Raw genomic sequence first — 72,089 nt, 5'->3', positions numbered from 1 at the left:
TCCCCTCAACAAAATGGAGTGGCAAAAAAAAGAAGCGAACCATCTTTAACATGGCAAGGAGCATTCTCAAAAGCAAGGGCTACCAAAAGAAACTTTGGGCAGAAGCGGTTGCATGTGCAGTAGTATACTTATCCAACAAATCACTAACAAGGAGTGTATGTGGCAAGATACTACAGGAAGCATGGAGCAAAAGGAAACCTGAGATTTCTCATCTTAGAGTTTTTGAGAGTATAGCTCATGTTCATGTGCCTGATGAAGCAAGAAGCAAATCGGATGATAAAAGTAAGAAGTTTATTTTTATTGGCTATGATACTAACTCAAAAGGGTATAAGTTATACAATCCAGATACTGGGAAGATAATCATCAGCCGAGATGTCATATTTAATGAAGAAGAAGAATGGAATTGGAAATCTCAAAACATAGATTACAACTTCTTCCTGTAATTTGAAAAAGAAGATGTGAAACAACCAAGGGTGGAGCAAACAAGAGAGGAGCCTACTACTCCGCTAGTAACACCAACATCAAGTACTCAAGAAACTTCATCTACATCAACTTCAAGTGAAAGAGTATCACGTTTTAGAAGCTTACGGGACATTTATGAGGTAACCGAAAATCAAGAAATCTTACTTTATGTTGCCTCTTTGCCAATTGCGAGTCTATAGATTTTCAAGAAGCTATAAAGAGCAAAAAGTGAAAAGATGTGATGGATGAAGATGTCAAGTTGATCGAAAAGAAAGGTACATGGGAGTTAACTCCACTTCTTGAAGGGCATAAGACAACCAAGATTCGAGTTGATAATAAATTCTTCCATGATAGAAGAAAGCACATTGATATGCGCTATCACTATATCAGAGAGTGCATTATAATAAAGGAGGTGCAAGTGGAATATATAAAGTCTCAAGATCAAGTTGCCGATATTTTTACCAAGCCTCTCAAATTTGAAGACTTCATCAAGATGCGAAATTTACTTGGAGTTGCAAAATCAAGTTTAAGAGAGGGTGTTGAAATTAAATTTGATTTTGGATAAAAATAATAGTAAATTAATATAGAGTTAGTGGATGGAGATAGAATTTGATAAAGTGATAATTTTGATAAGAATAAGAGTTCGTGAAAATAAAATTTGATAAGGTGACAATCTTGATAAGGATAAGAGTTCGTGGAGATAGAATAAAGAAAAATAAAATTTAGATTCAATGTATCTGAGATTAGTGTTTATCCAATAAACTTATAAATATGTATTTTTTTTCAATGAATGAAATAAGTTGAATTCTTTTGTTTTACTCTCCTCTTCCAGGTAGAGTAGTTTTTTCCCTAATTTCTTTTATTTCTTCTTCAGTAATTCTTTTTCCAATAGGAAATGCCAAGTGTCTAAATGACTCTACAAGAAATATTTCTTGTCATCTTCAATTTATCCCAAACAGCATTCTTTTTGGGCCACGTCAAATTAAAATCACTTTTGATTTTTTGAACTAGAATACCTCAAGGCATGTCCCATGTTCCAATTGACCTCCTAATTAAAGTTTATCTTTGGAGCATTAGTTTTTTTCAGATTTGGTTTGTGTGTATGGAATCTTGATCAAGCTTCCAAATTCAAATTTGGTTCTTTTTTGGCCTAGACAACAATGAATTTTCCCAATTCAACGCATTGGCGTGGAATTTTGAAGAACACGATGCATATAAGGAAAAAATAGATTTATATATAGTAAAATATAGGAAATCTAAATGCGGTCTATTCAAACATTCTGATTTCGACTGATTTCAACCAATAGTTTCCTTCCGGTCAAATACTATACTGTAGATGATTAAGTCATCACTATACTGTGGATGATTAAGTCATCGATCAATAAACTAGCTGATGCATACTTCTCCTCAAAGGCCTTTGATGGAAAGGAAGAACGAACCTGAGAGACACTCAAAAAAAGAGAGATTAATTGGGGGATAAACTCCGTGGCTACTCTGATATTCAAGTTAAGATTTGAGTGAGTTGATATGCGAGAAGAAGAAAATGGAGACGAAGGAGAGAACTTGGTCTAGGGTTTCAAATTCTGGAATTCCTTGTTATTATCTTCGTGAGTGTCTATATAGTTGTCAAGAGAGTACTTCCATGCTATATATTCTTGTCATTGTCCTCATGTGAGCCGACAAGGGAACTAAATCTAATAGTTGTTAGCTGCCCTTCCTTTCATGAAGTGACATGTGTTCAATATGTGTTCATAGGAGAGCATCTAGGAGATCAATTTTGACAACGTATTAATTGTCTTTCCATTCAACCGGTGCCACGTGCTAAGGAATATTCGTAGAAGAATGATCCTAGCGATGAGGAGGTTGTACTGCTCTTCACATATTTTAAGCAAACCAAGTTAAATGTAGACTGGATCTGAGAATGAGGGGATGAAGCTATTTCAGAGTGACCTTGAAAGTAAATGAAGTTGGGATGCGAGGTTGAGCCAGTGGCAATGTAAACGATTGAGGCCGAGTCAACTAGATAATGTCAATATCTAAAATTGTGATAGAGTCAAGGAGGATGTCGACAGCTGAGGTCGAACCAGAATGTGAGGATCTAAGACTGAGATAGAATCACAGAGGATGTCAACAACTAAGATCGAGCCAAGAGACTGGGATCTGAGACTGAGATAGATTTTCATGGAGCACATTGATAGCTGAGATCGAACTAAGAGGCTAGGATCTGAGATTGAAATAGAGTCATGGAGGATATCATTATTTTAGGATAAGGCAGGATACAGAAATCTGAGATTGAGATAGAGTCATGGAGAATGTTGATAAGTGAGATCGAGCCAGGATGCATGGATATGAGACTAAGATAGAATTATGGAGGATGTTGACAACTGAGATATTGAGATTTGAGATTGACTATGTTAAACTGATATCTAATCAAACTCGAGATTTTGGGGATAAATATATGGGGCTAGTGGATTAGATCCGAGTTCACCCCAAGATGAGTCTGACTTCACGTATATTTCCATCTCAACTTGATTTTGATTGATAATTTAGCATGACTCCTGACCAGGAGACACATAGGGCTGAAGAAAACCACCGCATAGGATTAATTGTGTTTGACTAACTTTTGACTTACTCAAATGGTAAACATACGACCTTGGAATTCCCATTCTAATTCTCTTTTGCTTCTCATGTAACACTCAGCTGTTTCCCAATCTGTGAGCTTCGACCGACATGAATGTTTTGTTGCTATTGTGGTATTCGATAGATCGAACGTGAAGATTTGCATTAAGAGATCGACAGAAATGATGCTGATTCGTATAGAGAGATAGAATCACTCATACATTATTTTACCTTAAGTAATTAAAAACACGCATCGATAGCTTTCATTTGCATAATTCATGGAGCTCAAACAAATTAATTAAGCTATTAATTCTTGTGGCCACCCTTTTCACCGGACTCGAGGAGTTCCTCCAGCACCTTGTCGTCTAAGTATTCCAGCTCGATCACTTCCTTCTCCTCGCTCTGCCTTAGTGAAGACGAGCTGCTGGTGGCGCCGGAATGGACCTTGTCCGGGAAGTTGAGCACAGCCAGGGCGCCCCTCATGTCGTAGGCGGCCTTGTCGTAGGCGCGCGCCGCCTCCTCAGCGGTGTTGAAGGTGCCGAGCCAGACGCGGGCGCCGTTCTTGCTCGGGTCCCGGATCTCCGCCGCGTACTTGCCCCACGGCCGGCGCCGGACGCCGCGGTACTTGGTCTCCGCCGCCTCTTTGCTCTGCTCTCCTTCCGGGCGCCGCTCCATGGTCGGGATAACGAATTAACGCGCGAGCGAAGGATGGCGGCTTTGCGGAGCGATTTAAACTTGGTGGGATGTCACGGCATCGGGATCCGCTCCAAGGATTGCAACGAATGCTCGGATGGGCGCTGCGTGTCTGGCTGAGAAAATTGCAGGGGATCCTGGCCAGGTGATGAGAAGGTTTCTGTATTCGCCACGTGTTGCCTGTAGATGGGAGGGGAGTTTTGAGAAGGACAGCAAAATTGAAGTGAATTTGGGTTCGATGTATCTGGATTTTACATAGTCAGAGTGATGGCTTTTCGGAAGGTTCATTTTCTTTTATGCTCTGAGTTGGCAGTCGGTATCATCATCATCATCATCATCATCATCATCATCATTGCCACGTGTACGGTATCTGATACTGGCTGAGATTTGACCTAGTTCTCTTGGACACCAAGTAGCACTTCATGTAAGTCAAGTCGCAGTGTAACTCTAAACTCTACGTGGATTCTTACGCTACTTGCTCTTGTTTTCAGTTGAATGAAGTTTGAACAATACAAAGACAGTGTCAGTGGTAGTGACGGTGAAATGAGGAAGCATTGCATTAGACTTTAATAGGCAATGCAAGAGTAGGCGAACTTTGTTTAACAATATAAGCCATTGTATATATCCTTCTCCTTGTCCTTCTCTTTCTTTTTTTTTTTTTTTTTTGTTTATACTTTTCCTGAAAATTGACAGTTATGAAATCATTTTATTGTAGATAAATTTTCGACCATCAAAACTATAATATATTCCTATATAGAAATAAAGCATTAACATAATTTTGACCATGACCAACTAACATATTCAAATATTAATATTATTTCATGATTAATTCATTACTTTAAAGTTTTATAAATTATTTAGTATCTTATTTTATTTTCCTTCAAACAGAAGCACTTTGATTTTCTTTCAGAAACTAGCAATTTAAAGTCAAAGAACGCTTTCTCGATTGAAAAAAATCTAAATGGTGGGCAATGAGGGCGGCTTGGAAGTTTCTAGGACAATACTTAGAAATTAACGAGTCGGTCGATGTGTGTCAATTTTTTTTTTTTTTTGGTTTATCCGCACGTGCACAGACAGCGAAATTCAATTGGTAGATAATATATATTGGGAAGAAACAAAGCTATATGGTCTAATCATTTGAATGATCTTTGTTTGCAAATATCAAAAGTTTACCAAATTCAAAATTTATGAAGAGGAGTGACATTAAAATTAATAGTCATTAAGATCAGATTCATAATTAATTCTAATTAATAAGAGTTGCAATATAATTTAGACTCGCTGTTTCTATCTGAGATTGTCAATGAATGAGTCATCAGACAGTGGTCCTTTACGTTGACGAAGTCATTGAACATCAAGGGAAGGCTGGATTGATCGGAACGCCTACGAAGCCTGAGAGAAAGGGAGAGAGAGAGTGGAGGTCAGGGTACCCTGACTTAACCACTTCGACGCTCAAGTCAATTTCCTGCTAGGGAGGTAGAGAAGAAGAATAGAAGAGAAGATGTTGGTAGTTTTTACGTATGTGTGTGCGTATCTTTACCTGCAAAATTGAACTCCTTTTATATCACTCTTGAAGGAATGGAATGTTTTGATTAACAGGACATCATATTTGATAGAGAAAGTGTTACATCGTCAAATCAAAGAGTTGTATTACCCATGTCCTGTACTATAGAAGATCATATGGGCCGAGGTCACGTAATGTAGATCATGTTGTTCCACGTGTTATGACAACTCACGTGTTGTCTTACGTGCTATTGTGTTAACTCATGTGTTGTCCCACGTACTATTAACTAGTTGGGGTAGTTGGGCCAAAGGGAGAAATTTCGGATCGGCAGAACCGAGAGAGACTAGCAGGAGTGTCAGATTGGTAGGGCTGAAGGAGATGAGCAAGATCGGCGGAGCCGAGAGGAAATGAGCATGAGTGTTAGATCGACAGGGCTTCTCATCTTGAATAGGTTGAGTCGAATGGTGATTTTTTTTTTGTCTTGGGCAGAATCAGCCAAATGATGAAACTTCTTATCTCGGGCAAGCTGAGGCGAATGGTGAAGCTTCTTGTCTCGAGTAGACTAAGATGAATGCTGAAGCTTCTCTTCTTAGATGGGCTGAGCCGAATGATGAAACTTCCTATCTCGGGTAGACTAGGGTAAATGCTAACAAGGGCGTAGCCAGGGCTGGGCTTTACTGGGCTCTAGCCCAGTGCAGCCTAGCAATGCCTGGCAATTTTAGCCTTAACCTTGCTATGCTGGGCTGGGCTGGGCTTTACTGGGTTCAACATTTTTAGCCCAGGATTAGCCTCACCTAGTAAGCAATGCCCAGCAATTTTAGGCCTTAACCTTGCTATGCTGGGCTGGGCTTTACTAGGTTCAACATTTTTAGCCCAGGGTAATTGTTCAACCTGGCTACGCCATTGAATGCTAAGGTTCTCTTCTCGGATGGACTAAGCCGAATGGTGTTCCCTTTGACTTATCTTGACTTTGACCTTCATATCAACATGATTATTAAACTTCTTGGTATACATGGAACCCCCCTTCGTCGAAGAAATTGACACATGCCACCATCACACTGTCGACCTCCTCCCTCACCGTATCCCTCGCCGTTGCACCCTCCCGTCACTGCTGACGATGCCTCCACCTCCCCATGCCGACGGGATTACCCCTTTTTCTTCACCTAGCCATTGACCCCCTCCTTTTTTAGATCTCCTCGACACCGCCTTCGTCACATACCTCCTCGCTCTGTACCCACTGTCGGTCGATCTCCAGCCAAACGACAATGTAGCCTCCCGCACCTCCCCTTCCTCGCGATAAACACCACTTGTTCTCCCGTCCTCATGTCATCTTCGCCAGATCTCCACCTCGTCGCCACCTCTCAAAGCAATGTCACGCCCTTGCCAGAACTTCGCCTGTTGTTGTCCCTTCTTGGCACATGCCTTCTGTCACCACTACCTTTGGCCGCCGCTGGTTGCTCCTTTGTCCTCCTCACTTCCAATCGCTAGCTCCTCCAGTTCCCACTGTTGTCATCGACTCCGACATTGATCTCGCTGCCATCGGACCACGCCGCTTCCCCGGGCTAGATCTCATTGCAGCCTCCACCTCCTGTCGCTGCCATCTCCACCTCCTATCGCTGCCATTGCCACCTCTTATTGTTGCTGCCTCTAGGTCTCCTTAGTCGCAGCCTGCTTCCTGAAGGTCTAGGTCTCCCTATTATGTGTCGACTAGATTCACATGTCATCCTTCTCATCCATTGCATCTCCCTCAATTTCTTATGTTCCTAAGTTCATGCACAGTTAGATAGAAGACATCAAAACTGCAAGACCTAAGTTAACTTGATTGACCACATCAAAACTTACCCGAGGTACTTATACTTCCGAGCCCTTATATCTGCCTCCATGCTTCGCTTATGCTGCTAATCTGGCCTCTGTGCTCTCGCCACTACAATGCATCAATCTCGACCTGGCTCTCCATTCAGCCCACTCCTTTGTGTTATAAGAGGCGTTCGCTCTTACGGACAGAGGTACGCGCATACATGCACATACGCCTCGTCCTGCATTTCATTATTTGACTATTTATTTCCATTTATCCTCTACTAGAGATTGACATGAGCGTCGAAGTGGACAAGCCGGAGCACCCCTAGTATCTATTCTAACCCCTCCCTCACTCTTGTACTCCTCCAGGCATCTCCAGTCACCCAATTGTCCTTCTGGCTCTTCCAACAACAAGGATAACTCACCCTCTTCTTCAAAGACTACGCGATCTAGTCAACACAGAAGATACTGTCTATGGGAACGTACACCTGAGTTGAGACGTTAAGGTGGATGACACTGAAAAACTACTCACCATCACCATGATTCCCGAGGATTTTGACAAACACTTGGTTGCCATCGTGCAAGAGGAGGAAAAAGAAATTTCTTAGGCGTCATTTTCATTTGAACGTTGAGCTAGAAGCCAACGGGTAGTCACCCCAGCAAGATCCTTACTTTCCATATCCTCGGTTAGCACAAGATGTCTAACCAGGTTAAGTATTTTTCTCTCCCTTAGCAAGATCGAGTTATATTATTTTCTCTCCTTGACTCTATAGGCATTCAAGAGTCGGGGGATCAAGTTATTTATTCTCTCGGCTAGATGGATAATTCTCTCCCTCAGCGGGATCTAGTTATATTATTTTCTCTCCCTGACTTCGCTAGCATTCGGGAGTTAAGGAATCGAGTTATTCATTCTTTCGACAGGATCAAATTATTCTCTCTCAGCAAGATCAAGTTATATTATTTTGTCTCCCGACTTCATGAGCATTCAAAAGTCAAGGGATTAGGTTATTTATTCTCTCAACAGGATCATATGATTCTCTCCCCCAATGGGATCGAGTTATATTACTTTCTCTCCCTGACTCTGTGGGCGATTGCGAGTCATGGGATCGAATTATTCTCTCCCTTAGTAGAATCGAGCTCATCTTATTTCCCTGATCTCGCGGATATTTGGAATTTGAGGGATCGAGTCATTCTCTCAGTAGGATTGGGTTATTCTTTCCGTTAGTGAGATTGAATCTTATTCTTTTCTCTCCTTGACTCCACAAGCATTTGGGAGTCAAAGGATTAGGTTATTCCCTCCCTTGTGGGATTGATTCTTATTCTATTCTCTCCCTAACTCGCCAACATTCAAGAGTCGAGGGATCGAGTTATTATCTCTTTTAGTGGGATTGATTCTTATTCTATTCTCTTCGTCAGTGGAATTGAGTTTTATTATATTCTTTTCCTGATTCGGCAGATATTTGGGAGTCGAGGGATTAAGCTATTCTTTATATCAATGGAATCGAGCACTTATATCCCCTAGTCTTAGACCAACGGCGTCCATTAGAAATTATCCTTTTGAGGACCCACTCTCTTCCCAACTTAGATATAGTCAGGATTGAGCTTATATATGTTTGTAAGTCTAAACGGATCTGGAGGACTAGATGTTTAGCAGGTAAGTTGAGGTAAACTCCTGGCGAGAGTACAATAAGGTCGTGTCCCGACAAGGACAACCTTTAGGTGTTGATCGAAATAGAGAAACTGATGGTGATTTCTAAGTTGAGATCAGGACAGTCCTTACTGTCTTATTCATGCATTAATATATATCTATCTAACTCTATTTTGCAAAGCCACTTTTGTTATTTTCGTGCTAACTCTATTTTGCAGACAAAGCAAAGTTTCAGGTTTACCAATGTTCGATTGACCGAAGTGGAGGTTCAGTCAATCGATCAGGCCAGATTGGGATAAATCAGCACAAAGCTCATAAACTTGGTATCACAGCATGATCAGTTGACTGATATAATTAATCAGTTGATCAATCCATATTTGATAATCGTATAAGCCAAGAAAGGAAGTCATTTTTCGTAGACTAATTAGTGGGATCAGTCGATGATACAAACAAGGAAAGATAGTTAGGCCGGTTTGAATCACAGCAAACAAGGAAATGTGCTGGGTTTAATCGACGAATAGAGTATTTGGTCGACCAAACTTATTGGCCGACTGAACGATTTTTTAGTTGACCAAACCATGCCTATAAAAGAAGGCCTCGAGCTCCGAGCTAGATAGAACTTTAACCTCTAGTTCATTTTACATCTACCACAACTGTTCGTGCAAGTGTCGACACTTTTGCTGTGAGAAAATCTCCAACAACGGTGAGTAATCTTCTATTAGTGGTGTTGGCAACTTGTTTTTATCTTGCACTTATTCTTTAAAGATAGTAGGATTGTTACTATCATCATATCATTCTTGTACGATTTGATTTCTTCGGAAGAACTATATTAGTCTTAGCCAACGAAAGTGATAAAGAATGGTGGGCCTTGAAGTAATAGTCACTGGACTACGAACCAAGTAAAAAATAATTATGTCTTTGAGTTTTGTTTTATTCCGCTGCAAATTATACTTTAATTCTGTTTTCCTCTTAGGAAAAGAAAAGATTTTTAATCCAACGAGATTCACCTCCTCTCTCATCTTTCACGATCCAACAATACCCTGGTCTCAGACCAGCGACGTCCATCAGCAATTGTTCTTTACAGGGCTCAACCTATCCCAACTCAAATATAGTCAGGATGGAGCACTTATATTATCCCTTGGTATCACATGAGTGGTGTCCATCAGAAATTATCCTTTTTAGGACTCAACCTCTTCCAACTCAAACATAATCGGGATCAAGCTCATATATACATTCTAGTCTCCGATCATGGATCTCTATAAACAATTATGCTTTTTAGAGCTCAACCTTTCCCCTAGTCAAGATCGAGCTCATAATACATCATAGTCTCATATTAGTGATCTCCATCGATTCTTCAGTCGAGATTCTCCATTATTGACTCTCCATTTGAGATTCTCCATTATTGACCCTCCAATCGAGATTTTCCATTATTGATTCACCAATCGGGATTCTCCATTATTGATTCTCTAGTCAGAATTCTTCATTATCGACTCTCTAGTCAGAATTCTCTAAGGATGTATTTGGTTCAAGTTATCATGTATATAACCTTGGTTATCTGATTGCTTGGTAATCACATAACCAAGGTTATGAGGAATAAAACATAACCAAATATTGTTTGGTTCAACGTAGGTAATGCAATAAAAACTTATTTGTTTGAAGGTTTTAATGAATAATCTAATTTAATATTTTACTATATTACCCTTAGTTACAAAACCAACCATATATATGTTTTAAACTCTACGTTTTTTTTTATTTTTTTATTTTCATGTTTTTCTTTATTTTTATGTGTGTTATTATTTTTTTATTTATTTTCATTTTTTTACGTTTTTTTTTCCATTTTTTTATGTTTTTTATTTTTTATTTATTTTTTATGTTTTTTATTTTTTTATATATTTTTTAATTTTTTTTACATTTTTTCTATTTTTCTATTTTTTATATTTTTTTATTTTTTCCCCATTTTTATTATTTTTAAATTTTTCAATGTTTTTTTTAAAAATATTTTATTTTTTATATTTTTTTAATTTTTTTTCTTTATATTTTCCTTTTTTATTATATTTTTCTTTTATTTGAGGGTATTTTGGGTAAAAAATTTTTGTTAACCACAGAATCAAGAAAAACCTCAGTTTTTCGAGATTTTCCGATTCCGGGTTGCATGCCCCTTTTGTTGACGTGTCGGACATAGAACATTACTCGGGAAACATCAATTACCTAAACCAAACAAGGTTTTCGTTGATAACGTAGGATGAATAACCAAGGTTATCAAGGATAACCCCCAACCAAATGCACCCTAAGAGTTTCTCTATCGAATATCCAGTGACTTTTCAGTCGGATGTCCAACTATTTCTCCGTCATATCTCCAACGACTTCTCAATTGGATCTCCAGCAACTTCTCCATCAGATTTCTAATAATTTCTCAATCAGACTCTCCACTGTCCCTTCGATCGGATCTCTAATGACTTTTCAGTTGGATCTCCAACGATTTCTCCATCAGATCTCCAATGACTTCTAAGTTAGATCTATAGTTCTTCCTCGACTCCTTAGTCCTAAGTGATTAGCCTTACGATAGACTTGGAGCCCCTAGCCCCGTACTAGCGATTAGCCTTATGATAGGCTCGGAGATTGTTTTTCAACTCTTCAATTGGAAGACACTAAGCCTTATGGCAGGCCCAGAGATTCTTTTCCTAACTCCTCATTCGGAAGACACTTGTCTTACAACAGGCCCGGATTAACCCTATAACAAGCCCGAAGATTCTTTTCCCGACTCCTCAATCGGAAGACACTTTGTCTTATGGCAGGCTCAGATTAGCCTTATGATAAACCCGAAGATTCTTTTCCCACTCTTAAGCATTACAATAGGCTTGGAGATTCCTTTCTCGACTTCTCAATTGGAAGATATTCTGCCTTACTACATACAGGCTTGGAACTCTTAGCCCCACGCTAGTGATCAGCCTTTACCACAGGCTTTGCAATTCTTTCACCCATTTCGTCACAACATCACAATTTATATAATCGAACTCATGCCTCCTTCGACTATATTTAAGAGGGAGATTTGTGATGTAGGGTGGATATGAAGCCACGTGTGTGTGTGTGTGGGGTGGGGGGGGGGGGGGGGGAGGATTTTACCCTTACCGTCTCCCTCACCACAACACCCTCTCGTCGCTGCCATCGATGCCTCCACTTCCCCACGCCGACTGGATCACCCCTTTTTCATCACACAGCCATTAACCTCTTCCTTTTTAGGATCTCCTCGGCATCGTCTTTGTAGGGGATCTTGCGGCCGGCTAGAACGAGGGTTGAATAGTCGTGCACCCAACGCGATAGCTTCCTACGTATTCGATAGCGCACAACGGAATAATACAAAACTAAATACGAATACAAAAGCTAAAGATAAGGAAAAAAATGCAAACCACTAACACGTCAATGTAACGTGGTTCAGAGATAACTTACTCCTACTCCACGGTTGTCCGTAAGGTGGACGATCCCTCAATCCATCGGTGGATTAGTCCCCGGTAAACTCCGACTATCTCAAGTCGCTCCTTGTGGGTGGAGAAACCTCACCACAAACTCACTAAGACCTCTTGGATTCCACAAACACTTGAGAACTTTGGTGACTTCTAATTAGGATTGACCATCTCTAATTTCGTCACCTTGGCAAGTCATCCCAAACTCATTCTTATAGAGCTTGGAAGAAAACAACTTTGCTGTTTTACCGTTACCAGTCAATTGGTCTTTGCACCAGTCGATTGGTGCTAGTCCAACGGCTCTCTACCAGTTGACTGATACAGTGTACCAGTCGATTGCTACAGTGCACCAGTCGACTGCTACAGTGTTGTTGGCTGCTTATAGTACCCATTGACTGCTACAGTACCCCCGAGATTTTTCCCTAAGTACAATCTCTCATGCACTCATACCCTCACGACTCACTTGATTCTTCTTTGCAGCCTTGACCTCTTGCCTTCAAGCCTACTTCCTTTGGCTCTCGTCCCTCGGATGCATCCAAGCCCGCGGCTCGTCCCCAATGCCATCCTTTGCGTATGTGTCGAAGTCACTTTCCTCGGCCTTTGTTCTTGCTGCCTTGTCCACGGTCTCTTGGATGCTCTATCCTTCATCGGACCCGAAGCCATCAAGCTGAGTCATATATGTATCCTGCAAACCTGCACACTCACATACACATATCAAATACAAGGGTAAACCTAACTTAAACCCTTTGCCTAAACACCAAAACACATGGTCGCACGGACCATTGGGATTGCTCCAATAATCTCTCCCTTTTTGATGTTTGGCAATACGTTTAAGTTAGAGAAAACATAATAGCAAATAAACATGCTAACAATGAATAAACTTACGTTATAAAGGCTACACACTTGGACTTACACCGCCAAATGGACTTACGTTGTCAAGGCTACACACTTGGACTTACATCGCCGAATGGACTTACATTGCGAAGGCTACACACTTAGACTTACACTACCGAATGACTTACGTTGCCAAGGCTACACACTTGGACTTACATTGCCGAATGGACTTATGTTGACAAGGCTACACACTTGGACTTACACTGCCGAATGGACTTATGTTGACAAGGCTACACACTTGGACTTACACCGCCGAATGGACTTACATTGCCACGGCTACACACTTGGACTTACACCGCCGAAACAAAATGCAACATGTATTGGAACTTATCCCAAGGCTCCCCTTACACGTAAGCTCCCCATTGAGCAAGGAATTTCCCATAGGGATATTTAATAACTTATCACAAGGCTCCCCTACGCAAAGGTACTAAAGGTTTTCGTAACTAAACCTTACTTCTCCCCCTTTGTCTAACATTCAAAAAGCTCTCCAACAATATCTCAATTATTGAAAAATTGTCATCCAAACTAATTTTAAACTCATGTATTTATTCCCCATGGATCTCATACATCTAAATTAGTTGACGTGGTCAAAATCAACGCTGAAAAATACTTTCAGGCTGGTATCAGTCGACTGCCCTCAAGTACCAGTCGACTGATCCCTTCGACACAACCTTACAGAAGCATTATGTGGTCGAAAATGTTGGGACCTTGACGTTCGCTAGAGGGGGGGTGAATAGCGTCTCGCCCAAATCGTCACTTTCTACGCTTGTTAGTGCACAACGGAAACAAAAATACTAACAAATAAAAGGAAAGCTAACCCTAGAAAACAATAAACAAGAAGCAAACCCAATGACACGTTGTGTAACGTGGTTCAGAGATGAAGCTTCTACTCCACGGTTGTCCGTAAGGTGGACGATCCCGATCCGTCGGTGAATGACTCATCGAAAAACCTCCGACTAGCTCGTGTAGCTCCTTGTGGGTGGAGAAACCTCGCCACAACCTTGTACAAGCACGCTAGATCACTTGGGCACTAGGAGACTCTAATTAGGGTTAACCACCACTAATTTTGTCAACTTTAACCAAGCTTCTAATGCTTGGTTATATAGGCCACAGGCTGAAAAACTCCGCCTACCAGTCGACTGCCAAAGCATGCAGTCGACTGCCCTTCGTGGAAATTCGACCGTTGCAGCACAACGGCTCGATACCAGCCCTCTGTTTGCTCCCAGTCGACTGCACCAGTCGACTGATGAAACATGCAGTCGACTGCTACAGTACTGCTACAGTACCGCTACAGTGCTGCTATAGTACCACTACAGTAAAACCCTATAGTCTAAGATTTGACCCCCGAGTACATTCGCTCAGCACTCATCCTCGCCCGACCAACCTAGACCTAGCCTTCTAGCCTCCTCCATCAGCCTTGCGTCCCTCGGATGCCTCCCCATCCTTCACATCTTGCCTTCTGGAGCTTCCATCAACCTTGTCATTGTTGTCGGGTCTTCCTTTGCCAAGAGGTCGCGCCTCCGGGACTTCATCCATTGCCAAGTCACACTTGGACTTACGTTGCTAAGACTACATGCTTGGACTTACACCGCCAAGACTCATCCTTGGACTTTCCTCCTTTGTCAAGATCACACTTGGACTTTTCTTGTTGCACCTGTATCCTGCACACTCACAATGTATATCAAATACAACAATAAACCTAACTTAAACCTTTACCCAAACATCAAAACCTAGGGTACCCAAATTGCTCCAATAATCTCCCCCTTTTTGATGTTTGGCAACCTGTTTAAGTTAGGGAAACAATATAGCAATACATATGAAAGTAAATATGCAAATCAACTTATGCATAAATAATGGAACCTAAATCCCTAGGCTCCCCCTTTGCCTAAGCTCCCCCTTGAGCTAGGATTTCTTGCAAAGGTAAACTTCTCACCCTTTGCAAATAAATGAGCAATCGCTCCCCCTTCACCTAAGCTCCCCCTTGAGTTATGATTTCTTGCAAAGGTATATAGGTTTCCCACTTAAACCTAAACTTCTCCCCATTTGCCATACATAAAAAAGAGCTCCAACAATATCCCAATTATTGGACTCTTTGACCTCTAATGACCATAAACATCATGTATTAATCCCCCATAAGATTGCATATATGTTCTCCACTCTTTTGGTCATTTTCTAATGCAAAAAAAAACATTTTTAGACCGTATCAGTCGACTGCTATAAGTCCCAGTTGACTGTCATTGTCAAAATGAGCTTACAGAGACATTCTGTGCTCATGAACAGTGTTACCAGTCGACTGGTATAAACCCCAGTCGACTTCCATCATCAAAATGAGCTTACAGAGATATTCTGTGCTCATGAATAGTGTTACCAGTCGACTGGTAACTGTACCAGTCGACTGGTACTCTATGTTGGTAAAAATCAGCCTTTTTGACCCACTTTCAGAAATGCACCAAAAATTCCACAGACCTCCAAAAAATTTCAAATTTTGTGGAGAGGTCTATTTTATCCATGTCTACTTGAGAAAAATATATATAAAAAATATATTTATTACAGATCCCAAGATTGACACAAAATTCAAAACTAGCTAAATGGTTCAATTAAATCTTGACATAAAGTCCTATTTTTGACTTCTTCTTGATGTATCTGCCCATACTAAACCATAATGCATCCCTAGCATTAGTTTATATGACATCTATACATCAAAAACTAATTTTCATACAATATGAACCCAATTCACATTTCAATACATGAAATACATCCCAATTGTGTCACCCCACTATGTTAGAGACTTAAGTCCGTCTCCTAACCACTTGGCACATTTGATAACACATCTACCATGGGTCCCAAAGGCTCTTCCTAACCTTAGAAATCTTAACCTTAGTCACATCCCTTGGTGACTCATCCACTATGGCTAGGCCACTTCGGTGTACCTCGGGTGACACTTGGCCTACAAAACTCACCTTTTTAACCTTAGACACATTGTCTTTGGTTAATTTCTTCTTGTCCTTAACCTTGGACATCCCATATTTACCATAATTATATGTCACCCTAGCATATTCCTTCTTATTGGCCTTGGATGACTTTCCCTTGTCCTTGGTCACACCTCCCTTACCAATGTCATGTGCTACCTTAGCTCTTGACCTCCTTTTGGTCTTGGAGGGACCTAATTTAACATTTTTGGGTCTTTGACCATCCAAATACATGTCGAGTCCTTTAGGTCCAATAATGAACCTCTTTAGGACTTTCTCCATTTCCTCAAGTTTTGTTTTCAAGACTTGATTTTTCAATTCTAGAGTTCTAACCCTAGAATCAACATGTCCATCATGGACATTCCTAGACCTACCCTTCCTAGGCATGTGTCTCCCCTTCTTGGGATTAATGCTTAGGTTTTCACCCACTTTCCTTCCCTTAGGCAAAGTGGTTTGGGTCTTATTAGGTCTACCCTTAGTGTATGATTTCTTAGGGTCATCTACCATGTTAACCCTATTTCTATCATTATACCTAAATCCATGATTATGCTTAGGTAAAAAATCTACATTATTTCTAACAAGCATATAAGAATTGGAGATTGGATTAAACTTCAAAATAGGGATTACCTTCCCTTTTACCTTTGAAGCTCCCCCTTGACTTGTGCTCCTCTTCTTTTCCCATTTCTTCAAGTGCGCCAATTTCTTGAGCTCTCCTCTCCTAGGGCACTTTGTGTGGTAGTGACCCCACTCACCATATGTAAAGCACCTAATGTGTTTCTTCTCCTTCTTCTTCCTACAACTCACATTAGTTTCTAAATTAACTTTAGTGAGTTTAGGGTTTACCTCCTTTACCTTCTTGAGCGAAGGACACCTACTCTTGTAGTGCCCCATCTTACCACACTCAAAGCATTTGATGTGATCCTTTGTACTCTTCTTGGTAGTTGAGGTGGAGGGTTGAGCTTCCAAGATCTCCTCTTCCTTGGATTACTCTTTTTCCTCTTCACTTGAAGATGTGGACAGTTCCACTTCTTCCTCCCTTGAAGATGTGGATGATATCTCCTCATCTTCCTTCTCCTCCTCGGATGTTGAGCTCGTGTCAACATTCGATTGGTCCTTCTCTTCTTGGACCAATGAGTCCTTCTCCTTGGGTTCCTTCTCTTCTTGGATTTGTGTAGGACTCTCATGAAGCGCAATTACCTTTTTCCAAAGGTCACTTGCATTCTCGTATTCACCTACATTCAATATCGCATTAGGAGGTAATAAATTAATTAAAATTCTAGTTACCTCCTTGTCCGTCTCCGATTGCTCCATTTGCTCATCGGTCCAATATCAACGTCGGAGACGCTTTCCCTTCTTGTCCGTTGGAGCTTTAAACGGTTCCTCCAACGCAATCCATTGGTTCCAATTCATTTGGAACCACATCTCTATACGCTTCCTCCAATAGTCGAAGTCTTCGCGCTCGTATGGAGGTGGGATTTGGATGTCCCATCCGAGAGGTCCCTCCGACTCCATCTTCTTCCTCTAGCTGCTCTCTTGGCGATAAGTCCAACAAGAGCTCACCTAGCTCTGATACCACTTGTTGGGACCTTGACGTTCGCTAGAGGGGGGGTGAATAGCGTCTCACCCAAATCGTCGCTTCCTACACTTGTTAGTGCACAGCAGAAACAAAAATACTAACAAATAAAAGGAAAGCTAACCCTAGAAAACAATAAACAAGAAGCAAACCCAATGACACATTGTGTAACGTGGTTCGGAGATGAAGCTCCTACTCCACGGCTGTCCGTAAGGTGGACGATCCCGATCCGTCGGTGGATGACTCCCCGGAAAACCTCCGGTTAGCTCGTGTAGCTCTTTGTGGGTGGAGAAACCTCGCCACAACCTTGTACAAGCACGCTAGATCACTTGGGCACTAGGAGACTTTAATTAGGGTTAACCACCACTAATTTCGTCAACTTTAACCAAGCTTCCAATGCTTGATTATATAGGCCACGGGTTGGAAAACCCCACCTACCAGTCGACTGCCAAAACATGCAGTCGGCTGCCCTTCGTGGAAATTCGACCGTTGCAACCCAACGGCTCGATACCAGCCCTCTGTTTGCTCCCAGTCGACTGCACCAATCGACTGATGAAACATGCAGTCGACTGCTACAATACCGCTACAGTGCCGCTATAGTACTGCTACAGTAAACCCTAGAGTCTAAGATTTGACCCCCGAGTACATTCGCTCAGCACTCATCCTCGCCCGACCAACCTAGACCTAGCCTTCTAGCCTCCTCCATCAGCCTTGCGTCCCTCGGATGCCTCCCCATCCTTCACGTCTTGCCTTCTGGAGCTTCCATCGGCCTTGTCATTGTTGTCGGGTCTTCCTTTGCCAAGAGGTCGCGCCTCCGGGACTTTATCCATTGCCAAGTCACACTTGGACTTACGTTGCCAAGACTACATGCTTGGACTTACACAGCCAAGACTCATCCTTGGACTTACACCGCCAAGACTCATCCTTGGACTTCCCTCCTTTGCCAAGATCACACTTGGACTTTTCTTGTTGTACCTGTATCCTGCACACTCACAATGCATATCAAATACAACAATAAACCTAACTTAAACCTTTACCCAAACATCAAAACCTAGGGTACCCAGATTGCTCCAACAGAAAACACTGTTACCAGTAGACTGGTATCAGTACCAGTCAACTGCCCTCATCAAAATGAGATTATAGAGACATTCTGTGCTCAAAAATATTGTTACAAGTCGACTGGTATCAGTACCAGTCAACTGTCCTCATCAAAATGAGATTACAGAGACATTCTGTGCTCAAAAATATTGTTACCAGTCGACTGGTATCTGCACCAGTCGACTGGTACTCTATTTCTGTAAAAATCAACATTTTCTGACAAACTTCAGAAATATACTAGAAATTCCATAAACCTCCAAAAATCTCCAAATTTTGTGGAGAGGTCTATTTTACTCATGTCTACTTGGAAAAAATATATTACAAAATGTATTTATCACTAATCCCAAGAATGTCACAAAATCCAAAACTATTTCAAATGGTTCAATTGAACCTTGACTTAATTTCTAGTTTTGGCTTTCTCTTGATGTATTTGCCCATACTAAACCACAATGCATCCCTAGCATTGGTTTATATAGCATCTATACATCCAAAACTAATTATTATGCTATATGACCCCAATGTCATATTTTTTGCATGAAACACAAACTAATTGTGTCAAATCCATAGGTTTGAGACTCAAGTCCGTCTCCAAACCACTTAGCACATTCCATGGCTCCTCTAGACTCCCAAGTAATCCACTTGAGATCAATTTACCATGGGTCTCAAATTGAGTCTTTGAGCTCTCCCTAGAGCTTGTAATCTTAGTCACCTCCCTAGGTGACTCATCCACAATTGCTAGGTCACATCGATGCACCTCCGGTGACACTTGGCCTACAAATCAAACCTTTTTAACCTTGGACACATTATCCTTGGTTAACTTCTTCTTGCCTTTAAATGGCTTTCCCTTGCCATTTATTGACTTCTCATTGCTATAGTCATATGCAACCCTAACATAAGACTTTTCCTTAGCCTTGGAGACATTAGATCGATATTCCAAACCCGATCTATCATTATTGGGTCTTTGACTACCCAACACCATACTCAACCCTCTAGATCTAACCTTGAATCTAGCTAGGCTTTTCTCCAATTGATTAAGCTTTGCCTACAAAGCTTGATTTTTTCCTTTCTATGTCCCTAACCCTAGAGTTGATTTATCCACATTGGGCATTCCTAGACCTACCCTTTCTAGGCATGTGTCTCCCTTTCTTGGGATTAATGACTTGGTTCTCCTTAAGCCTACCATTTCTAGATTTATCATGCATAGGTCTCCTAGGGTTATCTCTAACATTTACCCTATTCCTATCATGATATCTAAATCCGAAATTTTACCTAGATAAATAATGACAATTATTTCTAGTATGCATGGAGGAGTTTAAATTTGAATTAACCTTCAAGTTAGAATGTACCTCTCTTACCCTTGAAGCTCCCCCTCGACTTGAGTCACTTCATCCTTTTCTTCGAATTTTCTTTCTTCTTATGTAGGCATGAGTTCTTCTCCTAGAACCTTCTTCACTTTGCTGCACAATTCATGGGTGTTCTCATATTTACCTACATGACTCACAACATCGTTAGGCAATATATCAATTAAAATTGATATTACCTTTGAATTTGCCTCTGATCGTGTGGTTTGCTCCTCCGTCCAATGTCGTGGTTGGAGCTTCTTCCCTTTCTTGCCCTTCAAGACTTCAAATGGCTCTTTCACCACTATCATTGTGTCCCAATCCGTCTCGAAGAAATTCTTTATTTTCACCATCCAAAAGGTGATGCCCCATAAGTTTCCTCCTTCATACTTCGGCGGATCAATCAAGCCAGACATCCTTGCTTCCTCGCCGGTTAGTCCGAAGGAGAGTATCCTTACTCTGATACCAACTTGTAGGGGATCTTACGACCGGCTCGAAGGGGGGTTGAATAGTCGTGCCCTTGACGCGATAGCTTCCTACGTATCCGTTAACGCATAGTGGAATAATACAAAACTAAATACGAATGCAAAAGCTAAAGACAATGAAAGAAATGCAAACCACTAACACGTCAATGTAACGTGATTCGGAGATAACTTGCTCCTACTCCATGGCTATCCGTAAGGTGGACGATCCCTCAATCCGTCGGTGGATTAGTCCCCGACAAACTCTAGCTATCTCAAGTCACTCCTTGTGGGTGGAAAAACCTCACCACAAACTCACCAAGACCTCTTGGATTCCACAAACACTTGAGAACTTTGGTGACTTCTAATTAGGGTTGACCACCTCTAATTTCGTTACCTTGGTCGGTCATCCCAAGCTCCTTCTTATAAAGCTTAGAAGAAAACATCCATGCTGTTTTACCATTACCAATCGACTAGTCCTTGCACCAGTCGACTGGTACCAGCCCAACGACTCTCTACCAGTCGACTGCTACAGTACACCAGTCGGCTGCTACAGTGTACTAGTCGATTGCTACAGCAACTGCTATAGTGTTGTTAGCTACTATAATCCCTGCTGACTGCTACAGTACTTGTTGGATCGAGAAGCGCTAAAGGGGGTGAATAGCGCTCGTGGCTTTCACACATTTCAAATTCGTAAATTGTTCGAGTTAAAGCAGCAGAAACAGTAAAGAAAAGATAAACACAGAAAGACACAGGATATTTACTTGGTTCGAAGCCTGTGGCGACTCCTACTCCAAGGCTCGCGATCGTTGATCGCTTTCGATGGACAACAACTATAATATCGAAAATCTTTTACAAGCAAGTACAATTAACAGTAATAAAAGAATATACCAACGACAAGTGAAATGTCAGATTTAGAGTTCCGGGTCGTCAGTGTCAAGTTGTAGCTTCGTTGGAGCTTCTCGTAAGCAGCTGAATGCAGAAAGGTCGCTTGTGAATTGATGATTTAACTTGCTTCTCAAGAGCTCCTTTTATACACTGCTGGAGGTACCTCAATCACCATCCAAGGCGCTTCCAACAAGCCGAGTCAGTTGCGTGGATCAGAACAAACCTAGTCGCAACTCATCCACTTGAAGGCGCCTTCAAGCCAATCCAAGGCGCCTCCAATCTCTGGTCTAAGGCGCCTCCAGCTCCATCCGAGGTGCCTCCAGCACTGCTTTGCGGCCAACTCACAATCTGCACCCGAGGTGCCTCCAAACTCCATGGAGGCGCCTCGGACACTGTTCATCCGCGGCTTAGCTTGTTCCTTTTGTACCTGCAAGACATGTTAGTCCCAAAACAACACCATACCCTGCAAGACAAAGTTAGAACATTATAAATCAAGTGATCGACAGTCATCAGACTGTCCGGGTCTGACTTCGGATTTTACCAAAAACCCTAGGTCAACCCGACGCCTACTGTTCCCTCTACGGGGAACGCGTCCTCACTTACTCCCCTCAGGAGAGATTACCTGATGTCAGTTCGGTCCTCCAAACCGACTAGACTTTCTGCCTAGGGTCACCACCCCTAGGACCTAGGGTTATCGCCCTCTAGGGTTTTTCTCCACCTAGGGTTACCACCCCCTAGGAACTAAGGTTACCCCCCTTAGGATTTTCCTCCACCTAGGGTTACCACCCTCTAAGACCTAAGGTTACCTCCCTTTAGGGGTTTTCCTTCACCTAGGGTTACCACCTCCCAGGGTTTTCACCTTGCCTAACCGTAGCTAGGACTTTTGCCTAAGAACACTTAGGACTTTCCTGCAATCTCCATCAGATATGTTAGATCACAAATAAGCTTAACTTTGATTCCTTTGTCATTATCAAAACTTGGGTTCAATCGTCAAATACTTCCCGCACCAACAGTACCCCCCCCCCCCAAGAATTTTCCCTGAGTACAATCTCTCATGCACTCGTACCCTCACGACTCACTTAACTCTTCTTTGCAGCCTTAACTTCTTGCCTTCAAGCCTACTTCCTTTGGCTCTCGTCCCTCGGATGCATCCAAGCCCGTGGCTCGTACCCAACGCCATCCTTCGCGTATGCCTCGAAGTCGTTTCCCTCGGCCCTTGTCCTTGCTGCCTTGTCCACGGTCCCTCGGATGCTCTATCCTTCACCGAACCCAAAGCCATCAAGCTAAGTCATATGTGTATCCTGCAAACCTGCACACTCACATACACATATCAAATACAAGGGTAAACTTAGCTTAAACCCTTTGTCCAAATACCAAAACACATGATCGCACGGACCATTGGGATGACTTTAACAGTCTTCACCGCAGACCTCCTCACTCCGCGCTTGCTGTCAACTGATCTCCGACCAGCCGACAAAGTAGCCTCCCATGCCTCCCCTTCCCTGCAACGGATACCACCTCCTCTCCCCCTCCTCACGTTGTTTCTGCCATATCTCCACCTCATCGTCACCTCTTGGAGCAATGCTACACCCCCGCCAAAACTCCACTTGTTGTTACCCCTTCTTGGCACACGCTTGCCATCGCCGCTGCAACTAGCTGCTCCTTCGTCCTCCTCGCTTCCGACCGCTAGCTTCTCCAGATCCTGCCATTACCACCGCTTCTAGTGTCGATCCCGCAGCCATCAAAGCAAACCACTCTCCTCGGACCAGATCTCGCAGCCACCACCACCTCGTATCATTGCTGCTACCACCTCCTGTAGTCGCTGCTTATGGGTTGTGTGAGCCACAACTGACTTCTAAGCCCTTGCAACCACCTCTATGCTCCGCTTCGATCGTTAATCATACATTCTTGGACTTTTATAACAGGCCTAAATTGAAAAGGTATTTATAAGGTATGACATGCAAAACTATGGACCTAGTGGCCTACCTATGTCTAAACATGACAAATTCAGTTTACAACAGTATCCACATCTTGAATTTGAAATAAAGGAGATGAAATAATTTCCTTATGCATCAGCTGTAGGAAGTCTCATGTATCCACTGTTGGGGTTGCAAGGTTGCAAACATAGTCCCATATTGGAAACACATGGGAAAGATCATGAGTTTATAAGAGAAATGATATCTCCATTGGCTGAGGCCTTTTGGGGAGAGCCCAAAAGCAAATCCATGAGGGCTTAGGCCCAAAGTGGACAATATCATGCTATTGTGGAGATATCTAAATTCTTTTCGATCCTACAATTGGTATCAGAGCCCGGACTGCCAGAAGATTTAACCGCCGACTGTGCACAAGAGCTATGGTCTGATAGAGCCATGTGGGTACAATATTTACCTTGAACAAAGAAAGTGGGGGCTCCTATGTTTGGATCAAGAGGACCAGACACCAGGCAGGAAGTCCTAGTAGGTCGGGTGGACTGAGGGGCAGGAAGACCTGGTGGGTCGAGGATCAGACGTGGGAAGCCTATGGTTCTTTGTTTGAGGGGGGGATTGTTGGGGTTGCAAGGTTGCAAACATAGTCCCATATTGGAAACACATGGGAAAGATCATGGGTTTATAAGAGAAATGATATCTCCATTGGCTGAGGCCTTTTGGGGAGAGCCCAAGAGCAAATCCATGAGGGCTTAGGCCCAAAGTGGACAATATCATGCTATTGTGGAGATATCTAAATTCTTTTCGATCCTACATCCACAAGTTTATAAATGACCATATATAACATTTATAGTAGAGATGTTAGACAAATATGTTAGTAACCAATGATTGTTGCGCTGGAAAATAGTAAAGAGAGTGATGCAATATTTACAAAGAACTAAAGGATACATGCTCACGTATCGGAGGTAAGATCACCCAGAGGTGATTGGATATTTAGGCTCTGATTTTACGAGATGCTTGGATAAAATGTTTCATGCTTATTGGAGGGACTATATCTTGGAAGAGCGTCAAAAATATTCTAGCAACCACTTCTAGTATGAAGGTAGAGTTGGTAGCATGCTACAAAGTATCAAATCATGAGATTTGGTTGTGGAACTTCATCACAGTGTTGTAGATTATTAATGGTATTGATAGACCATTGTTGATCAACTATAATAATAAAGTCACAGAATTGTCTGTCAAAAATAATCGCAGTTTGTCAAAGACCAAGCACATTGACATCAAGTTTCTACAAAGTTAAGAGTCGTCAGGTCATGATAGAGCACATCAACACAGATTCTATATTAGCAGATCCACTTACCAAGGGCTTGGTACCTAATATGTTTCATGCGCATATTGTGGATATGAAATTCCTTCTTATAGAAGAAAAACTTATCTAGTGAGAGTCTGTATTTTCTTTATTGCTCTATAATTTTTGACAAATATTTTATTTTGATTATTATACGTACTTAAGTTCAAAACATTAATGAGAATTTTTGTTTGTTTATTTGACACTCTAAAATAAAGAATCATGATTTAATGCTATTGTTTAACATTTTTTGTTTATAAATATGATATAGATTCTATTTGGAATCATAAGACTTGGATCATGATTTTCTAGTGTAGTTTAGTATAAAGTTTTAACAAATATGATCATACCCTTTTGGGTCACTTAGAACCAGTAGGAAATTGACTTGTACTGATTATATTCTATGTAATTTCCATACATTACTAGGGATTAGCAAAAATTTGACAAAACTGAATTTATCGACCGAATTTAGAAATTCGATTCAGTTAATTTGATTTTTATTTTTAAAAAAAAATAGTTCAACTTTCGATTAATTCGGTTAGGTTTTGATTTTAAAATTCATAATTCGGTTAAACCATATAAAGATATTATTTTTGATCTGGCGGTTAGAACAGGGGACCCCCATTCTGAGGGGTCAATGCCACGCGGGAGTCAAAGGCCCAGGTGGCCGATCGGAGAAGGAGGGGCCGACCGACCGGTGAATAGCCGATGGCAAAAGTCGCCCCGACAGAAGTCGGGGTTCCGACGCTCAATTAAACAGTAACAAAGAGCCGAGCGGAAAACCTAATAGAAAGTGACACTGCTACAATCCCTACATGGCATCCTACCGAAAATATCCCCAGTATATCGATGCCAACGGCAGGCCGGACGGGATGTGATCTCCGTCCGGCCAACACTTAAGATAAGGGCCGTCCGGATGGACTTCCCGTCCAGCCGGCTGGCCAGACGCCCTGGCTTGTGATCAGTAGAGAGGGACAAGAACATCTTATGACAGTTGTCAAGCCCTATGGCTAGGTCGTACTACAAGTCTGACAACGGGGTGTTCTATTGTCCCATCGACGACGTGCTGGGACTGTAGCAGTATGGCGTCAGGTAAGCTTTCTGACAGACACATACCGAGGTATGGGCTACAGACACGTATGCGCCTCGGTGGACGTGCAGGAGCTCTTTCACCGCGCTATATAAAGAGCCTCATACTTCACCGGAGGTACGCGTGAGACATCTTTGAAGCCACCTTTTTTCACTACTTGCTTGCCTGATTTGAGCGTCGGAGGGTCGCCGCCGGGAACCCCTTCCCGGCCCGACTTTTGTGCAGGTTAGCCGGAGCTTCGTACGACTAGCCAGAGATCTATATCAGCAAATCGGAGAGCACCACGTGCCCAGCGTCCGTTGAGTCAGCGTTCGGACAGGATCAATTTGGCGCCGTCTGTGGGAACGCTCCTGTATCCGAATGGAAACAATGGACGAGGCTGGACGACAACACACGGTGATGCTTTCCACGGAGGAACTCGACGCTCTGATCGAGTTGAGGGCCGCCAAGCTCGTGGAACAAAAACAGAAAGCAACAGCCGAGCGGCCAGAGCAGCAAGCAACATCAGCGTCTGGCGGTCGAGCAGAAGCACCACCTGCCACCGTTGCATTTCATCGGGCTCTATTCCGCACCCCCGAAGCCGCACCCACTCATAGAGATCGGGGATCTTCTTCTGATGAGATGCCGAGACGAGATGATAGAAAAGGGAAAGCCCCCCGAGCGGACTCATCGCCCGAGCGGATTAATCGCCAATTTTCAGAGGCTATCCTACGAGACCCTCTGCCCAAACACTACGTGCCTCCAACGATCGGCGAATACAATGGAACCACCGATCCGGATGATTATTTAGGCAAGTTTGATAACACGGCAACCCTGCATCAATACACAGATGGGATGAAGTGTCGGGCGTCCTATGGGCCATCCGAACGACTCCAAAGGAAGGAACGGGCGTCATGCCTTTTCATATGGTATACGGCGGCAAAGCGGTGATTCCCATCGAAGTTGGCGTCGAGTCCGCTCGGATCCAGAATTATGACGACAACAACGCCGAGCAGAGGAACATGGAGCTGGATTTGGTTGACGAGGAACGAGCCAAGGCGTTCGTCCGGCTGACGGCGTACCGTCAACGGATGAAGCAAAACTACAACAGGCGCGTAATCCCCAGATCATTCCAAGTCGGCGACCTTGTCTGGAAGAAAGTCAGGCCGGCCGGCGACGTCGGCAAACTGGAAGCTCCCTAGGCGGGTCCCTTCAAAATCATCGAAAAGCTCCGTTCGGGCGCTTACTATTTGGAAGATGAAGACGGACGACAGCTGGCTATAAACGTCCGAGCGGAAGACCGTCGAGCTCTGACGTTAAATATCGAGAGACGAGCCGGCGTCTATAAACGTCCGAGCGGAAGACCGTCGAGCTCCGACGTTAAATATCGAGAGACGAGCCGGCGTCTATAAACGTCCGAGCGGAAGACCGTCGAGCTCCGACGTTAAACATCGAGAGACGAGCCGGCGTCTACCGAGCGGAAGACCGCCGAGCTCGGACGTTAAATATCGAGACGAGCCGGCGTCTATAAACGTCCGAGCGGAAGACCGCCGAGCTCCGACGTAAATATCGAGACGAGCCGACGTCTATAAACGTCCGAGCGGAAGACCGCCGAGCTCCGACGTTAAATATCGAGACGAGCCGGCGTCTTATAAACGCCGAAGACCGCCGAGCCCGGCGAAACATCACGAGCAGGCCTATATCGCACCCGAGGAGACCGCTCCGCCCCGGTGCCGACGGCCGGTCCTAAACGTCCGAGCGGAAGACCGTCGAGCTCCGACGTTAAATATCGAGAGACGAGCCAACATCTATAAATGTCCGAGCGGAAGACCGTCGAGCTCTGACGTTAAACATCGAGAGACGAGCCGACGTCTATAAACGTCCGAGCGGAAGACCGTCGAGCTCCGACATTAAACATCGAGAGACGAGCCGACGTCTATAAACGTCCGAGCGGAAGACCGTCGAGCTCCGACGTTAAATATCGAGAGACGAGCCGGCGTCTATAAACATCCGAGCGAAGACCGCCGAGCCCGACGCAATATCGAGACGAGCCGCGTATAAACGCCCGAGCGTAAGACCGCCGAGCTCCGGACGTTAAATATCGAGACGAGCCGGCGTCTAAACGTCCGAGCGGACGACCGACGAGAACCGACGTTAAACATCGAGAGACGAGCCGGCGTCTATAAACGTCCGAGCGGAAGACCGTCGAGCTCCGACGTTAAATATCGAGAGACGAGCCGGCGTCTATAAACGTCCGAGCGGAAGACCGTCGAGCTCCGACGTTAAACATCGAGAGACGAGCCGGCGTCTATAAACATCCGAGCGGAAGACCGTCGAGCTCCGACGTTAAATATCGAGAGATGAGCCGGCGTCTATAAACGTCCGAGCGGAAGACCGTCGAGCTCCGACGTTAAATATCGAGAGACGAGCCGGCGTCTATAAACGTCCGAGCGGATAGCCATCCACGTGATGCATTCCGGCGATAAGAGCTGACCGACGCCAGAGCCTGTTCTTTAAGGCCAACATACGGCCGAGCGGCTCGCTTAGCAAAAAGATATGAAAAACTCTATGAGGTAAGGTGCAAAGCAATAGATGGTTAATAGGAATTAAGGTGAACGACAATTATTTCGCGCGCCGAGCGGCTACGCAGTTGCATGGCGAAAGACATTTTTTGAAGACAATCGGATTGAGTCCGTCTTAGAGTATGAAGCCGAGCGGCTTGAATCCGTGTTAGAGTATGAAGCCGATCGGATGAGTTTAAAAGAACACTTTAAACATGACGAAAAAAAATTTCTCGTCAAAACAAAAGTTGCAGGAACGGAAAGATGATCTATTTGCGTCAAACGCTGGGCAAACAAAAGGATTACAACAAAAATAAGTTTGGCCGAACGACGATACAAAAAGGTTGATAAAAAACATGCCTCACGCGTCAAAATCAAAAAGAGCATCTGGAATGGTGCCCATCACGGTAGCCAGATCCTCTGGGGGGATGGTCAGCTCGGCGGGAAGGTGGCCTTTGGTCTTCAAGTAATCCACCGCTGCCTTAATCGCCTCTTCGAAAGTGAGGGAAATCTTGTCGGTGAATTTCTCTCCGAAGTCGTCCGAGCGGACAAATGCCTTCCTCACTTCGTCATGGCGAGCCGACTCCCCCTCCTGATACTCTTTGAGCGCAGCTCGGGAAGCATCGTTGGCGGCACAGAGATCCTTCAAGTCTTCTTCAAATTTAAGAAGATCGGCCGAGCGGCCCTCCTTCTCGGTGGCCAGAAGGGCATCCAGATCCTTGATGCGTTGCTCTAGCCCTCTGATCTCCACCTTCATTAGGTCAATGTCATCGATGGCCTTGCGCTTCCGAGTGGTCACCGTCTTGATCTCTTTATCCCGTTGTTTTACTACAGCTTCAAGACGAGCGACCTCGCTCAACAGATCGGAAGTGCGTCTCCGTTCGGCTTCCAAAAGCTTTTTGCTCTTCTCCAAAGCAGCCGTGGATTGCCCTTGGTTTGCCTCCGAAAGTTTAAGTTTTTTCATTTCTTCCTCCAGCTCAGCCAGTCGATTGCTGACTGCGATCTGCTCTACCCAACTCTGCGAATGAAGGCAGTTAAGTTAAAAATGCAAATAAAAAATATCAGTAAAGCAGAAAGGCATACCCCGGTCGCCTGCTGCAGGTTACTGTCCCCTAGTTGACTGGGGGACATAAGCGCGACGCGTACGCGCGCGTCCTCCCAAACTTTGGCGAGCGGACCGGTGAGGGTGATCTACTGTTCGGGAACAGATGGCCGATCGGCGGCCAGTAGGTATTCCTCCGAGGGAAATCTGAGGACAATTTTTATCACCCTCGGGCCGCTCGAGTCATCTTGAGACGCAGCAGCATGGCTAGAGGACTCGCCGACCGGACGGTCGCCCAGTCGCCTAAGACGGCGTAGAGTCTGAGTGGTGGAAGGTTGAGCCTCAGCGATGGTCGGCGGCAAGTCAAGCTGAGTCGGAGTGTGCTCCGAGGAGACCGCCTCAAAAACCACAGGAGCTTCATCGCTTCGCTCGGCAAGCTGCTCCCCTGGAGAAGGCTGTTGAGCGGCTTGCTCTAGCCGACGGCGTTTACGAGTCACCAAGGGCGCCTCGTCAGTCGATCGGCCCTCCTCCTCAGCCTGGACAGATGTGATATGGGCCGCGGCCCGTCTGGAAACGCGGGCGGCCGAAGCCTCGAGAGCAACTTGAGTTCCTCGCTCCCTTCAGTTGTTGGCCGGTCAACCAAACCCCGTTCGGCTGCCTCCTTGTCCTTCACCGCCTCAATATTGGCGGCTTTCAGCTTGAGCTTTTCGGTTGCCTTTGCACGCCACATAACTTCAGCTGCAGAAACAAAGAATAAATCAGTTAGAACAAAAGAAAAAGGGGAGATAAGAATCGCTTACTCATGCTACAAGGCAGATCGGCTGGGATGGGGGACAAGCCGAATATATACATCACTCCAGGGAGGAGCAACTTGTCAATATCGTAGCGTTGGCCGACCAGCTGGTTGGCCGCATGAAGATACGCCGGATGACTCTTGAATTTGCCAAGACCCGGTTGGTTCGGCACCGCCGTCTGCCACTTCGTTCGGAAGGCCGGCCGTTCGGGAAGACGCATAAAAAAGAAATGCTCCTTCCAATACTTATTGGAGCTCGGCATATTGGTAAATAGGACGAAACCCGACCTAGATTGAAATATGAAGGTCCCCCACTCGGATTGTTTTGGGTAGAAGAAATAGTGGAAGATTTGGGGGTCCAGGGGGATATCATTCAACTTGAAAAGTACTATCACCCCGCTCAGCAACCTAATCGAGTTCGGGACTAATTGGCCGAGCGGGAGGCGAAAGTGGTTGCATATTTGGATGATGAACGGATGTGGAGGAAAGCGCAGCCCGACCAAAAATTGATCACGGAAGAAGCAAATGGTGTCGGGCGGCGGGTCATTCGGCCGATCGGAAGGAGTGGCTACAACTATTTCGTGGTCGGCCGGAATTTCATACGTCCGAATAAGACGCAATGCGTCTTCTTCATCGAATCAGCTCTCCATAGTCGTATACCAGAGACCAGGAGCGCCGACTGTAGGCGTAGAAGTACTCGCCATGGTCGAAACAGAAGCGATAATCGACAGAAAAACTAAAAGAAAATGTCGATAGAATGCAAAAGGAAGCAATACAGGAGGTGGGTAGCAGAAAAGGAAGGCTTACGGGTGCTAGAAAGATCGAGGAAAGGAAGAAGATGGCGAGTGCACCAAACAGGCAGGGAATGAGGATCGCCGGAGCAGAGAGAGCAGCGTGAGGACGAAGTCGATGAAACAAGAAGGCGGCGGAGAAAATTGGCCGCGAGATTTATAACGTTAGCGTCGAACGGTCGTGGCCGTCCGATTCAGGTCACGGAGAACGAGGTTATCATCTAGCCATTCATTTCAAACGGCTGCTGTCCCATCGGAGGTAACGCCACCGCCATACGCTGACAAGAGCAGGGTTACCACGTGTCAGCAGGACACTGGCCGCATTTAATGAATGCACCTTACCGTGCGTAGAGCACGTGATTGGCAGTGAGTGAAAGGATTTGATAGGAATTTCAAGGGAATATAAGGCATGAGCGAGACACCGCTGACCGGATGTGCAACTCTATGCCTAGCCGAGCGGACTAGTATAGCGACCGTAGTCCAGTCAGTCGGACTTCGCCTCCTTCGACTAGACTTGAGGGGGAGGCAAGTGATCCGGCGGTTAGAACAGGGGACCCCCATTCTGAGGGGTCAATGCCACGCGGGAGTCAAAGGCCCAGGTGGCCGATCGGAGAAGGAGGGGCCGACCCCCCGGCCGACTGACCGGTGAATAGCTGATGACAAAAGTCGCCCCGACAGAAGTCGGGGTTCCGACGCTCAATTAAACAGTAACAAAGAGCCGAGCGGAAAGCCTAATAGAAGGTGACACTGCTACAGTCCCTACATGGCATCCTACCGAAAATATCCCCAGTATATCGATGCCAACGGCAGGCCGGACGGGATGTGAGCTCCGTCCGGCCAGCACTTAAGATAAGGGCCGTCCGGATGGACTTCCCGTCCAGCCGGCTGGCCAGACGCCCTGGCCTGTGATCAGTAGAGAGGGACAAGAACATCTTATGACAGTTGTCAAGCCCTATGGCTAGGCCGTACTACAAGTCTGACAACGGGGTGTTCTGTTGTCCCATCGACGACGTGCTGAGACTGTAGCAGTATGGCGTCAGGTAAGCTTTCTGACAGACACATACCGAGGTATGGGCTACGGACACGTATGCGCCTCGGTGGACGTGCAGGAGCTCTTTCACCGCGCTATATAAAGAGCCTCATACTTCGCCGGAGGTACGCGTGAGACATCTTTGAAGCCACCTTTTTTCACTACTTGCTTGCCTGATTTGAGCGTCTGAGGGTCGCCGCCGGGAACCCCTTCCCGGCCCGACTTTTGTGCAGGTTCGCCGGAGCTTCGTACGACTAGCCAGAGATCTATATCAGCAAATCGGAGAGCACCACGTGCCCAGCGTCCGTTGAGTCAGCGTTCGGACAGGATCAATTTTGATTATTTTTTAAAAATATAATTAATTAAACAAAATCTAAATTTGATTAATTTGATTTTAAAATTTCGGTTAATTCAGTCTAAAACTGAATTAACCGATATTTAATCAGTTCGGTTTATTCAGTTTTCGTAGGAAAATTCAATCAATTTGGTTTGTTGGAAATAAAAATTAATTTGTTCGATTTTCAGTTTGTTGGGTTCGATTTTAATCAAATGCTCCACCCTACACACTACACATTCATATTTTGATCTGTGTCATTAATGACATTAGTATTATGATTACTGCTGGAGTTTATTACATGTATATACAATAGTATGACCTCTTTAGTCTTATACCAATAAAGTTAATGGATCATATTATTTAAAGGGGTACTCTGTACCATAAATTTTGATATCAATTAAAGTTTTATTTGTATTTCATATACAACTCAAGTAGCCCAAGTGAGAGATTGTTGGACATAATCCATATTAGTTGGGCTTATTTGTACGTTATGCATATGAATACGAACATAACCTATTTAAGTGATCTAACATAAGGTTATTGAGTTTCAGGAGTTTCATGTGTAGAATCTTTTATACTGATCCGTTATTATCTATAAGCGGATAACAGATCAGATTACCTATATAAGGGATTGATCCCCAAGAGTTTAGGGTATCTTTGAGATGTCTCTTCGTTCTCCATTGATGAAGAGGATTCGACGTCGTCAATCCTAATCTCCTTAGATGATTTTCCTCTTTTGCTTTCACTTACTTAGAAGACACTAAAGATAAGGATGACTCTTCAATTAAATTCCTTGTCACTATTTGTTTACGCTTCATGATGTTCTATCATAGTTTCGATGAAACAAGATTTATGCTAATGTTGTTGTATTTCCTCTTGGAATTCTTATTCGATTTCTTGAATACATGCGGCTTAAGGTTTAATTTTACAACTTCTTTCATTACAACCCACGGGTTGTTAGTCCAAGAACTATGGATGTCCACTATGTTCTCCTCTTCAAAAATAAGTCGAATGCGGAGAAGCCTCTTACATCAATTGAGAACGAGAAAAACAATTAAGAGAACAAGAAAATAAAATGTAGTTCCAGTGTCAATTTTCTCTTTCAATTGCACTCCTCGCCTCCTTTTATAGTCACTACTTGAGTTGCTGACGTAACATGTTCGGTTGATCGAAACCTGACATGGCAAAAAGGGCTCATCCACTCAACGATTGTTTGTTGACATGGCGAGAAGGTGGAAGATGAGGCTCATATTTTCAATGGTCATTTGTTGATGTGGTGAGTTGAGGTGGCCGATGAGGCTCATCCACTAAAACAGTCCTTCCTCGACTGTTTTACTGATGTGACATCCAATCGACAGATCTAGATGATCGGTCGACCTATCTTGTTCTAATGATAACATTCAAATCGTTAGATTTTTATCCTCGCATTTGGTTGATCGAATCGTTGGTCTAGTCGCTTGAAACTCCTGACTTAGTCGCTTGTGCATTCTTCCTCTCGACTTTGCACACCTAGGATGTTAGAGTACTCTTCTGCAACTTCTTGTCTCTCGAATGCACTTGAAGCATCGGTTCCTTTCCTGTATCATCTTTTTGGCTCATTGAGTCTTCTGTCAAGATTTACCGTCTCCGATGCTCCTCATCCTTTCCGGTCCCTCACCATATTTTACAAGATCACCATTTACCTTTTGTTTTGCTGCTACTTGTCTTTTTCAACTTCTCTTCATTTTTATACCAAACGATTAGCTTAACAAACTGAAAATAGCCTAAAAATGCAAATTCCAATTTGATAAAGAATAAATTGCACAAAGTAGTAGCACCTGTTTAAACATGGCTCAACTTTGAGGTTTGCTTTGATTCTCGATGAACAGCGATCATCCAAAAACGCAATTATTGCCAAACGAGATCTTGAATGGAATCGAAACAATCTTGTATACTGAGCAACAACGCAGAGGATGTCAAAGTGCAACAGAAGAATCAACAATCTCTTTTTAAAAACAACAACAAGCAATTACAATTATACGTTGATGCTTTTGATTCTTCTTTTGTTCTTTCACAGTTCATACACGTTTTTTCTTTAACTAATGTCTATTTCAAATTAATAAAATATCTCCAAGAGTAGGGAAAATATTAGCATTTTTTGCTTCCCATTTTTTTTTTTTCTTTCTTTTCTTTTGCACTGCCAATGAATCCTTGACAAGTCCAAGCCGCAACGTTAAGCGTCAATGACATGGCGGCCGGGTGAGCGAGCCGGCGGCGACGCCAGGTCATTCCGGCACAAGGGGCACGTGGCATGTCTGATGAGCCAGGGGTCGATGCACTCCGCGTGGTAGCCGTGGCCGCACCCCGGCAGCACTCTCAAGTCGTCGTCGCAGCGGAACTCCACCAGGCACACGGCGCACTCCCCTGCCTCCTCGCGTCCCCAATCCACGGCGCCGAACGGCACGAGCAGGAAAGAAGTCACCCGCGCCGGGTCGAGCCCCCGCTTCTTCCTCTTCTTCATCCTTCGTGCCAGACGCTCCTCTGCCTCGGAGCTCGAGCCGAAGGCGACGCTGATGACCGCGCCGACGATGAGGAAGGAGAGGACGAAGAGAAAGAGCGGGAGAAGGACTTGGTCGATGTACGCAGGGGGACGCGGCGGAGTGGTGGGCGGGAAGCGGCTGGGATGGGAGCTTCCGGAGAGGAGGTCGTCGCCGGAGTGCAAGCTGTGCTCCATCGAGATTCGAGCGGGAGGATCTGCGTCGAAGACTCTAAGCAAGCAAACCTTAAATAGGCTGTAAGCTTTGGATCTTATGCCAGCTTTTCCACAGCTTCGAGAACGACAAAAAAAAAAAAAAAAAAAAAAATTTGCCTACAAAGGTTCAACAGATACTATTTTGCAAGGGTTTCCAGTCCGTGCCACGTGTGCATCTCAACAATCTGAGCCGTCTTCTCTTTCGAACAAATTGCCAACAGAATAACTTTCATTACTCGTCTTTCAACAGCTTATCGATTTCTTTTCTGTCCCCTAACTTTCCAGATCGAACCGAAACCTTGCCTTACGGTGAAATTGAACGGCTCTTTACTCTTCCAGTAAAATAAAAGTCAAGTTCACATATTTAGACTCTTTAAACGGTCAAAACACAACAAGTTCATTAGAGCGTATTATAATTTTTACCATAAAATTAGCCACCGGATTTAACACCTGGCACGTAATACGCAAGCCCCTACGAAAATGATTTTCTAAGCAATAAATATAACTAAAAAATTTTATATATATATATATATATATATATATATATATATTCTTTTTTTTGAATTTATGTCGTTGACTATAATTATCGAATGATGTTAAGCACGTGTTTTGGGAGTGTGGGAGGGAGAAAAAGCAGCTACCAAACCAAGCCCAGTTTTCCACCGTGTAAGGTTATAAACCGACTCATCGGAGATCTTCTTCTATAGCTCTAGTTTGTCACTTTGTTGGACCATTGCTTGCTCGACAAGCCCTAAACCAGCGATTACCTATCTTGTCGAGAGTTGAATAGCAATTCCATGGGAGTCTGACGACTTCTTCTTGAACACATTCGTCTTCCCCACTTCTCTATTCTTTGCCTCTTCGCGGGAGTTGGAACCGTCGGCGATGCCACAGTCCAAGAGGCTCCTCTCGACCGGAGGCGGCGGAAGGCGAAACCGCGGCAGTGCCGATGGCAGCTTTCGGCCTCCCGTCGCACTGTTGCTCTTCCTCTGTCTCCTGGCTCCGTTGCTCTTCTTTGCGACGCGCGGCGGTATTCGTTCCGCCAACTCCTCCAGTGAGTTTTCGAGTTCTCACCTAACGTTATTGTGGTTCTTGTATTTAGTAGACCTCTATTTTCTGAATTGAGCTTGACTGCGTGGTTGCCACTTTGAGGGTTCAAGGTCTTGAAATTATGTTGGGTATATTTCCGCTCAGATCCGGTTCCTTTCCTCATTTTCATTGTTTTTTCTACTCGTCGTTAGACAACTTATCACGTCAAGCAATTCCCTGATTACTTCTTGTTGCTGCCGCATTTTGACTTTTGATGGTTAGTGCATTTTCAAAGAAAACCAAATAATGTATACCTAAATTTCGTATGTATCAATTATGCTGAAGAACATGAAACCTAAAGCAGCTTTGGAGTTAACGATTAGTGGAAGAAGTTTTCCATGTTTAAATCATCTTCTTCCTTTCTTCACTTAGTTTCATTGCATTCCTCTTCCAAAGTTCAACAACGGTTGGTGTTGCCAAGAGTCATAGTAGATAACGAGAATGAGTCAACATTATTGTCCTATTATTTGATGTAATCAATAATAAACTGTCTTTTTGTACATTTCATTTCAACCCGAAATCAAATAAAAAGGACAATATTTGTAATTTTTTGACAAGATCGTATGTAAACATAACTTTTTGTTATAAAACTTTATCAACATGCTCCCTCAATCTTCTTATGCTATTAAATATGATATAATAATATTTTCTTTATACTTGTGAGTGTAAAATTTATTCCAAGTAGGGCTGAATTTTTTAGCATATTTTGTAATTTATGGCTAAATCTTTTAAGAATGGTTTGAAATTCATGAAATGTTTTGCAAGATAATTCTGGATTTGATATTCTTGATCAATTTACTCAATGCTTGGGCAGTAAACCAAGGGAGGAAAGAGAAAGTAGAACCTTAGAGATACTGGGAGATGAATGAAGAAGTTAGTAAGAGAAATAGTACACGAGGAATTCAAATGCATGGTTGATGATTTATTCAACATTACATATGATTGAACTATTATGTTGTCAAAAGTGTAAGCTTTCTCTTAGGAAGAAGCTCAATTTATATAGATCATAATATAACATTTATAGCATAGTTTCTTAATCTTTTGAGTGTTCCGCTTTCATGTATAAATAGCATATATTGTTATAAAAAAAACATTCCCAATTCTGGAATTTTATCATTTTTTCATTTTGATAAACTATGGAATTTTATTGTTATCAATCTTTTGTTTTTTTTTTTTCATTTATTGTTATCAATTTTTATTTTTCTGAAAATGAAAGTAACTGGGCGTGTACTGTGGAAGACTACTGTGGTTCAGCTTTTTAAAATTGTTTAGGTTACTTGCAAGAAGACTGCATGGAGGGGTATTACTATTAGTTACACAATATTATACAACTGCACTGCAAATGAATGGCTTTGTTTAAATTGTTAAAAAGTTCATAGCTAGAAAATATTAAATCAGAGACAAACTTCTACTACGCTATGTGCATCTTGTAACATTGAGTGGGAACTCAGAAAATTGATAAATATTCTATATCTATATCTCCTTTTTCATTCGTATCAGAGTATTGAATGATCATGTCAAACTATATATTGATCATGTAACTCAAGTATGAAAAATAACTAAATTTCTTAGAACTGTCATCTATTATGTGATGTAAAAAGGGAAAAACAAAATGGAAGATTCATTAAAGATTGTTAATTTATACTCTTGTGAGAAACCCGACTTTTATTCTTTTCAGCATAATTTTTGCAGCAATTCTGGATACCATCTAAGATATATATATATATTTCTAATCTTTGACACAGGGGCTTCAAACTTCTGGGGCAGAAAGGTATTCACAAATTTGTTTTCTCTTACTGTTTTACTTGTCATGACATTCAGCTCTATCTTTTCATTATATCTATACTCCCGATTATCATACAGAATTTAAATTGGAAAGAACAGTTGATAATCCAGCACCTCAAACCGATTTTGACGAAAGAGGTTAGATTTTTGTGAGAGATGGTGAGATTAGTTTACTTGGTGCTTTTTTTTTTGTAGTTTGTTAGATATTATGGAATCCATGCAGTACATTTCTTGCTGTAAAAATGTTTCAACTTTCCTTGCTTTCCGCTCAATGGTTCCTTCAATTTGGTTCAAATTTCTGATCCATGTTTCTCTATAGGTTCTTTTATTTGTTGATAAGTTTGTCAGACTGATCCACCTAGTTCAGGTTCCATGTATCTGATTAAACAACACCAAAGTTTGTTTTCCTGAGTAAAAAATTGAGTTTCTAGTGCAGCCTGGCCATATGAACTCAAGTTTTTTTTGTTACATTGTTCCAGGTGGTTGATTTAATATCTGCAAGCCAACGTGAGATGGGACAGTGGAGCCTTGATTATCTCAGAACACACCATGTATCTTCATGGCAAGTTGATGGAGCTGGTTATGCTTATGTTGATAATTCAACTTTGACAGAGGTGGAATATCAAATTGGCTCTGTTCTCAAATTATCAAGTTTCATGTGTTAGTTAAAGTGTGTACTGATTTTTTCAAGTTTCATCTTGAAGATACCTCAAAATGCTTCAAGGATCGAAAAAAGAAATTCTGCAAAATTTGACAATGATGCCAGGGTTGGTTCTTTGTGGACTAAGGATAAAGATACTAAACATTCTTCAGGTAAATATTACTTTGTTGTTTCTGTTTATTGAGATTTTTATCATATCCTACGTCATCAAGTGGGAAAATAATTCCCTTTAATGCAGATGGACACGGACATGTTGACTCAGCTGTGAAAATTGTTCTAAGGGTAACTAGTTTTTCATTATTTTTTGTTTTACTTTCCTATGTTGGTTCTGTCATTTTTGTTGTAAGACAAAGAAATATCAATTTTGATTTTAATGATCAATATTACACTTGCCTGGGGGAATAAAATTTAGAAGAAGATTTACCTCTGATAGATTTGACTATTTATTAACAACTGATTTGGCTTGGAGAAATTGTTGCACTGTCTACTATTTTCTGAAGATCAATAATTGTGTAATACTTTTTCATTCATCTTAATTCACTTCTCATTATTATTCTTTTTCTGTTTTATTTTTTTGCTATTATTCTTATATATTAGCAACTACGAGAGAAGAGAAGAGACAAGAGAGCAATGGAATTGCTTAAGCAGGATGGCGAGGCATTGGTTAGACTTGAAAATGCTGCTATTGAACGTTCAAAAATAGTGGATTCTGCAATCCTGGGAAAATATAGTATATGGAGGCGAGACAGCGAAAATGAAAATCCAGATTCAACTGTTAGGTTGATGCGTGACCAAATAATCATGGCTAGGGTCTACATCGAACTTGCTAAATCAAAGAACAGGCTTGATCTTTATCAGGAACTGCTGACTCGCATCAAGGAAAGCCAACGTTCAGTGGGGGAGGCCAATACTGATGCTGACCTCCATCATAGGTGAGTTGCTTTTCAATTTTTCTTCTACATATGATAATTAATCTAATTTCACATGCAAAATTTTCAGTGCTGATAAAATCAAAGCAATGGGTCAAGTCTTGTCAAGAGCTAGAGAGGCATTATATGACTGCAAAACAGTGATTCAAAGGCTTAGAGTGATGCTTCAATCTGCAGATGACCAAGTTAGGAGTTTGAAGAAGCAGAGCGCATTCCTTAGCCAGTTGGCTGCAAAGACAATTCCTAACGGGATCCACTGCTTGTCTATGCGCCTCACTATAGACTACTACCTCCTTCCTATAGAGAAAAGGGTGTTTCCGCGGAGTGAAAATCTGGAAAGTCCAAACCATTACCATTATGCCCTCTTCTCTGATAACGTCTTAGCTGCATCTGTAGTTGTAAATTCAACAATCATGAATGCTAAGGTAGTATCATTTTCATTTTTGATCTGATGTTTATAATTGATTATTCACCATTCTCTTATACATATGGTTATAATTACAGGAACCAGAGAAACATGTCTTTCATCTAGTGACTGATAAATTGAACTTTGGAGCAATGAACATGTGGTTTTTGTTAAATCCGCCTGGCAATGCAACTATTCATGTAGAAAATGTTGATGATTTCAAATGGTTGAACTCTTCGTATTGTCCAGTTTTGCGGCAGCTTGAATCTGCTGCCATGAAAGAGTACTATTTTAAGGCTGATCATCCAACAACTCTATCAGCAGGTTCTTCCAATTTAAAATACAGAAACCCAAAGTATCTGTCTATGCTGAATCATCTCCGGTTCTACCTCCCAGAGGTTTATCCCAAGTTGGATAAAATTCTATTTCTTGATGATGACATTGTTGTTCAGAAGGATCTGACTCCATTATGGTCTGTAGACCTTAAAGAAAATGTCAATGGTGCAGTGGAGACATGTGGTGAGAGTTTCCATCGCTTTGACAAATATCTGAATTTCTCAAATCCTCATCTTGCCCGTAACTTTGATCCCAATGCATGCGGATGGGCTTATGGGATGAATGTGTTTGATCTCAAACAATGGAAGAAGAAAGATATAACTGGTATATATCACAAGTGGCAAAATATGGTAAGTTAAAGGAAAGTTCAGAATAGTTTCTTTTTAGCTTTATATTAAGGTTATAAAAATAAGATCAACATTATGCTTAAATAAGAATGAATATAATAATCAAAGGCATTGCATCTGTTAGCTGTTACATAATCACTTGCATAGTTATTTTGTTATATAATCATATACAGATTTACATTAATTTTGATCTAGTCATGTATTCAGCATGAAGCATAAATGATTGCTATATATAAATTTACACGTATTGGTTTAATATGTATTATGATTTATGAGTAAACTATAACATCCTTTACACGTTTGCACTCCTACAACATGTTTTATACTATTTTTCTCTGAAGATAAATACCAATAAGATTCCTTTGTTTGCTGAAAATAAATCCCTTAAAAAGTATGTTTACATTCATTTTCCATGTCTAATGTATCTTCTCTTTCAGATTACATGTTTAGCTGGCCCCTTTACTGGAATGGTAAGTATCAAACTGAAATATGAAAATTTGTGCTTATAGACGAGTAAATCTATTACTTCTATTGGAACAATTATTTTATCTGTGTAGAATTTAGATCTTAATTAGAAAATATGGTGTTTCAATCGGCAGTCACCTTTTATTGCTTTTCCAATGTTGGCAATTTGGATCTTTTACTTCATAATCTAAGAAACCACTATGCAGGCATGCATTGACAGTCCCAATTCCAGCTCCATTTCTGTCATCGACTACTACATGCATGTCTTTTTCATTAACCATTTTGAGCATTGAATCGTCTTAATTTTCCTTTCTTTGTATTGTTTTTTTACTCTTTTTTTATTTACTCCCTTTCTGGTGTCCAGAATGAAGACAGAGTTTTGTGGAAGCTTGGGACACTCCCTCCAGGACTTTTGACATTCTATAAACTGACATATCCTCTGGACAAATCATGGCATATACTAGGCTTGGGTTATAATCCTAGCATTGATCCCTCAGAGATACAAAATGCTGCTGTGATCCATTACAATGGAAACATGAAACCTTGGTTGGAGTTGGCAATGACTAAATACCGGCCATACTGGACCAAGTACATTAAATATGATCATCCTTATATTAAGGGCTGCAAATTAATACAGTAGGATAAAATTCAGTTTGAAAAGCGCTCTCTTGCCTGAGATGTTAAGATGGAGAATGAAATATTCCCCTTCCAGTGTAAATGTCCACATGCTATTTTTTTCCCCTCAGACAATTGGAGATTCTCCAGTGCTGAAACATATACTAACTGTGATGGCAGGAGAAGTACAGTTTCTTTGACTCTCTTTTTTCATAAATTTTTTCCCCAATGTACTCTGTGTGAAAAATTTTCCTGGGAAATTATTTTTATATTGATTGTGCAGACTTTTACTTGAGATTCACTTGGAGCGTCATTAGGGATGTAAACGAGCCGAATTGAGCCGAACAGTATTAAGCTTGAGTTAGGCTCGTTTAAGTTATATTCGGGCTCGAGCTCGACTCAAGTTCGACTCGAGCTCGAATCAATTTTTATTACAAGACTCGAGCTCGGCTCGATTTGGAATTATCAAGCTCGCGAATAGTTCGAATTCGGCTCGTTATTAGTTTGATTATCATAGTCAATGAGTTTAATTCGTTAAGCGAGCTCGGACTCGTTTTCTGATTCATTTTAGAGTTTGTTTTTTTGGCTCGTTTTAAAATTTGTTTTAAGGTTCATTTTAGAATTTGTTTTTTTTTATTCGTTTTAGAGTTCGTTTTTTCTTGATTTAAGGCTTGTTTTTTTGGCTCGTGAACCTACAAATGAACATGTTCGTCAGCTTACGAGTCGAATATCCTTAAGCTCGAGCTCGGCTCGATAAAATTGTCGAGCTTGTAATCGAGCTCGGTTCGATAAAACTGTCGAGCTTGAAATCGAGTTCGGCTTGATGAGATAAACAAATGAACTTGAACAAGTTTTTTATCGAATCGAGCTCCGAATAATTCATGAATCGTTTGATTTATTTACCTCTCTAAGCGCCATGCAATTTCTTAGTGCCTAACAATTACCAGCCATTTTTTAGCCAGACGCCTACTTGTTTCCTTAAAATAATACAAGGTACGAGCAAATACTCCATCAGAGTTTGCATGACATTTTTGTCGTCAATCTGTCCATGGAGACTGAGACTCATGTTTACTTTGTAGCTACTCATACACCAACGGCGCAAACCAAGGTCACTTTCTTTGTTTGATCTCATTGTTATCATTTTGAACTTTTTCTCAATATGGGCGAAGAGAAAAACTCCATTTATAAAGGCACCAAAATTCTTTCCAAAATAAAGACTCTCTTTTTGTATAAATATATGATCGCCCACAGGTTTAAAAGGCACTCGAGACATGTAAAATTTTTAAACACTCTAATCAATGAGAAAACTACAATCTTCATAAAAATTAATAGGACTTCCAACTCCAAGTGATTAACAGAGAGAAGGTTTCAATCCAGCAGCCCCAGCTGCGGTAGTAAATAATAATAATTATAATAATAATAATAAGTTTTTCAGTATCCATGCTACTTAGTGTTGGGCAGGCACTTCTGGACCAGCACTCGATGATGCCCCAATAGCATTTCAACAAGGAGATGGTTAACGGTTCGATCTGATTCTGATTTATCGTAAGAAAAACTAAAAAGACTTTAAGTAAAGCTCAAAACAAAATATTACTTAAATCGACTTTAATGCCCCGATTAATTACTTCAGAGCGCTCACAAAGGATCTGCCGACTGGATTCGCAGTCCATCCGCGGATCAATTTTGTTTTTACTGATCCATCACAACGATAGAGCCCTAAATTAAAAATTGCAAAGACGAAATTCAATATTGACACGTCATATATTATAAAAAAATTGATTAATTTTTATATTAATGCAAACGATATAACTCAGCACCATTAAAAGATGAATACTTCCATGTTCATGACGTCTTAACACTCTGAAGGAAACCAAGGGTCCAACTTGCGTATAAAAATATTAGAATACAACTTTAGCCAATACAATCAAATATACTAACTCATCATATTCACGATTTATCTCTACTCTGATAGAGCTAGATAAATACCAACATTAAGTGGCATATCCAGCACAAAATTTGTTAAAAGATAAATAGATGATCATTATCAATTCGGAAAAGGAAGCATGAATATTTGCTATGAAGAGTCTCAGCCCCTTAAGGCCTGCCTCATAATAAAAAATGCTTGTAGTTGCAATATCACTAGTGAGATGCTGGAGAATCAAGAAATGCATGTGGCGACTCCATTAGCTTTAGCTCTGCTTTTGATATCACCATTTCCATACAGTGCGGGTGCTCCGCCAAGATCTTTAAGTCTCTTCACCATATCATGGAGCCACTCAAAAGATAGTTTTGATTGGGCGTTCAATTCCTCCCTCACCTGTGGATGAATCCTAAACCAGTCCCCCAGCATCTTGTGAACATGAGAGCGGATCATTCTCCATGGCACTGGATATTGCTCGCACAATTTCAAATACTCTATTGCCAGATCTGACTGGTCTAAAATCACACCATTCTCCATCTCATAGGAACTGTCTTTAGTTGGTTCCATTGTCTGGTATCCAGCAAATAGTGCTGGATTTTCAAGGAGCGACTCGGCTGAAAGAACTCCATCAGCACCGGTGTAATCCAAACAATCATGAACATCTTGCATGTGCCGGATGTTCCCGTTAGCAAGAACAGGTATCCTAATAGCATCTTTTACAGCCTTGATGGCATTCCAATCAGCTCGGAATTTCTTCCCATCCTTTTCTTCTCTTGTCCGGCCATGAACAGCTAGGAGAGAACAACCGGCTTCTTCAAGCATCTTGGCATACACTAAGGTGTCTTGTAAATTTGGGAATATTCTGATCTTACATGAAACTGGGACTTGAAGATTTTGTGATAGCTTTTGCACAAGTGATTTTATGAGAGGGAGATTGTCCATGAGAAAAGCACCATAATTTCCTCGCCTAGCAATGCGCTGAGGACATCTACATGTTCAAAGAGGTATATTATATAAGAAAATGAACAAACACCTCAAAAAAGATGTGTTTCTTCACAGATATATTCATTCAGACAATCAATTTACTTGAAAAAAAACCAAAAGCTATACAACATAGTAAGGCATCATATGTTTGATATTTGGGCATACCCAATTTACCAATATATCTTTACCAGCTGCTTAACCATAATAAATATAACAACCCTAGGGTTAATATAATGGTGCATAAGAGAATATGTTCCATTTTTTTCATACATTTTGAACAACTGCATGCTATCCCCACATGAAATTAAGATGTGAAGGGAATCATTGAGCTTTCGTAAAAGATGAATCCACAATAGCAATGAACTAATTGGGCAAACACAAATTCCAACCATAATACTAGATAACCATACCAGTAATATGACTAATATGATGATTTCCATGTAAAAAGCTTTTGATGTAACAGTATGTATAAGCTTGATGTTACATAGTGAACTTGATTCTCTTATGCTGTTAGATCGTTCATTATAACACAAATTATGTCTTTTTTGTTTCAAACAAAAGGATAAGGCATGTGACAAAACATTTGTTCAAGGGCATCAGTGTTTATGTTGTTGTACAGTTATATTTATATTACTGGATCGACTCCCACAAGCAAAGAACTATAATAACTACAAGATATGGATGCATTGGTCTTGGTACATATTTAATACTTGATCTTTCAGTTATTCCTATAAGCTAGTCAAATTAATTGTGCAAATAAAACTCTTGCAAAACTGAACCAACGGTTCCAGGACGAGTCTTAACACAAGGACAATAATTTAGAAGTTTGCCAGGAATTTTAGAACTTAAACAAGATAGATACTAATTGCAAGAAAAAACAGTGATCAAATATTCTAAGTATTTTGAACTTCAACGTCCTCAATATAACTCTTAGACGCGACTGGTGGCTAGTTAAGTTTGAGTTATTAGGAAAGGGCTCAATTTAGAGTATTATATGAGCGATATGATGCAATCATAATTGGAATTGGGAATACTCTACGCCTCAAGTCGAAGGACATGAAATCAAGATGAGCTCCCTAATGTTATTTTTCTAGCATTAGTGATCTTGTATTGGACACTGCATATAAGATGACTGTAGGAAAGTCAAGACAATGTTTTTTTTAAAATAAAAGCAAAAAAATTCAAGCTTAATGTCTGCTGACAATCTAACCAAATTCGTATTGCTTAAGAACCCTTGCAAATATTAGGCAGGATTTATTTGGGATGCCATTGTCATACTTACTGATGATTCTAGGATGCAACATAATTAGATATTCAGCTTTCCTAGTTAGCTTGTGGAATTGACCAAAAGGGCGGAATTAACAAATGATCTGATACTGAACTAACCATCATAAATCAGCACAACTAAGGAGAAAAGCAAGATTAAATCATTTATCTTACTCAAAATTTAAACTTAACTACTAAGTCAATATTTTACACATGAAACATGCATCTGACAATAGACTAATTACATCGTTGCGTAACAATTCAAATTGTGACAATGATTAACCCGGTCACGTAACGTCGAACATGGGACGACTGGCTCAGTCCCACGAAAGTTTTCCACCGGCCGCTAGGATAAATCAGGAAGTGCTCGTAGCAGACGACCTAGAAGTCTAGCGTCCCTTGGTTGCACGTCCCATTTAGAGGAAATATTCTTGCAAATACGCCGTAACTGGGAATTGATCCGTGGGTGTCTAGGTGACAACTGGACGCTCTTCCACTACACCATAACCCCGGGGCCAAAATTAAATGTGACAAGGAGCTACAGCATATCGTATGTTTAGTAACCAAGAAAATTGATATTGTTAGCAGAGCAAGATTTTAGTCCCAAAAGATTGGGAACAAAACGAATTGGTATTTAATAAAAGCTATTTTTAATTTTTAGAAATGGGTATGAGACTATGACATTAAAATATTGAAATCAATACAAATATGCAAACTCTTTTGTGCTTGTAGAAATGGAAAAGTGGAATCAGCTACATAAAGAAGGTGATTTTCTGCTGTGGTTGAGAATGAATAGATAGCAAACAAATTTTAAGGTAAATAACATTACAGATATCACCCAAGCTAGCATAGGAGGAGATGCGAAGACTGGGAAATTGAAGAATACTCAAATTAGAAAAGTCTAAGGGGATATATCAACATATTTTATTGGCTTTTAGGAACAAAAAGGAGGGTGCATTGTCATTGTTGTCATTATGTATAGGTCCAGTCAAAAGTGGATGGATGATAATAAACTTGGTCATTCATGACCTACTGTATGATGTTTGCCAGAAGAAATATAATTATCAAATTCGTACTTGTAACCTTCTCCAAGCCCGGATAAAGGAGGAGGGTTGCGTTAGATTGTCAACCAGCATTAAAACTATTACAAATATTCAATGAATATATCCATTAAACTATTGTGCTAATGCTAAGTTGTTCCTAGGAAGGAACGTGTTGCAGGGGCTGACTGTAACGTCTCGACAAGGACCGCTGCATCTCTAGAACTCGGGTGTAGTGCTAAATATATCGGCAAGGGCTGTTATATCTCCATGAGAATTTGGGTGTAGTGTTAAATAAACAAAAGTTCTCACACTGTAGGTTGGATAAGAACAAATATAATAAGAAAACTAATAGTCTAAGATTTGGAAATATAAGAATCCTTACTGGTAAATCAATAAAGGTAGTAGATACTACGATAATTAGGAGAAGAATTAGTATTTTGTGTATACAAGAGAAAAAATGGGGAAGGCAAGAAGGCAAAAATGATAGAGAACTCGGATTTTAAGTTATGGTACATAGGAAAGAGTGTAGCAAAAAATGAAGTAGGTATTGTTATAGATAGTTCGTTAAAATATGAAGTTTATCAAGTAGTTAGAAAAGGGGATCAAATTATAGCCCTTAAGATAATAGTGGCGAAAGAAACTATAAACATAATTAATATATATGCACCGCAAGTAGTATTAGATGAAACTATCAAATCAAAGTTTTGGGACGGCTTAGATGAAATATTACAAAAGATTCCGCCAAATGAAATGATTTTAATAGGTGATCTAAATGAGCATGTCGGAGTGAAAAATGAGGAATATGAGAGGATACACGGGGGTTATGGATTTGGAACAAGAAATGAAGAAGGGAAAACTATTAGATTTTGCGATAACATATGACCTTATATTAGCTAATACATTTTTCGCTAATACATTTTTTAAAAAAAGAGAAGAACACTTAGTCACGTTTCAAAGTGAGAATAATAAATCGCAAATTGACTTTCTTATGGTTAAGAAGAAAGATAGAAAGATTTATAAATATTGCAAGGTCATCCCTGCAGAAAGTTCAACTACCCAACATAGGTTAGTAGTGTTGGATATACGTCTCAAGTATAATATCAATAGAAAGAAAATACATACAACTCCTAGAATTAAATGGAAGAAGTTAAAGGATGAAACACAAAATATATTTAAGGAAAAATAGGAGTACAAGTATTAGGTGAAATATATGACAACTCTAATACAACATAAGATAAGATGGCATCAAAGTTGAAAATAGTAGCTAAGAGTGTACTTGGTGAGCCAAAGGGACATGCACACTAAATAAAGAATCTTGGTGGTGGAATGAGAAAGTACTAGAAAAAGTGAAGGAAAAACAAACAACTTATAAAAAATTATATGTTTATAAGAATGAGGAAAATTAAAAAATATATACAATAGTCAAAAAAGAGGATAAGAAAGGAGTGAGTGAAGTAAAGAATGAAAATTTTAAACGATTATATCAAAAATTGGATACAAAATAAGTAGAAAGAAACATTTATAGAATAACTTAAGTGAGAGAAAAGAAGACAAGAGATCTTATCCAAATAAAATGTATTAAAGATGAATATAATATGGTACTAGTAAACGATGAAGAAATAAAAGAGTGGTGGAAAAAGTATTTTCATCAACTTTTTAATGAAGGTTTAGGTGACCAACTTCATTTAGGTAATTTAAGTAGGTCAAATGAGTATAGAAATTTAAATTTTTATCATAGAATTCAACTTTAGAAGTAGAACAAGCTTTAAATAGGATACATAATGGAAAAGTCGTTGGACCAGATGATATTCCGATAGAGGTATGAAAGTGTTTAGGAAAACAAGGTATTGAATGACTTATAAAATTATTTAACATTATATTGAAACGAAAAAAAACCTGATCAATGGAAGATAAATACTCTAGTTCCCTTATTTAAGAATGAGGGATACGTATAAAATTGTACAAACTATAGAGATATTAAACTAATGAGTCATGTCATGAAACTTTTGAAAAAAGTAATAAAAAAATTAAGGAAGGAGACCACGGTGATCGAAAATCAATTCAGGTTCATGACTGGAAGGTCGATAATAAAAGTTATACGTCTTCTTAGACAACTAATTGAAAAATATCGGGACCAAAAATAAGATCTACACATAATATTCATTGATTTAGAAAAATATTATGATAGAGCCCCAAGAGAAATTATATGGAGAATTCTAGAAAAGCGAGGTGTTAGTGTAACATTTATTAAACTAATTAAGGATATTTAGGAGGATGTAATGACCAGAGTAAAGACTTCAGGCGGAGTAACTGAAACATTGCCAACAAAGATAGAGTTACATTAAGGATCAACTCTAAGTCCTTATCTTTTTACACTAATTATGGGCAAACTCATTATACACATTCAAGGCACAGTATCATAGTGCATATTGTTTGCAGATGATATTATTTTGATAAATGAAACATATAAAGGAGTAAATGCTAAACTAGAATTTTAGTGGCAAACACTAGAAGAGAGAAGTTTTAGGTTTATTAGAATAAAGACAATATATGAAATTTAAGTTTAGCAATATTAGATGTAATGAGACAATTGCTAAGATGGGAAATGATGAGTTACCCAGAACCGAGAGCTTTAAATATTTAGAATCATTTTTACAAAACGATCGAGAGATGTCTTACATAGAATACAAACAGGATAATTGAAATGGAGGAGAGCGTTGAGTGTTTTATGTGATTATAAAATACCACTAAAACTTAAAGGAAAGTTTTACAAAATCGCAGTTAGACCTGCTTGTCATATGAAGCTGAATGTTAGGTTATGCCTCGAGCACATAAGCAGAAGATGAGAGTTGCAGAAATGAGGATGTTACGGTGATGTGTGGACATACAATGGACAAAATAAGAAATGCGAGCATTAGAGAGGAGTTTTATCTATTGAGGGAAAACTTCGAGAGACACGTTTAAGATGGTACAGACATGTACTTAAACGACCAATAAATGCTCCAGTTAAGCGATGTGAAAATACGATAAACACATATATCAAACGAGGAAGAAGAAGAAGACAAAAAAAAATTTGGTTAATAACAATAAAATAAAATAAAATTTATTTAAGTATAGATGATGATATAGTAGGAGATAGTTCTTGATGATGTAAAAGGATCCATACAGCCGACCCCAACTAGTGGGATAAAACTTGATTGTTGTTGTTGCTTGTATTGAAGAGTGAGACATATTTATATACCAACTAAGAATCTATCTTTAGAAACTATAATTAGACTAATTGACAATTTGCATAATTGACCGATATATATATATATGAATTTTTTAACCTCCACACTCATGGGTGACCCTCACAGGTCCGGGCGCCCGGAAGCCCTCTTGGATGCCCCGATTCTCAAAAGTGAATCGGGGCACCCGGGAGTGCGTTCGGGCGCATGAATCTGTGAGGGTCGGCCACGAGTGTGCAAGATAAGGGTGTGCAGGGTATATATATATATATATTACCATATTATCTATATATATTAGTTACTATATCAGTTCCCTCAAGTTGGTGCATAGATATTAATCATATCCAACTTATTACAAAGACAATCAACCTGAACCCCTTTAAAGTTTTTGTGAAAATGTCCCTGAATTGTTCTTCTTCATGTATTCGGTAGAAATCAAGCTTTATTAAATTTTTCCACGAACAAAATAACAATCAATTTCAATATGCTTAGTTTGCTCATGAAATACATAATTCGATGCAATATGAAAAACAGCTTGGTTATCACACCGCATGTTTGTTGATACTAAAATTTTAAATCCTACTTCAATCAAAAGTTGATATATCCACATTATCTCGCACATAGACTGTGTCATAATCCTATATTCGGACTCTTTGGATTGTGACACAACGTTTTGCTTTTTACTCTTCCATGAGACTAAATTTCCTCCAACAAAAATACTACAATAACTTGAAGTAGATCTTCTATCCATTTTGGAACCTGCCCAATCTACATCTGAAAAACATTAGAGTGCCCATGATTTTCATATTACGATACCCTGTCTGGGTGCTCCTTCAAGTAACACAAAATTTGCTCTAACGTTGTTCAATGATAAACGGTTGGAGATAAAATAAACTAACTGACAATACTAACCGAATATGCAATATCTGAACGAGTTACGATAAGATAATTTAGCTTCCCAACCAACCTTCGATATCTCTCAGGATGTTTCAAATAGTTCCCTTCTGTGAGGTGCATGTTCTAAGTCATTGGAACACTACAAGGCTTTACCCCTAATTTTTCTATCTTAGTTAATAAGTCGAAGATAAATTTTCTCTGAAATAGAAATATACCTTTTCACTCCTCGTAACCTCAACACCCAAAAAATACTTTAGCACCCCAAGTCTTTCATATGAAACTAAGTATGAATGAAAGATTTAAGAGATGAGATTCCTATAGTATCACTTCTGGTGATAACAATATCATCCACATACACAACTAATAGAATGATACCGGTTACTAACTGCTTGTAGAACATAGAATGGCCAGGTTTGCTTTTCATCATACTAAATTTTTCAACAATCTGACTAAATTTTCCAAACCAAGCATGAGGACTTTGTTTCAAACCATACAAAGCTTTTCAAATACGATAAATCAGCCCCGACTCCCCTTGAGCAGCAAAACCAGGAGGTTGCTCCATATACACCTCCTCTTGAAGATCACTATGAAGAAAAGCATTCTTGATATCAAGTTGATGTAAATGTCAATTATAAGCCGTAGCCATTGAAACAAACAATCGAACAGATGTCAACTTTATAATAAGAGAAAATGTGTCAAAATAATCCAGACCATAGGTTTGAGCATAGCCTTTAGTAACAAAACGGGCTTTTAATCTAGCAACTAATTGAATACTCATTTGCATCTAATAGTCTGTTCCTAGATCGACCGAGTCCGGAGTGCGATTGTCATCTAAAGCATTCATCTCCTTTATCATTGCATCTTTCCAAGAAGAATGAGATATGACCTCATGGGCAATTTTAGGAATAGAGATAGAGTTAAGTGAAATAATAAAACAACAAGAGGAAGACGACAAGTCATTATAAGAAACAAAAGAAGTAGGATAAGTACACTGACGTTTATTTTTGTGTAACGCAATAGGAAAATCATCGCTTGGGGTTGGATTTGATAACGAAGTAGTAGGCGCAGGACATGAATCAAGAGGTTAACGTGTATAGTAGACTTGAATAATAGGAGGCTTGATAGGAGCCGGTTCCGGGACGGACGCAGATGATGTGATAGAATACAACAAATCGTTATCCTCCCTTTGACGAGTCGGAATACGTGAGACTTGGAAATAAGGTGTATCTTTTATGAAAGTAACATCAATTGAAACAAGATATTTATTAATATTGGGACAATAACACTTATAACCTTTTTGAAGAAACCAAGGAAGATACACTTCAAAGACTTAGGGTCTAATTTAGTGACATGTAGATGAACATCCCGAACAAAACATGTGCTACTAAATATTCTAGGGTTAACAGAAAATGACTTATTGGGAAAAAGAATTTTGTAAGGAATCTCACCATGAAGAATAGAGGATGGCATGCGGTTAATGAGAAAACATGTTGTAAAGATTGCATCTGCCCAAAAAGGTTTGGGAACATTCATCTGAAATAAAAGGGCTTGCATAGTTTCAAGAATGTCTATTTTTACATTCAGCATGTTTTCTCATTAACTAGTGGAAGCGTGGTGGGTCCATAACCCACAGCGGAAGCGTGATGGGCCCATAACGCATAGATCCCAGGATCAGAACCTGACTCTAATACCATGTTATTTGAGATAAAAAAAAATTGAATTCTTTATCGAAGAGTGAGACATATTCATATACAAACTAGGAATCTATCTTAGAAAACTATAATTAGGTTAATTCACAATTTGCCTAATTGACCAATATATATATATATATATATATATATGAACTATGTTAATCAATACCTGTTCTACCTATTCCTAACAATGCATATCCGTCTAATTTAGAGTCAAAGAATAAGAAGATACCCAAGATTTATGTCCACATAATCACAATAAGGCTCAACAATTTTTGCTGCTTCCAGCAAAACATCAGGATCATTGGCACAGAATTGTACAAACAGTGGCCTATCTCCCTGCACCAGATAAATATTGATATGCTGTAGTTATTCTAACCACTGCATAAGTATGTTTTTACCTCAAAAGTATTCTAAACAATCATACATTTAAACAAGAACATTGTAGGTACATAAGTATGAGGCAACTGAAAGTGAAATAAGGTAAACCACCACAAGTTTATCACTCCGTAATTAGATTTCACGTTACCTCATATTAGGAAAAATATAGAGTATTACATGGAAGGTGGAAAACATTAATCACCTATATGCATCATGTGGAAAATCTCTTGCATAATACAATACAAAGGGCATAAACAATTATAATTCTTCTACTTCCACTTTTACGAGTAAAATTGTGTATAGGCAAACACTAAGTATGCACTGTTATTACAGACAAAGCTGTGTCTACATTCCATCAGTGGAGATAAAATGGTCAGAGCTAAAATGGAGAAGGTTTTATCACCATGAAACCTCACTTAGCCAATGAAATCCCTAAACAATTAAGATCATTTAAGATTTTATGTTTTTATTCACATCATTCTTAGTTAATTTCAGCAAATTTCCAAATAAATTTTAAACTGAAGCAAATAAATGTTCCTCAAACCATTTACTGGATATCCCAATCCAAAATATTTGCTGTTTACCGTGCGATCCCCAAATTAATATTTACTGTGGCTTTTTTGGGTTTGCAGAACAGGGTTCATAGAATTACTTCTTTAGTTGGCCTTCTGAATTTAGCCATAGAAACACTTCAAGTACTTTTAGTAGGATAGAATTGGAACCATTTGACAACGTGAAAGTAGATTCTATTATACTCAGACTAAGTGCTTTTTGTAGGATTTAATTCCAATAATTCACATTCAGTTAAAAACAAAGTTTGCTATGATTTATCTCTAAGCCAAACTCTCTGTAACCATCACAGGGAGTCTTACAAATCTTGAATTAGGCAATACACTATCCAGACTTTGGGCTATTATATTTCTGTCTTCGTCAAAATATAATATCCAATTTTGTTCTAATTTGTTGTGTCTTTTATCAAATTCTTCTAGTTTACAAATCTTGAATTAGGCAATACACTATCCAGACTTTGGATCAACATCTTGTCTAAACATGAGATTTAAATTATCATCTTCTAGATTTTCTTCAGCTTGGGAAGTAGAGGGTTGATAACCTGAGTTTGTCTTTTCTATCCCATTATTGAAGTTGTTAGTTTTAACGTTATTTCAGGATTGTCTAAACTTAGTCCAGTCTAATCCTCCTAACGTTTCACAATTAAATTCTTTTGGTTTAAGAAAATATATTCCTTTAGAAGTAATTCAATCGTGTATGTGACTTAATTTTAAAGTGATTATGGACATGATTCATTGTTTTCCTAAGAATATCATGCCCAAATGAATATTATCACCTTGAAATTGACCATATCCTTTTGCCTGGATGTGTATTTTAATATGTTTCACAAAGTCTCTTATGGTGATATTGAAATTAAGGCAAAAATAAGTAATTCCTAAGTTGTTATTCATATCGACTTTTATGAGTCCTATGATAGCTTTCTCTTTATCAGAGATACACGAGTCATATAAAACTAGTAACACTTTTCCTCCTAATCTGGCTCTTGTAAGTCTTCTAATTCCAAATACAATTAAGCCTAGATGGATATAATTGTGTCTGTGATTTAATAAAGTTCTGGCTGAGGCATAGTCATTAAGTTTAGTCTTGCTTCTCCTCCATCTGGGAGGTGAAGGATTTTTTGTCTATGATGTCTAAATACAGAAGTTAAAAAGTTAAGCATTCCCTGACTGTATAATCGTCTGGGATTTAAGGCATTTAACTGCTCATTGGAGAAGATATTTAAGTCTTGTTCAATGTCTACCAGTTCTTCTAATCTGTGGTGACTAGTAATAGAATTACTATTTCTTCTTGTTAGAATATTGTGAAGCCAAGAAGTAGTATTTGTTGCTGTTTGTCTTCTCATTGCTTGTGAGGCACCAGTAAATGGTTCAGTTTGTGTTCTCGTGAGATTCATTATAAGTTAGAAATTTATAAGTAGTTTGTGGTTTTCTGATAGTTTTTCCAAGTGATAACTTACTTAAATCTTTATTAATGTTGTTTAAAGCTTCCTTCCAATCGATTGCTTGGGAATTTCCTTGAAGTTGTTTTACTATTGTCAGTAACCTATTTTCTAATAGAGAAGTTCTGTAATGAAGTGATGTTAATAAGGCTAGTAAGGTATTGTTCTGTTGAAGTATGATTTGGTCGCTTTTTCCGGTGAATTCAAGACAGCAATATCTGTTTTCTTTAGATTTAGAGAATTGTTTGGCATAATCTAAAGCTTCTTCATAGTATGTAATTTCAAAGTGAAGTTTGTTCATTTATACTTGATTTCGACATGTGTAGTAGGTAGAAGTTTAAGCTCTCCTTCTATCTAAGTTTTGTTTGTTAGGATTAACTCTTTAATTTGAAGTAGAACCGTTGAAGAAAAAAAAATTAGGTTTGTTTTCTTCAATCAGTTTAGAAAGATTTAAAATCTCTTTCTTAGTAGGGATACAAAGTAAATTATGTTGACTAAATCTTTTGTTTAAAGAATCTTGTGATTCTTTCAAGAAGTCTATGTTTCTTCTTAGGTCACTTATTATTTGGGCTTGTTGGACCAAGGTATTAGATACTTGTTCCAATAAGTTTTTAGTGTGTAGTTGTTGTGATTCTAAAGTAGTCCCGATACTGAGAAGTAATTCTGTGATGGTGTTTAAGTGGGGATCCTCATTATGTAAACAATGAACATATTTCCAAGATTTAACATAACAATTATGTTGATGTTGATGTGAAGTAATAGTTTTTCTAGAGATCTAAAAAGCCTAATCGATTAAATTCTTGAAAGTCTTTTGAACTAGATGTCATTCATGGTCCGAAAGATGTTAGGGCTCTGATACCAAAAATTTTGTGCGTTGTTTGCTCCATAAACTTTTTGGAGTTAAGTGGTGTTCCTATGAAATTGTGGAGTTGCTTCTGGAAAATACAGAAGAAGTAAGAGTAAATGTATTTTTAGTCTATGGGATTGGTTTTAAGAAAACCAATCTCTATTATGGGAGTTTTAGACTCTTGGGATGGATCTAGGCACTTTGGAGGATAATTTTCTCATTTTCACTGGTGAGCCTCACCTATTAGGAATCAACAAGAACCACGGTTTTAGTTCTCAAGCCTTACCCTGACGTCTTCAGGTCTTACAACAAGTTGTTCATAGCTTCTATTATCTTACTTTGCTAGCACATGATTTACAAGCTTAGAGAACACGACAGTTACATCCTCTCCCTTAGTTACTTTTCTACAAATTGTATACTAGGATAAGGACTGAAGATTCTTGAAATAGACAGAAAAGAAAATCAGAGTCTTCATTAGGCCTAGATAAGTTTATTAAGCTGCCATAAATAACAAGACTATACTTACTGGAGTATAAACAAACTTTGTACAAATTAGGAAATTACATGAAGGGAAATTGCAAAAAACTGGAAGACTTACAAACTAGCAGACTTGCTTACAAGCTCGGAAAGAAGCTTATGTAGGAAAAAAAATCCAACTAAAGCTTGGGTGAGTCATTAGGAATCTTTTGAGTGCGTTGAGTCTTCATTATTGGCTGAGTCATGTTAATTAGGAAGAATCTTTAAGTGGGTCTTCATTATCGACTGAGTCATGTTGCTAAGGAAGAATCTTTAAGTGGGCATCTTTTGAAGTGAGTCACTGAAAGGAACAAAAGTTTGAGTTAGTGCTCTCAAAAAGTATCTTTTTACAAAGTAGCTTTATAACTCCATCATATTTATTAGATTAGCTTTCTTCCACTAATCTCATAGAGGGTGAAGTTGAAGTTGACTGTCCCTATGAGTCACCGAGCTAGTTTTGTTTTTCTCATACCAGTCTTTATTTTCTTTTGGTAAAAGTGACAAAGAGTTGAATGCTGGGTAGAACATATAAATGGGAAGAACTTTGTTCCCATTTCTTTCGGTTAGTAATTTTTTCAGTGAATATTTCTCCGACCAATGTAAATTCAAGTGGATCCCATAACCAGGAACTTCCTTGAATTGAAGACCTCCAATGTTTTAATTGTGCTTCAAGGGGTTTTGGAGATACCCAGTCTTTGTCAAGATTTGAAGGATACTATTCAAAAGGAAGGATGTGAATATTAACTCCTTGGATATCATGTTTGATACTATGTCTGGCTGATTTTATTTTTAAATTGAGACACTCTGGAGGAGAGCTGTCAAAAGAGCATAATACAAACATTTCTTTTTCTTCTAGAACATGTTGCAAGAGTAGTTTATAAGAAAAATTTTGTATGAATTCCAAATCATGGACCTATAGTTGGTTTAGAAGCCCAAAGTTCATTAGGATGAAAGGTGTAATAAGCCTTCTCCAGTAGTTCTTATGTGAATGTTGGCTATTCGGAAGAAATAAAGTAATTAACATCTGCCACTAGGGCTACTGTCTTTGTATTAGCACATTGGGGAAATGTATTTAACACTTCAGTTTATAATTGTATTCCTCCCCGTATATTATGGTAATACCTGAAGTAGAATTTTGATGAAACCAATTAAGAGCTTCACCAAGTTCCATAAATTGTTGGAAAATAGAAGTATCGAATGTAAGTTAAAATATCTTTTGATAGATTTTTCTACCTTGATAATTCATTGGCTTGCTCTAACTATTACAAAAAGTAGGTCGTTGATATTTTCTTGCTGAGAAGTAGACTGAGGATAACTTTCATTTATATCAAAATCACCGGCCACCATTAATTAAGACTTATCTGGTTAGATTTTTCCATCAGTTTCAAGTAGGGTACTAAAAAGAAGTTGGGGCCTATCTTAATCCTGAGTGTGTCCAAAACTTCGTCGAGAGAATAAAATCCTCTGTAAGAAGGTTTATCACAGCTGGAGATGACATAACATGAAAATTTGAGTAATGTCCTGCTTCTGTACCTAAAAATACCGCATAACATGAAAATTTCTTTCCAACCAGTTTTTAGACCGTTGTCATGAAATAATTAGAAGGGGAGTCTTGACCAAAAGGTTACGGATTCGAATCCTAGAAACAGCCTCTTGCAAAAAACAGGGTAAGGCTGCGTACAATGGATCCTTCCTCGAGACCCCGCATAGCGGGAGCTTCGTGCACCGGGCTGCCCTTTTGTTTGTCATGAAATAATTAGAAAGTACATTAATAATAACAATTTTGTAGTTAGAGATTCCAAGTGCAATAGGAATATTCCAAATATAGTCTATAAGACATTGTTGTACTTATCTAGTTTTGATTTGAGATCAAATTAGAAAGTATTATTTTTACGTGTATACTGCTAAAGTTCCTTAATTCCAAACTTTATAGTTTTATATCCATAACTCCTCACCTTCTTTTGTTTATCCATAAGTAAGTTTCATGTAAGCAAACCATTATATGATTAATATAAAAGTCTGGATAGTGTACAAGCTAGCCAAGATTTTGGATTTTCCATATCATATGGAAGAAATAAAAACTCTTCGATCTTTTCTCAAACTCTTAAATTATATCAGGCCATACCCTAAGAATATTGAAAAAATAAGTGGTCCATTGTACTAGCAAAGTTATTTCAACTAGCAAGATATTGATCTAGTTAACGAATTAAAACCATGGTTAGACAACTCCCGGAATTTACCCTACCTTTGGATTTTTGACTATTTAGTCATAGAAATAGATGATTGTGAATCAGGATCGATAGGAGCTTTATTTAGAAAATTTTCTAAATATGATCATAAAACATCTAAATCCTTATGTCGATATGTCTTTGGCAAATATAAAGAAAAAGGGCATCACACTTTCTTAAATTTTGAAATGTTAGCAATTATTTACTTGCTGGAATCTTTTATGTTATTTATTTGTAGCAAGGCGGAAATTACTATAACAACCGATTGTGAAGCTATAGTTCGTTATAGTCCACGGACAAAAGAAACCAAAAAAGGATTAGGATATAAACGATGGATCAAGTTTGTTGATTCAATCATTAATAGAGGATTAAAAATTAATTGGGAACATATAAACGAAACCAATAATTCTCTAGCTCAAACACTATCCAGACTTTTACATTAATCATAAAATAGTTTGCTTACAAGAAAACTTATGGATAAACAAAAGAAGGTAAGAACTTATGGATATAAAACTATAAATTTTGGAATTCAGCAACTTCAGCAATATACACGTAAAGATGATACTTTCCAATTTGATCTCAGATCAAAACTAGATCAAGTACAACAATGTCTCATAGACAATATTTGGAATATTCCTACAGTAGTTGGAATCTCTAACTACAAAATTGCTATTATTAATGCACTTTCTAATTATTTCATGACAACGGTCCAAAAATCGATTGGAAAGAAATTTTCGTATTATGTGGTATTTTCAAGTACACAAGCAACAAACAGGACTTTATTCACATTGGGATGAGCTAAAAACCACCATCTCCAACTGTGATAACCTTCTTACAGGATGAATCTTTGGATGCACTCAGGGTTAAGATAGGCCCTAACTTCTTTTTAAGTACCCTACTTAAAACTGATGGAAAAATCCAGCCAGATAAGTCTTACTTAATGGCAGCCGGTGATTCTGATATAAATGAAAGTTATCCACAGTCTACTTCTAAGCAAGAAAATATCAACGACCTACTTTTTGTACCAGTTAGAGCACAGAGGCGGATGAATTATCAATCCCTTGAAATTCTGAAGGCTAATACTGGAAAAACTTCCGAAAACATTTTCTCTGGTAGAAAAATCAATCAGAAGATATTTTAACTTATATCCGAACTCTTGGGGATACTTCTACTTTCCAACAATTTATCGAACTTGATGAAGCTCTTAATTGGTTTCATCAAAATTCTACTACAGGTATTACCATAATATACAGGGAGGAATATAGTTATAAACTGAAGTGAGAATGCATTTCCCCAATGTGCTAATACAGAGACAGTAGCCCCTGGTTGCTGCAGATGTCAATTACTTTGTTCCTTCCGAAGAGCCAACATTCATTTTGAAAAATTTGAACATAAAAATTACAGGGGAAAACTTATTACACCTTTCACCCTAATGGACTTTGGACTTCTAAACCAACTATGGGTCCATGATTTGGATTCCATACAAAACTTTTCTTATAAACTACTCTTGCAACATGTTCTAAAAGAAAAAGAAATATTTGTATTATGCTCTTTTGTCAGCTCTCCTCCAGAATGTCTCAATTTAAAAATAGAACCAGCCAGATATAGTATCAAACTAGATATCCAAGGAGTTAATATTCACGTCCTTCCTTTTGAAGAGTATCCTTCAAATCCTGCTAAAGACCGGGTATCTCCAAAACCCCTTGAAGAACAATTAAAACATTGGAGGTCTTCGATTCAAGGAAGTTCCTGGTTATGGGATCCATACCAAGATCCACTTGAATTTACACTGGCCGGATAAACATTCACCAAAAAAATTACTAGCTGAAAGAAATGGAAACAAAGTTTCCCGTTTAAATATTCTACCCAGCATTCAACTCTTTCTTACTTTTACCAAAAGAAAAATAAAGACGGGTATGAGAAAAACAAAACCAGCTCATCTGACAGTCAACTTCAATTTTACCACCCTCTATGGAATTAGTGGAAGAAGCTAATCTAATAAACATGATGGAGTTATAAAGCTACTTTGTAAAAGACACTTTTTGAGAGCACCAATTATCAAACTTTTGTTCCTTTCAGTGACTCACTACTCACTCCAAAAGATACCCACTTAAAGATTCTTCGTTAGCAACATGACTCAGCTGATAATGAAGACCCACTTAAAGATTCTTCCTTATCAACATGACTTAGCCAATAATGAAGACTCAAAGCACTCAAGATTCCCGCAGCAAGTAGCGAGTCTGCTAGTTTGTAAGTCTCCAAGTTTTCTGCAATTTCCCTTCTTGTAATTTCCTAGTTTGTACGGAATTTGTTTCTACTCCTGTAAGTATAGTCTTGTAATTTATGGCAGCTTAATTTATAGAAAGGTAAAGTAAGGCAACAAAAGTTTTGAACAACTTGTAAGACCTGAAGACGCCGCGGTAAGGCTTGAGAACTAAGACCTTGGTTCTTGTGCTCCCAGAAATGAGAAAATTATCCTCAAAGTGCCTAGATCCATCCCAAAAGCCTAAAACTCCCATAACAGAGACTGGTTTTCTCAAAACCAACCTCTTAGACTAAAAGTACATTTACTCTTACTTCTGTATTTCCAGAAGCAACTCTACAATTCCATAGGAACACCACTTAACTCCAGAAAGTTTCTGGAGCAAACAACGCACAAAAATTTTGGATACACACACCAGACTTCCTATGCTGTTAGCTATAGTCCTATAACAAACCATGTCGAATGAGCAACCTAAATAATATGTACTGTCCTTGCCAAAGATAGATGGAAATACGGTAAAAAAAAAAAAAGGCGGAACATCCATAAAGATTACATCTTGTACTCAATTTCAGATACAAGAAACGTGTCTAACCTTGCAGGTAGTGAACTCCATGCTCCGGTACTTTTCAGTCTCAGTGAAGATCCTCGAATGGAGCATCGGCGTGTACGCGGCTTCGGCGCCATACTTCCGGCAGAGCATCCGGAACGGCAGCTCGGAGTTGTCTACCATGGGAGCCACCACAAGCTTAGGGGCGCCGAGCTGGTTCCAGTGTTCCCAGGCCCGCTCCACCAGGACCTGCCCGCTCAGATGGCGCCTGATGAGCAAGGACGGCAGTGGAGGGGAAGGGTCGCCGAGGGAGCATCCATCGAGGTCCGCACAGAGGCCTTCGTCAGGATCGTCCGTAGGATCGAAGGGCGCCGGGGAAGGCCCGGCAGACATGGGCGAGTTAGGGTTCAGGAGAGGGAGGAGGCGGGCTTTGGATTGAAGTGTGTTGTTGTGTGCGGCGAGGAACGAGAGACAAGTCCGAAACATTCGACGCCGTTGTGTTTTGTAGCCCATCAAGTGTAACTGCAACCGGATCCATAAAACACTTAATTTTGGAAAAAGAAAAAGATTTTTTTTCTTATTATTATGCCGTTAAACTGTTTATTTTATCAAAACAATAAATTAACTAAAATAAATGACAATTTCATGGGTGCTATTGCATAGTTCGGATCCTCTGCCCCGAATTTTCTCTGTCTTCATGTCTCACTGTCAATCGGATGGTCCAGATTATATCTCAAGGATGCATTACATATCATAAGAATATTGCACACATCTTAAAGATGTCATGATGTCTTGAGATACAATCTGGACCATTCGATCGACAGTGGGACATGGAAACAGAGAAAGTTCGGGACAAAGGATCCGAACTAGCTATTGCAACCGCCGGAATATATATAAATCAACCTACTTTAAAAATATATATATATCATTAAATTTAGCTAAAGCGTAGTTTTATATCTTATTAAAAATAACTTTAACCCCCTCTAGTTTCTATCAAATTATAATTTACCCTTTATATTTAAAAAATAATATTTAATCCTCTTTTTATCAAAATCAAATATGAAAAAAATTATAAAAGGTAATTATGTCCTTATGTTTTTTATATTTTTTGATTATATATATTGAATTAATGTGGAAAATAATTATATATGTTATTGGGATCGACTTTTAAATTACTAATTAGTTGAATTGATGGTGTACACAGGAAAAAAAATATACATAAAAAGATAAAAAAAATATAGAAGTATTCAATTATGGTGTCCTTCGTCATTCGCTCAGATCTATAGTTGATGTTTGTTTGTCGATACGTCCGCTCTGGTGTCCTACAAAATATGGTTGTCAACTTAGGGTTAACATTATTAGTGTTACCCTCTTTAATGGTCAAGTCAGTGATGAATTGAGATGTAAGACTCGCATGCATGTATGAGAAAGTAAAAGAGCTTGAAGAAGACGAAGAAAATTTACTTTTGCGTAAGAAAAGAAAATTATACTTTCACCTATTTTCACGGCACCTTATATAATTGTGTAAAGAGGCAGATCTATAACTTTTAAATTTATGGGAAAGTAAAGAAAATAATTATTATACATTGCATTCGAAAGTTACACAGTCAGGGTGACAAAAATATACATTTTAAACTACTTAATTTTATTTTATTCATATAATTAAGTATTAATCTTTATATATTGTTGAGGTTACATACAATTTATTAATTTTAATTAATAAATCAACAGTCATGTACATATTGAAAATATTAATTAGGGTCTTGAATTGTCTAGAATTAATTTAGATATCAACAAAGTAAATCGAAGTGTAAATTATCAATAAATCCAATATATTTTTCCTTTTAAGATTATAAAAAAATATAAAAAAAATAAGAATGTAATTGTTTTTTACTATTTTTTTCACATTTGACTTTAGTCAAGGGATTAAATGTTATTTTTAAAATAGATAAGAGTAAAATGCTACTTAATAGAAAATAGGGTGGGTTAAAGGTATTTTTTTTTATTTTATGTTCTTAATTAGCTCATACTTCTACCAATATGATAATATTCATTTTTTATATATTAAGATCATGAATTAGTGTTTTGGAAATTAATTTTTTAATATATTGATGGGTATTAAGTACCACATTGTGGGTCTTTGAGTTGACCCATCAGTAATTATTATTTTAAAATCATGGATCCAGCTTATATATATACATATATCCCCTAGTTTCAGACTAGCAATGTTCATTAGCAATTATCTTTTTCATGGTATAATCTTTCTCGACTTTAATATAGTCACGGATCAAGTTCATATATCCTCCTGATCTCAGACTAACGGTGTCCTTCATCAATTTCCCTTTTCAGGGTCCAATCTCTTCTGACTTAGACATAATCGTAGATCAAACTCATATATCCCCTGCTCTTAGACCAGTGGCATCTTTTGTAGGATCATTGTGCTAGAGGGGAGTGAATAATGCTCATGGATTTTCACGTTCATTTAAAACTTAGAGTGAAATGCAGCAGAAATAGAAAGTAAAAGCAAATAAAACGCTAGCACAACCAAGTTTTACTTGGTTTGGAGCATCTGATGACTCCTGCTTCAAGGCTCGCACTCGTTAAGTGCTTTTGATGGGTAATCCACTAATAGTTTGACATAAGGTTTACAAAGTTAGTACAAGAACTTATAACAAATTATAAGAACAAAAATCAAAGTTTTCGATGACTTTGAAATCGAAGATTCGTGAGTAGTCATCGTTGGAGCAATTTTCGAGCATCATAAGGGCCTTTTCAGAGTAGCGCATAGAAGCGGAAATTGTTTGAATTATTGTCTTCAAGCTGTTGGTCGAACCCTCTTTTTATAGCCCTATCCAGACATCTAGATCTCGTCCCAGGCGCCTGGAGTGTGCTGACATGACAAGCTCTCATCGAAACTCCATCCGAGAAGTTTATCCAAGTCCAAGAGTCTGGACCACTTATGTGGGTCGGTCAGTCATCACACTCTAACTCAGCTTGAAGATGAATTTTACTGCTCCGGACGCTTGGAACAACTTCAGGCACCTGAACCATCTGGGTGCCTACCCGATGCTCCCTCAAAGGCCCTGACTTTGGCTCCTAGAGCACCTCCAGGACCCGGGAGGTCCGAGCGCCTGGACCTGGTCTAGGCGCCTGGATGACCCTTTTCCAGCATCTTCTTTCCTGTATAACTGTTAATACAAATGCAAATATAGAAAAAAAATAGCAACTCATTTGACAATATTCAGACTGTCCGGTTCTGACTTTGAATTTTGCTGAAACTCTAGGTCAGATCGACACTTATTGTTCCTTATTCGGGGAACGTGTCATCACCTACTCCTCTCAGAAGAGTTTACCTTTTTCTAAATCGGTCCTCTATACTGTATGGACTTTAGCTCAGCATCTGAGACCTCAAGACTTTTCGTTGGACGTCTAAACCCTAACCCGTCCAATCTTCCGCCTGATGTCCGCGACCCTAGGACTTTCACCTAGTGTCCTCTACCCTAGGATTTCGCCCGATATCCTCGACCTGCCTAGTCTTTGTCCAATCCCATGGACCAAGACTTCATTGCTTAACCACAGCAAGGACTTTTCACCTACTTAATGTCCACTAGGACTTCTTTGCCTAGCCTTAATTAGGACTTTCACTTTACCTAAGATCAGTTAAGACTTTCCTACACACTTAATTAGACTTGTTAGAACAGCAACACAACTTAACTTTGAACCTTTGTCAATATTAAAACTCAAGTTAGACTAGCTAGTGCTTACAATACTAAAATCTTTTAGTAATTATCTTTTTCAAGGTCCAATCTCTCCCGACTTGGATATAGTTGCAGATCGAGCTCATATATATCCTGGTTTTGGACCAGCTGTGTCATTTAGCAATTCCCCTTTTTAGGGTCTAAATTCTTCTTATTGATATATAGTCACAAATCGAGTTCACTTATAGTTATCAGACAGGTCGACCCGTGGTGGGGCAGACCAACTTGTGGTCGACCGACCATTTTACGGGGTGGGACGGGTTGATCCATCATCTTGGCGGATTAGAAAATCTTCAGTCTAACCCAAGGTGGGTTGTGGGTTAGAGGAATCAACCAACGAGCATACTATATATATATATATATATATATATATATATAAGTTTAAAAATTTTAAGCTTAGGTTATGGATTAGGCATGTTAAACCTATCAGCCCATTGAATTTTCCATTTTAGTTTTAAGTTTTGGAGATTTTTTCTCAACCCACGGACCGATCCAAGTCCACTACGGGCTGACCCACGCAAGTCGTAGACCCAGGCAGGCCAATCCACCTTGACCCTCCTTTAAATAAGTTGATAACATTTCAACCCAATCCACTTAAATTATTTGGCGAGACAGACGGGACAACTCGACGGGCCAAACCTAAATTGACGGCCCTACACTTACCCTCCTTATGGCCAATGTCCATCGGCTCGAGTGTTGGTAAAGTACCTCCCTAGGATTTAAGACTTAGGAATACTTGGAGAAACAAGCGAGAGTGGAAAGCCCATCACCGACTCCTTAGTTGAATTCTAGAATAGACTCCTCAGTCAAATTCTAGCACCAACTCTTCAGTCAGAGTTACATAGCCAACCCCAATGTCGAAGATGTCTCGTTTAACTAGAAACACTTAACTCCCTTACTCAAGGGTTCGACATTCGGTACCAATAGTACAATTTATCAGATTCACGCCTCTTTTGACAAGACTTGAGGAGATACTTGTGATATGGAAATTAATAAGAGTCCACATAGTGGGTCCTTAACTTGGTCAACATAGACTCCTCAACTACTGAGTTGACTCAACCAACCGAGTTGTTGACCTCCTCGGAGGAGTCTTCCCTATAAGTATCTCAGGTTAGTTTTAATGTGATCAATCGGGTTAAGATAGGCCTTATATGTAGGATCGAGGCATGTGGGAGAGGGGGGGGGGGGGGGGGGGGGGAATCACGTGTATTAAAAACTGATCTTTTAAAACTTTTAAAAATAAAGTACGCAGTCAAAAAACAAAAACAATTAAGCCAAGGAACACCAGAATGCGAACACAAGGAGTTACTTTGTTTGGAGCTTTCGACGACTCCTATTCTAAGACTCATGATCCCTCAGACTGTATCGATGGACAATCCACTATAAACCTCTTCCAGAACCGTCGGAAGAGGGAATCGAATATAAGTACGAAAAATAGGAAAGTGTAGCAGCTTACACTTTCCTTTTGTAAGTATGAAAGATGTATAAGAAAATTAAATCGTTACCAACATTGTAGAATTATATAATCTGAACGGGCTTGTGTGTCAGTGTCTATCTGTCAATAGCAGTCGGATGTCTCGGAGTAGTAGTACAACAGTAATACAGCTTGTTCGGAGTAACAGAAGAGTCATATTAGCTCGATAATAAGTTCTGTAGCTTCTGCTAGTCGAACAACTCTTTTATTGAGCATTGAGGATGCCTCCAACCTCACATATGATCCCTTACACTTTGGTCGTGATAAGTAACGCGGATTGTGACCTCTATCCACTCGAAGGCACCTTCCAGGCCCTCGAAGGCACCTCTGCACCATGCTTCAGGGCGCCTCCAACCACATGGGAGACACCTTTGCACCCTTCAGTGAGGGGTCTTTAGCCAATGCTCGAGGGCGCCTTCAATCAATCCAAGGCGCCTCTAGCACTGTTCATCCATGGCTAAAATTGCATTGTCTCCCCTGCAAATAGTGTTAGTCTAAATAACAAATTATATTCTGTAAAACAGAGTTAACACAATTAAATATAAGAGATTATTAATTAAATTCTATCTTTTCAAGACAAGGATCTAGGCATGGACTTAGTTTAGGCTTCCAAAATGGACCTAAACTGGATCAGTACCTATAGTTCCAACTGGAACTTGTTCTCACTGGATCACTCTCCTCTAATGCTTACCTTCACTTACATGCCAAACATCCGATCCTCCAAATCCGTTTGAACTTTCTCTGGTTATGCTTAGTGTCTAATCAATCTAATCTACTAAGACTTACTGCAACACTGAGTTAACACAATAGATATAAAATAATAAGGTAAAATAGTGTTAGCAGCTTTCAAGATTCACTTGTCTGGTCGACCACGCTTGGAGTTTACTCCTCCAAGACTTTTTATTACCTTTGGTTACCTCCCCTTAGGGTTGTCTAGTTTCATTCACTAGGACTTCCATTGTCATGCACTCATCGGGACTTTCACTACCTAACTTCACTCACTAGGGCCTAGCTTCACTCACTAGAATTTTCATTGTCTAGCTTTACTCACCAGGACTTTCACCACCTAGCTTCACTCACTAGGGCCTGACTTCACTCACCAATACTTCTGCTACCTAGCTTCACTCACTAGGGTCTAGTTTCACTCATTAAGACTTTCATTGACTACCTTAACTCACTAGGACTTTCATTGACTATTTTAACTCACTAGAACTTGTTGGACCGCGGCGGTCGGCTAGAAGGGGGGTTGAATAGCCTGAGAATAAAAAATAAACCATTCTCGAACTCTTAAACTAACATTTGCATAAAAATGAAAAGTAATAACTTAAAGCAGAAAGACGAGGCTCACAAGATTTGACTTGGTTACAACCGGGGAGGTTGTTAATCCAAGGAAAATGATCGCACTAAAAACTCTTTCGGGCGGAGAAGCCTCGTACAACGATGAAACACAGAAAACAGAAGCTATTCTAGAAATGGAGCGTACAAGTGTTGGACTACACAATTTCTGAGTTGTTGAAAAACTTCTGGACCAAGGCTATATTTATAGCATTGGTCGGGGCACCTTGAGGGTTCCGGGCGCCCTAGGGGGATAAACTTTATCCCCCAACGTTCAGATCGAGTTAAAACTCGATCTGGTCAAAAGTCAACTCCGGGCGCCTCGACACGCTCCGGGCGAGAAAGTCAACCCTGTTGACTTTTTCCGGCCCGGGTCTTTTACCCCGGTTTCGTTCGCCTCAGACCGAGTCTTTTGCTCACTTGGGTGATCTCTGCCATCCGGAATAGGGCTCACCCAAACCCAACTTTCGGTCTTCTCGAGCAGGCTTCCGCTCCGGCTTCTCGTCCCTCGGAATCGCCGCATGGTTTCTTCTCATCCGCCAACGTACTCATCCACAGTTTTCATCCCTTAGTCGCACCCCGTGCCGACCTTCTCGCTAGCTGCGTATCTTTCTCTTCGAGCAGTCTTCCGCTCCGGCTTCTCGTCCATCGGAACCACCGCACGCTTCCTTCTCATCCGCCTGTGTACTCTTCCGCAGCGCCTAGTCTCTCGGACGCACCGCGTGCCATCCTTCTCGCTAGCTACGTCTTCCGCTCGACTACCTGTGCTCCTAAGCTCCTGCACACTTAGACACAAGGTTAGAAAAACACAGGACCTAACTTAACTTGTTAATCACGCCAAAACAACCTTAGGGTTCCAACAGAACTTCCCCTTGCCTAACCTTCAGTTAGGACTTACCCTTGTCTAACCTCCAGTTAGGACTTTTCCTTGCTAGTCATCTAGTCCTAACTAGACTTCTCTCTTTCAATTGGGTCCACTCTTAGTCAACTGCATTGGTGTATTGTCAAATATAGAAACCATAGAGCTTAATTGAACCAACACTATGTATTTGATATCTTGTGTCTGAGTGTGTAGGGACTTAGGAACATAAGAAGTTGAGGGGAAGATGTAACGAGTGAGAAAAATAAAATGAGAAGTGAGTTGATCGGCTCGGTGCATCCGAGGGATGAAGAGCTGCAGAATAGTACACTAGTGGAGCGAGAAGGACACGCGCGATGCATCCGACAGACAAGAAGCCAGGGAGAAAGTTTGCTCGAGGAGAAGGTTAGAGTTGGGTTTGGGTGAGCTCAACTCTGAACGGTCGAAGCATCACCTAAGAAAGTGCAAGGAAAAGAATAATCAATGTTGAAATTAACCATTCAGATGAAAGTGTTCGAGGCACCTCGAATGGACCAGAGGCGCCTCGGACGGAACGGAGGTGTCTCGAACGTTCAGCTGAGTTTTGCCTCAAAAAGGACTAGAGGCACCATGATGGATTAAAGGCGCATTGGATAAGCAGTAGCTGAGGCTCTTTGATGTGTTTATTTTATATAGGGATTTATGATTAGTTTTGATACATTACTTGACCAATTTTGCATGTAATTAGCTCATGATTTCATATCATAATGCTTTATTTCGATTTATTTCTAGTTTGTGGTACTGTTGTTGGTGTAATATCCCTATGTCAAGGTTGACCTGGTCGACTAAGTTTGAGTTGACTTAAGCTTGAGTCTTAATGTTTGACAATACATGGAGATTACAGATGCAATCATCCGATTGGGGAGATTGTTGATACAATTTCCCGTTGGTCAAGGACTCACAGCTAGATGTGAAGAAGAGTCAAGTAGGTCAAAGGGTTGACCGGATACTTGATTAGAAAAGTCCTAACTGGAGGTTAGGCAAGGGGAAGTCCTGGTGAGTAAAGCCAGGCAGTTGAAAATCCTGATGAGTGAAGTCAGGTGAAAGACCTAGTAAGTGAAGCTAGACAGTTGGAAAATCCTGGTGAGTAAAGCCAGGTGAAAGACCTAGTGAGTGAAGCTAGGCAGTTGGAAAATCCTAGTGAGTGAAGCTAGGTGAAAGACTTTGTGAGTGAAACTAGACAGGTGAAAGTCCTGGTGAGTGAAGTCAGGTAGTGAGAAAATCCTGATGAGCTAAACCAGGTGAAACCCTAGTGAATGAAGTTAAGCGAAAATCCTGATGAGTGAAGTCAGGTGAAAGACCTAGCGAGTGAAGCTAGGCAGGTGAAAATCCTGGTGAGTGAAGTCGGGCAGTGGGAAAATCCTGGTGAGTGAAGCCAGGTGAAAACTCTAGTGAGTGAAGTTAGGTGAAAGTCCTGGTGAGTGAAGCTAGGAAGATGGAAAGACCTGGTGAGTGAAGCCAGCCATGTGGAGATCCAGGTGGGTCAAGGCTGACCGAACACTTGGTGTTGGGAAGCCCAAGTAGGTGAAAGGATTGATCAGATACTTGGCACGAGAAAATCCAGATGGGTCAAGGGTGACTAGACATCTGGTGGAAGTTCAAGTGGGTCATGGAGGATCGAACACTTGACACGAGACGGTAAGTCCAAGTGGATCAAGGTTGACCAGACACTTGGCACAAGGAGAAAAGTCCAAGTGGGTCAAAGGATTGATCGAACACTTGACAAAGAAGTCTCGACAGATCAAGGTTGACTGGATGCTAGGCATGAGGAGTTCCAACAGGTCACAGTTGATCGGATGTTAGATTTGGGGGCCTTAGACTTAGTTTAAGCAAATTAAAGGGAAGTCAATCGATCAACCGATCGATTGAAGGTGTGCTGAGAGTGAAGGTTAGCTCAATCGATCAGTCGATCGATTGAGAGCCTAAATCGCGGACATAGAAGCTTCCCTAATCGATTAGGCACCTCCAATCGATCGGCTGATCAATTGAAGCTGATTTTCTCGCGCAATCGCAAGGAAGCTTGAATCCATTAGCTGATCGATTCAGGTCTTATTCTAGAGAGCACAGAGGCTCTTTGAATTGATCAACCGATCGATTCAAGCCTCCCCAATCGATCATCTGATCGATTAGGATATGACCGTTGTGCAGGATGTAGGTTTTGGACGGTTGGGATTGCGCCGATCTGACGTGGCAATCGATTAAGAGTAAACTCAATCGATTGGGAGCGCTAGATAGTTACCGAGGCAATCCTTTGTGTACTTGTATTCTTGCATTGTGTTGTATGTTGTGTGAGTCTTGTACGAGGTTTCTCCACCTCTGGTAGTTATCGAGAAGGAGTATTTTTCTTAGTGGAGAGTGTCGTGTGTGTGGATCATTAGATTAGTCACCTCATCTTGAGGTGGATACCAAGTAAATCTACTTGTCAGCATTGTAAGTGTGTTTCGTGGTTCATTCCACTACATATTATCATCACGAAGTAAGACAACGAAGCATGACGAGCTATTCACCCCCCTAACTACAAATCGACACTAACAACTGCTCTTGTGTTTTTCTTGTGTTATGGCACGAAACAGAACTAAAATAAGGATTGAAGATCAAGGAAGCTCCCAAAGCTGAACAAGGGTGGTTGTGCCCAGTGGCACGGCTAATGTTCCTTTTTGTTGGAGAAACATGGGTGGTTGTGCCCAGTGGCATGAGCATGGGTGCTCGTGCCTAGCGGCATATGCTATGCTCAATCGCACCCTAAAGCAGCAACTCTCGGGCTTCCACCTCCTTCCTTATTTAAGCTTCTCACGTCAATTTTGAAGGGGATCTGATCTGGGAACCATCTGAGGTTTCCAAGGAGACTTAAGGAAAAGATCCCAGCACCATCCATGCCATTTGGGCGAAGGAGCATGGCCAAGAATATCTAGGAAGTGGAATCTTATATCAAGCCTAAGCCTCTTCTCTCTTTTCTCTATTTCTCTGAGATTGTAATTGAATTTCTGAATCGTGAACATGATTTGTGATTGTAACCCTATATTTAAACTTTAGATTCTAGGATTAGGGAGTAGCTTCTTGCAAACACTATCTCTTTGGGTCGAAGCATGTTTGAATCTTCTTATTTCATGATATGTGATTTATGCTCTGGATCTACTATGA

The 72,089-nt window shown here is 40.1% G+C and overlaps 4 protein-coding genes across 16 annotated transcripts; 1 reads left to right on the top strand and 3 right to left on the bottom strand.

The window, feature by feature from the left end:
- Positions 1-3,287: 3,287 nt before the first annotated feature.
- LOC122011669 (ethylene-responsive transcription factor ERF098-like) lies at positions 3,288-3,800 on the bottom strand. The gene has a single exon (XM_042568044.1). The coding sequence runs from the start codon at positions 3,754-3,756 to the stop codon at positions 3,388-3,390; it is 369 nt and encodes a 122-aa protein (XP_042423978.1). The 5' UTR covers positions 3,757-3,800; the 3' UTR covers positions 3,288-3,387.
- Positions 3,801-34,512: 30,712 nt separating this feature from the next.
- On the bottom strand, positions 34,513-35,013 carry LOC122010518 (RING-H2 finger protein ATL11-like). The gene has a single exon (XM_042567051.1). The coding sequence runs from the start codon at positions 35,011-35,013 to the stop codon at positions 34,513-34,515; it is 501 nt and encodes a 166-aa protein (XP_042422985.1).
- A 699-nt stretch (positions 35,014-35,712) lies between these two features.
- LOC122012487 (polygalacturonate 4-alpha-galacturonosyltransferase-like) lies at positions 35,713-41,965 on the top strand. 13 transcript variants are annotated; one of them, XM_042569044.1, is made up of 11 exons: positions 35,946-36,085; positions 36,935-37,086; positions 37,866-37,891; positions 37,984-38,043; positions 38,385-38,519; positions 38,610-38,718; positions 38,805-38,848; positions 39,164-39,498; positions 39,566-39,920; positions 40,000-40,587; positions 41,414-41,965. In XM_042569044.1, the coding sequence occupies exons 2-11, from the start codon at positions 37,038-37,040 to the stop codon at positions 41,687-41,689; spliced, it is 1,977 nt and encodes a 658-aa protein (XP_042424978.1). In that variant the 5' UTR covers positions 35,946-36,085; positions 36,935-37,037; the 3' UTR covers positions 41,690-41,965. The 13 variants fall into 13 exon arrangements, with proteins under 13 accessions (XP_042424972.1, XP_042424974.1, XP_042424979.1 ...); XM_042569038.1 differs by lacking the exon at positions 36,935-37,086 and having other exon boundaries at positions 35,713-36,085; XM_042569039.1 differs by having other exon boundaries at positions 36,935-37,891.
- A 1,609-nt stretch (positions 41,966-43,574) lies between these two features.
- On the bottom strand, positions 43,575-62,011 carry LOC122012486 (tRNA-dihydrouridine(16/17) synthase [NAD(P)(+)]-like). Its single transcript, XM_042569037.1, has 3 exons — positions 61,529-62,011; positions 52,926-53,032; positions 43,575-44,573 (listed from the first exon to the last, which is right to left on the bottom strand). Exons 1-3 carry the CDS (start codon positions 61,994-61,996, stop codon positions 43,823-43,825), a joined length of 1,326 nt encoding a protein of 441 aa, XP_042424971.1. The 5' UTR covers positions 61,997-62,011; the 3' UTR covers positions 43,575-43,822.
- Between the last annotated feature and the right edge of the window lie 10,078 nt (positions 62,012-72,089).

Source organism: Zingiber officinale, chromosome 8A (genome assembly GCF_018446385.1).
Source record: "Zingiber officinale cultivar Zhangliang chromosome 8A, Zo_v1.1, whole genome shotgun sequence".
Taxonomy (NCBI): Eukaryota; Viridiplantae; Streptophyta; class Magnoliopsida; order Zingiberales; family Zingiberaceae; genus Zingiber; species Zingiber officinale.
Note: the sequence above shows the minus strand (reverse complement) of the source record. Positions and strands in the feature narration are given on the sequence as shown.

Bases quoted from the DNA above. Each gene is read 5' to 3' on its own strand.
- LOC122011669 (XM_042568044.1), bottom strand. From the start codon at position 3,756: ATGGAGCGGCGCCCGGAAGGAGAGCAGAGCAAAGAGGCGGCGGAGACC.
- LOC122010518 (XM_042567051.1), bottom strand. From the start codon at position 35,013: ATGGAGCACAGCTTGCACTCCGGCGACGACCTCCTCTCCGGAAGCTCC.
- LOC122012487 (XM_042569038.1), top strand. From the start codon at position 35,917: ATGCCACAGTCCAAGAGGCTCCTCTCGACCGGAGGCGGCGGAAGGCGA. The intron at 36,086-37,865 runs GTGAGTTTTCGA...TCTTTGACACAG, and splicing joins TCGTTCCGCCAACTCCTCCA to GGGCTTCAAACTTCTGGGGC. The intron at 39,499-39,565 runs GTGAGTTGCTTT...CAAAATTTTCAG, and splicing joins GATGCTGACCTCCATCATAG to TGCTGATAAAATCAAAGCAA.
- LOC122012486 (XM_042569037.1), bottom strand. From the start codon at position 61,996: ATGGGCTACAAAACACAACGGCGTCGAATGTTTCGGACTTGTCTCTCG. The intron at 53,033-61,528 runs GTTAGACACGTT...TATCTGGTGCAG, and splicing joins TGGAGTTCACTACCTGCAAG to GGAGATAGGCCACTGTTTGT. The intron at 44,574-52,925 runs GTATCTTCTTAT...TTGAACATGTAG, and splicing joins TATGTGGACATAAATCTTGG to ATGTCCTCAGCGCATTGCTA.